The 56,771-nt window shown below is 35.3% G+C and overlaps 2 protein-coding genes across 2 annotated transcripts; both read left to right on the top strand.

Moving 5' to 3' along the window:
- Positions 1-798: 798 nt before the first annotated feature.
- Positions 799-15,495, top strand: LOC149063732 (zinc finger MYND domain-containing protein 11-like). The gene is made up of 7 exons (XM_089255672.1): positions 799-879; positions 3,304-3,484; positions 6,309-6,445; positions 9,657-9,781; positions 11,137-11,455; positions 13,737-13,897; positions 15,086-15,495. The coding sequence occupies exons 1-6, from the start codon at positions 820-822 to the stop codon at positions 13,893-13,895; spliced, it is 981 nt and encodes a 326-aa protein (XP_089111798.1). The 5' UTR covers positions 799-819; the 3' UTR covers positions 13,896-13,897; positions 15,086-15,495.
- A 22,753-nt stretch (positions 15,496-38,248) lies between these two features.
- On the top strand, positions 38,249-56,758 carry LOC149063731 (uncharacterized). The gene is made up of 7 exons (XM_089255671.1): positions 38,249-39,466; positions 41,523-41,648; positions 42,987-43,103; positions 43,461-43,556; positions 43,781-43,878; positions 47,855-47,882; positions 48,059-56,758. The coding sequence occupies exons 1-7, from the start codon at positions 39,391-39,393 to the stop codon at positions 48,322-48,324; spliced, it is 807 nt and encodes a 268-aa protein (XP_089111797.1). The 5' UTR covers positions 38,249-39,390; the 3' UTR covers positions 48,325-56,758.
- Positions 56,759-56,771: the final 13 nt, after the last annotated feature.

Here is a 56,771-nt window from a genome sequence, read left to right as displayed (position 1 = left end):
TCAACTTTCCAGCCAGTGGTGGGGGGGGGGGGGCTTGCTTCAGAGAAGTGTCCTGGCTTATTTTTCAATATATTCCTGGGCTTTTACACTCTAAACACCATCTTTGTAAGGTTTTCTCACCAGTATCACTAGGTGCATTCTGTAAATATTCATTGTGAGGAATTTCTAACAAATTTGTATATGTTGGAATGTGCTGTATATGTGTTCTGTAACTTACGCAATATTTACTCTGTAATTTGTAAGTAACCACTCATTTCTATGAAAATATGAGGGAAAAAAATTCTGTTAATTCAGTGAATTATTTATTATTCATTGATTGTTGCTCATCAGCTACATGATGCATTAAAAGAGTGAAACTGTATTATAGACTCCGTTGATTCCCCATTTTTAATTGGGTTGCTGTATTTTTGAAAAATATGACAACCATATTTTTATGGGCATCTTTTTATCAGCCACCTCGGTGGGCATTTTGTCTGTTGTGGCGTTGTATTTGTATTTGCATTTGATACATGTTTCATCTTAGCGTCTTAGCAGCGACATGCTGCTAAAAAAAAACACTGGAGCATGCATTGTTGCTGCTTCTTGGTCCCCTTGATCACCTATTTACAGTGTTGCCAGTTTTGTTGATGTTAGGATTGAACAATCTATATATATTGAAGCTAAACTGCTGTTATCCTTTACTCTATTGTAGATTCATGCTGTTAAAAATTACTTTGCCATATGATGAAGTCTTTTATTGTATTTCATTGATATGATTTGGTAATTTCTTCATGTTTTTCTTTGAATTTGTAGAAGTCTCAACCTGATGATGATTCAAAGATGAAGAAATTGGATCTGAACATCTCACTGGCATATGCTTGTACCGTAATGGCAGAAAAAGTAAAATATATTCAACTTTAATCTCTTTACATTTTTAGTTCATACTTTAATTTTGATTTTAAATTCTTTTTATGCACTCCCCCCCTGCAAAAAAAATTTGTGTATGAAAAGAGCAAACAAATGAACTTGATGGATAGCAACTTGCTATAGATTTTGAGTATATGTGAATATTGAAACACAAGTAAAATAGTTGGTATTTCTTCCTTAATGTGTGAAAAGTAACTACATCAAAGTTTACAGAATCCACTACTTCTCACCCCCGAAGATAGCAAAAGATCATGAAAGGGGCCGGGCCGTTCAAGTATTACATCAGTTAATTTTTAGCCATTTTTGACCCCCCCCCCCCACAACTTCTCAGCAAAATTTCATCATCAGCTCTGCCCCTCTGAATCCTAACATATATTGTTAAGATCAGAGACGTACACTGGGGGGCATAGGGTGCTAGTGCCCCCTCCCCCCCATGATTAAAACTTTTTTTTAATGCAAAAAAATTTTTTTAATCAAAATTTTTGAAGGCTATGAACTCAAAACTTAGAAAAAGTAAAATATATTCAACTTTAATCTCTTTACATTTTTAGTTCATACTTTAATTTTGATTTTAAATTCTTTTTATGCACTCCCCCCTGCAAAAAAAATTTGTGTATGAAAAGAGCAAACAAATGAACTTGATGGATAGCAACTTGCTATAGATTTTGAGCATATGTGAATATTGAAACACAAGTAAAATAGTTGGTATTTCTTCCTTAATAAATTCTTCTCTTTAATAAATTCATTGCAACCCACCTTTTTAGCCACATATGGTAAATCGCATAAAGGCCCTTGCCCACAAATTAAAAATGGGCCTAGTAGTTATCTGATGAGGCCCTTGCCCTACTCAAACCTAATTTTGTAAAAATGAATTAAGTGGTACATTTACAGATCGCTTAAATGGCCTGGGACACAGTTCCAGAATACTTAAGTAATCCCTGACACATTTAGAGAAAAGTTTTTTCTTTTATTTGAAAGTTCTTTGTTGAAATTGAATAGTAATTTATGCCTCTCACGTTAGTGATCCAGAGTGGACTTGGGGGAAATTGGGCCTGGAAACAAAAATATAGGAAGATAATGGTTCTGTCCTGTAAAATGCAGAATATATTGTTATATAACGACCTTCACTCATACTAAAATGTCCCTTATGACATCTCCCTGGATCTGTGCCTGGCAGTGATTTTAAAGATACTACTTTTTTTTTACTTTTGTATTTTACTGAAAAAATAACATGATGGAAAATGTGGTAAAGGGTTTAAATTGAATAGATAACTTTTTTAATTAAAATCAGTTTAAACCTTGTAAACCTTTTAACTAAGAAAAATTTAAATGTGTTTCCATTCTGTTACATTGCTTGTCTTGGAAGACGTAATAGAGTGGACAAATTATAGCCTAAATTTTTTTTTCATTATAAATTTAAATGATTGATAAAAACTTCTTCATGTTTTGAAGCATATCTCCATGTACTGTCACTTGATGTTAATATACATGAAAAAAATCTTTATTATTTATGATAATGACGTAACAGAAAAATCGAATGCAAAAGACATAACATGAATATCAAGTCGTTTTGCAAAAGTTCAATCCAAAATTGTTGATCAAGCATTAAAAGTAAACCTTTCAGTGAGCTCAAAAGTGTTATCAGATTTAATGTAGAATAAAAATATATTTCCCAAATGACTATAACAGAGTGGCCATTTTAAAAAGGGAAAAGTTTAAGGACCCAAACAAAAAAAAATTTCAAACTTTTTTGTCAGTTTTATTCATTTATGGCACATATATAAAATGTGATTCCAAGTTTTTTTGAAAAAAATTCCAGAAAGATTTGCACAAGTCTCTTTGTTTAACACTTATTTCAAGCTGGGACAGCCAGATTTTGCAGTTTTGCTACAAACAATGGTTTTTAAAAAAATTAGACACAGATACCATCTAAAACAAATCAAGAAATTGCCATATGACAGAGAATTAAGTGAAGTACTAGAAAAAAATTGCAAAGTCTCGGAAATGGTTTGTAGACTTTCTTGGGAATGACATATGAAAAGAAATTTTCTCATCCTATAATATGCTTATTGTGTTCAAAACATTATCATTAAAACAAAAGAACTCATTTAAATTTTTAATGATTTAAACCAGTTTTTCACACTTGTCACGTCAAATTGTTTCAGACATTTTGTGTATCAGAATGTTGCAGTTGGGACATACAGTTTTAGATATACAAAAACATTTTCTTGGTTGTTTTTTTTTAACAAAAATTCTAAACGAATAGAATATAACTGGCTGTGTGCCAAGTAATGATTGAATGAGGGTGTTTTTCTGTCATGTCAACACTGCTTCTGAAAACCTGCTTGTCCTGTATTTTAAGTAATGTTAGATTGATCTTTTCCTGTGTTCTTATAGGCAAAAAGACTGCATAAAATTTCGATTGAAGAAGAAGAAAATTTCTACAAACGTCTTATTTTCAAGATGATGGACATTTCCATCATGGAAGAGAAGGCACATAATAATGAGTACCGTACAATTGAAGAATTTCGGGCTGATGTATGGTTGATAGTGCATAATGCAGTTTTGTATTATGGAAGTGAGTTCGTTCATTGAATCAATAAATAATCAATTTCGTAATCATTTGTTAGAAATTCCAATTTCCCATAAAAAACTAAGTTTACCCATCATCATAAATTACTTATCACAGAAATATATATATACAATAGCTTGTGTATTGCACAAATTTCAACCATCAGATTTGTGACTATATATAAAATCTACTTTTGGGGAAAAAATTATCCCAAAGAATTTACCTTTAAAAAAAAAGACAGTTATTTTTGTTTTTAATCCTCAAAATGATATCATAAATGTAATGTAAATTGCAACCATTGTAACAAATAGCAAAAAGTACAGTAAATCCTCGATAAGTCGTCACCGCAAGTTATCGAAAAATTATGACAACTTAAGTGGAGTGCCGTCAATTTCAATGTGCAATGTTGTGAAAATCGTATAAATTTAAAGTAATATGAAATTTATTAAAGTATGAATCGAAATAACAATATTAATAAAATTTATAGATCGCAAAAGAAAAAATAATAGCAATTTTTTTACCTTTATCTCCTATTACTTAAATCATTGTGGTAAAATGTACTGTACACTTTGATTTATACTAGTAATTTTTAATTTAGACTAACATTTGCTCTGTTAGTCTAAAGATTTAAGTAGCTATAAGTAGCTTTTCTTCATAATAGAACTCAACTTGCACATTAATTTTACATTGACATCAAATTTAATTTTAGTATTTTAATTCTTCATCAGTAGTTCATGATACAACTATAAAGTAATCTCTAACACTTTTGACTTGGTGGAGGGGCCCTGGGCAGGGAAAAGAAAACAGAAGACCTCAACTTGGGAAAGAATGTAATTTTTTTCAACAAAGATATTTTGTTTAATTTTCAAGCCCTAAATTAGTAGAACCTATGCTTTCTATGATTTATTATCCGTGCCCATTGCACTTTGACTTGATTCATTTGATTCTTCGATTTACATAATTTTTGATTTCCTTGCACCATGTGTAATCATTGACGTATCAATAAATTTTGGTTTTGCCGGAGATGCCCTGGGGAGCCAAAGTGCTTACGTTGCTTCTTGCGACAGAGCAACACCTTCTAGCTAAAGCTAAAGATGGCACTGGACGGAGCCTGGGTGTCTCACGGTTTCTCCAGTAGAGCCCATGCAGAAATGAGATCTAGCTTGAACAATCCCCTATGTTCCAAAAACCTTAGTTGGCAAATGAACTTCCCCAGCGTAACTTTCGTTAATTAAACTGTTCCGTTTGGGTATATAGGATTTTATGGTGACTTCTAAGCATATTGCAATGCTGTTAACAAACTATTTTTTTAATGGGAGCCATAAAAATAGTCTGTTCGACTTCCTCAAATTTTTTGATAGTGACCAGTTGACCGAAATTAGCAACAAGTAAACGAGGGTTTAATAACATTGTTGTCTATGAGAGGTGGAAGGACCTGAAGAAAAATTAAGACTTAACGAGGTTTTACTGTATTTAATTTTTTAGGGGGGAGACAAAATTTGCCAAACAACCCATGTCAATTCAGCCTTTCAACATCTGATATTAGCAAGATGACTCGTATCTGTTTTGACCATATCTGTCCCATCAAGTCTGTCCCGTTTTGGGCCCATTACATGACAATTTAACCTTCTGGTTGGCGATGATTGGTTACTTCTCTCTGATGGCGACGGCTTGCCTAACGTTGTACCATATGGTACAATTCCCGGGTTTTGTTTTGTATCCTAGTTGACAATTAAAATGAAAAAATATGAAATACAAATTTTCACCGCAAATCATTTATTCATGCTGAATTTACAACTTCAAGTTAATCAACATTGATCAATTCTTCAGAAATGATTTAAAGTTTGTATTTTAACTACATTTCAACTTTTTTTCACAAAACAAAAAATTAAAATGCTCGTAATTTGATTGATTCTCTCACCATAAGTCCAGAGTGATTAATTTATCCCCACACAGCATCTCCATTTGTCAGTAAGCCCAGTAGATTACATCTCTTGTAGAACTCAACTTTTTCGTGGATCGATGGCATTGGTCCGAACATTCCAGCAAACAAGGATGGCAGGAAGAAGATCACTGTTGATTTCACCAAGTAGAGGGTGGTATAGAATAAAAAGGCAGATGAGAGAAACACCATCATAGTGTTTGTTCATCACAAAGTAGTCATACTTGCCTGGTGTGCAAGAGGGCCTGGGTTCGAGTCCCGGTGGAGACGTGATGACTTTTCTTTCAGAGTTCACCTCAGTGACTTTTCTTTTCCGAGTTCTGGAAAATAACTGTTTCCTTGATATCTCGGGCTGAGAAAAAGCCATCTATCTCTCTCTAAACCGTCCCGCCCAGGGGCCATTTCCTGAAGTTAAGAGAGACTACTAATGCCTCTACTTCAACGCCTCACGCCACAGTACATGAAATAAGGAAGGCAAGGTCACGTCTTCAGTGGTGTAGATGGTAGCATGCTTACTCAATATGCAAGAGGGCCTGGGTTCGAGTCCCGGCGGAGACGTGATTACTTTTCTTTCCGAGTTCACCTCAGCATAATAGACGGAAAATAACTTTCCTTGATAGGTTTAAAATTGTAAATTTGTATAAAGAACATAGAGATAGAGAGAGAGAATTTTAATTTTATATACATATAGATTGTATATAACGATGCAGATCCACTATTATTAGCTGATCGCATCAACTTGAGGAAAGCTATGATAAACTCCATTTCTTTTGCAAACAAAATTCTGGTATAAACAAATATTGATGTTTTGTATTTTGATCATCATTTTCTACTCTTAATTATTTTCTTAAGTGTTATATTTGGTCTGATAATTTTTTTTTCTCCTAGTTTCTAGCCAAATAGCCTTGATGGCTTCTGATACATTGGAACGTTGTCACTCGATTCTCGATGAGATAAAAGACTGTCCTAGTTGCTATAAATCTTCACTTGATAAAAATGATAAAGCCTCGTTCTGCAAGCCCTGTGTAAGTAATTCGAGCTGTAAAAAAACAAGTTCATAAATTATTTCATACTTAATTTTGAGGGGATTTTTTGTACTTGTATTCATTATTTAAAAGTAATAAACTTTTTGACTGTTCTTTCAAATAGTTTTAGTTTTTCCTTATATGCTTTTTTATATTGAAATAACATCGCAGAGCAGGGGGGTCTTCAAACTTTCTCGAGTCGTAAGCACTACCTATATACTTATCATCAACCAGAGAGCACCCTTTACAGCAAAGGTGTTCAACATCTATGGGAGAATACGGGCCACTTAATTGCTTTACAAATGTGTCTCGGGACACTTAAGTATGTGTCAGCTACAATAGTTATCTTTAAATGTGCTGCAAATCTATAAAATGATCTGTAAATGTGCTGTGGGCTGCTAAAGTTATCTGGAACTGCGTTGTGAATTGCTTGAGTGGGTCTAAAGATGTGCTGCAGTTTATTTAAGTGATCTGTAAATATGTTGCGGGTTGCTTAAAATATCTATAAATGTGCTGTGGGTTACTTAGGTGATATGTTAATTTGCTGCATGCCACTTATTTGATCTGTGATCTGGACCATGGGTCACTTAAGTCATCTGGAAATGTACCACGGGCCACTTAACTACACCACTTTGTAATTAATGAATTGTAAATGTTCTGTATAGGCTTTTTTTTTTTTTTCAAAACCAGGGTTTGAGTCTGCGGGCCACAACATATTACTCCGGGGGAATGTAGTATTAGGCCTGCTGGCCATGCTAAGTTCAGCATATATGCTTTGGTACGTTTACGTACTTATGCTTGAAATCTTCACTAATCATAATTCTTGAATGCAATTTTTACAGGGTATTTAATTGAAAAGTTGATCGATCAAGTGCTTGGGAGCATGAAATCTGACATGAGCATTGAGTACCCTTGGTGTTTGCAAGCAACAGTTTGAAGATGACTGCCGGGGGGGAATATTTGCAAGATGGATACGTAGTTTATTGGTATTGGTCTACGATCTTGCTGTTGAAATCAGTTATATGACAATGCTTATACGGTGAAAATCTAAAATGACAATGTCATCTATAACAATAATTGCTTATATAAAAATATTACTCTCTGCATAGGTGGATTCGGAGGAAGGGTGATCTCCACTTCTTCCAGTAAAGAAATTTTATTATTGGTGTGGGCCAGAGGGTGGAAGTGGACATTCCCCCTTCCAGTTCAAGGAGGAGTCTTTATCCACTTATGACTCTCTGGTCCTGATGCCCTTTTTATAGTGTTAATATCATATGCATCTGCAAGGTGATTGAGAATTCATGGGACAAACTTTGAGGGGGTGATAGAACACACATCTAAAAAGGCCTTTTTGATCATAAAAAGGTGTGGTCAAATATGAAAGATTGAGACACAAACACTGGAATAAAACACATTGTGGCATATCAATGACAATAAAATTGGCAATGAGGTTGCAAAAAATTTCAGTGGGAAACAAAAGTTCTCAGGAAATTGACCCACAAAAAGAAATTGAGAGAGAAGAAATATTTGGAAAAGGTTATCATGTGATTGACTTATCATATGCAATCCTTTGCAGCAGAAATGCAGTGATGTTAGAGTAATTTTGAATTTACCTAAAAAAGTGGACCTATTTCATTATGCTTGAGACACATCCATCGTCAGATTATATCAGAATTCGGTTTTTATTGGCAATGCAAAGATCATGAAAATTATACTGCGCCAAACAACGATAGGCAGTACAATGACTTGTTGTAAATTTTGTGTTGGCCAGGTACACCACAAGGAAACCTCCTTTACAACCCTTGCGCTCTTGGATGGTTGATAGCGCATATCACAGTAAATCATTGGAAAAAATATAATATCATAGCTGCCAAGTCTCCCGAATTTTATCTTCATCGCTCGATCTCCCGAAAAGTACTTAAATCTCCCGAATTTTTACGAAAATCACAAAAATCCCTAATTGTCCCTAAAAATTCCCTACTTCATTAAAAAAATCCCCGCTTATGAAAACAATCCCTAAGGAATTTCTTGTGGGGCATGAAGCCTCTTTTTTTTCCCTTTCGAAATGACGTCACACGTCGTAAATGGGGAAATTCCCTTTTTAAGGAAGTTTTACAAACCCTCTGATGGTAACAAGAAAGTTGTTTGTCTTATCGTGCAGGGAAATGGCTTAGCAGCCAATAGTCCTGGATAATAATTGAAGATTATGGTGATGCACATGTGGTCAAAATTTCTTTTGTTGAAGTTACGTACGTGCGATATAACAAAGCATGAATAATGATAAGCAAAAACATATTTAATCAATTTTAAAGATACTTATTCCGATGAATTTCCTTTCATCAAACGTTCCAGAAGAGGGCTGACTTTTCCTTTTTGTACAAGTTGTGTTACGGACATAAACATCGGTCATGGAAAGACTGCCATCATCAGTCGTGAAGTGAAAAAAAAACATCAAGCAAGTGTCACAAAAAGTCAGTGTTCTTCAAAAATTGACGGTGTTTTCCTTCATCTTCCGATGATTTTGGGGTCATTCGCGCAGAATGTTTGGTCACGGCGTTTCTGATTGAACATAATATTTATTTTTACATCATTGAAGTTTTGGCCTCCAATTTCACTTGTTTTTTGCGTAGGAATTTTATTCCCAAGGGTTTAACTTCCATGTGTGTAAAATCCCTATTTTAATTTGACTTCAGTTTTTGAGTAGGGATTTTATTCCCTACGCTTTAACTTTTATGTTTGGAAAAATCCCTATAGGGAGTGGTTTTAGCATAAAATACGGGTTTGCGCGAAAATCTCCCGAATTTTCATTTTCAAAAGTTGGCAGCTATGTAATATTTGCTACTATAGCGAAGTGCTATTTTGCAGTTCTTAAAAGCACCTCTAGCACCTTTACGATTGTGATTTGACCACACATTCTATGACCAAAAATGCTTGTTTAGGTGTCTTATATCACCTCTTAATGTTTGTCCCATGAATTTGGGTGAATGAACCCTGTACAATAATAACTCTTTTATAATGATTTTGTAAAGCCTTGAGATATCATTATTTAGGCATTTCACTGTATATGTTTCTTCACTCTCGGGAAATAAATTTGAAGTCATTTTTCCAAAAAATATATCTATTCAATGGCTACTCGCTGTAAGTTGTTTTATGGTTCAATATGCATTTTTGCAGCTAAGTCTTATCACAATAAGGTTTTTCTCCCTTGCAGAATCCAGCTCATAAACTTGTATATGCTAAACAGAAAGGATTTCCATATTGGCCAGCGAAGGTTCTGCGCCATGCTGATGATGATGCAACATATATTGTGAGATTTTTTGGCAATAACCACTACAGGTATTTTGTTTTTTGCCTCTGAATTAATTAAGAAAATGTGTTTTTTCAGCGGTTACCTTCATATCACATTTGCAGGTTTAAAATATATATGTACATATATTCAAGATTATATTTTTTACCTCGGTTGTTTCAGATGTACTCAGTATAGTACACAGTGGAACTTTTCAGTTAACGAGCTTAGTTCATTCCATGAACATGTTCGATGTCAGAATCACTCAATATTCAAATTAAACTTCCCCCATAGGAAATAATTGAAACCCAGGTAATTCATTCACATAAAAATGACTAATAAAAACAGCATTTAATCAGTAATACAACATGATAATAATATAATAAATAATACACACACACACACTACAATAATCTTACAATAAAATAATGCCATGAGTGAACATGCAATACAATAATGTTTACAAATTAACTTGCTCTAAACATCGAGAGAGAGAGAGAGAGAGAGAACCTGTAAATCATTTAAGACGATTTACGGGCTCTCTGTTTGTACTTAGTTTTTTGTGTGACAGAAAAAGAATCTATCCAATGACGCTAGATTTTCCCTTGTTTTTTATATTTCTCTGAAATGAGAAATAGCATTGTCATTGGACAGATTCATTGCTCTCTTTGATACAACTTTATTTGATCAGTTCTTTTCTACACAATTTTGCTCTGCTTCCCGCATTTAACACATCTCTGTAATTCCCATTTTAAGAGAGAGGGATTCCTTCTCATTTGTCTCTTCTCTTCCTCAGACAAGATCCCATCTATAAGCTCATGCTGTTGCACAGAATGGAAATCCATCACTTTGTCTGTTGCCAACTCTTAGCTATGCTCTTCCACAAGTTCTTGAGTGTTGTTTTCATTCTCCAGTCACGTGGTCCTTCCCAAGGACACTATTTTTTTTTGACATGGTGGCTCCTGGGCTGCTAGCCCCTCAAAGTCACATTCAATAATACAATCAATCTACAGTTTTTTCTAAGCAGAATTAAAAAGAAATTTTAAGCTCGCATATGCATGGTTATACAATGCTACATCAAGTTCAGTATCATAAATAGTCACGCTCCCACCTGTGTTCATTTTTTAAGTGAGTTATTCTGACCGGAGTCTGTTATAGAGAATATTACCTAGGATTTTGCAGTAGGTACATGGTCAAAAGCAAAAAACTATCATCTCAGTTGTGATAACACGAAACTAAAAAAGCACGAAGTTTTTATTATCTGAATCACTTGTTAACCAAAATTCCATTGTAATAAATTTCTGATCACAGTATTGTTTTTAAAATACTAGCCTTTATACTCATATAGTAATTATGTTAATTACTCTTTAAATTTAATATGTTTCATAATTTCTATTACCTATAGGGCGCTGGTACATCAAGATTATATGAAGTCTATAGACACCAACTTCCAACAACTGGAGCCAAAACGAACAAATTTATTGAGCAAAGCACTCAATGAATTCAAATTGCACCAACAATTTCTGAAATTTTCTTCAGAAAAAGTTTCTTCTGCCTCCACTAGTATCTCATCGACCACATCAAAGAAAACAAGATCACGTTCATCGACTTGTAGTTTTTCCCCCAGCGATTCAAGTGATGAATCAGAGTCCATCAATGTTGGTTTTTCAGACGATGAAGCTATTGATGTTATGGAAGATCAAAATTCTTTTCCAATTGCTTTGGTAACATAAAACTCCTGGCTTACGTTTTTAGTTTGAAAATTATATATCATATATGTATAATCAATTTTGTTTTCGATTACCGTTTCACCATGCACCATTTCCGGCCACATCATTATACTGCAATTTACTACAATTATAGAGTTGAATTGGATCAATTAGAGTGCCACTTCTCGGTGGTCACCATAGGTTTGTTAGGAAAAATATCTTGTTATCTACATTCTTCCCCCAGCTTGAACCTGGGACCTGACGGCAACTTACCACCAGGCTACTATCAGTTTCAACTAACTGGGAACCCTTTCTTAGCTCTAAAATGTGTTTAAACATACAAATCTTTCGATTTTATCATAGGATTTCATAAAACTGTGTATAAAATATATTTTTCCTGGTATTTATATATAAGATCTATGTTTCAGGTGTTACAGTAAAACCTCCATCCAATGGCCACTAAGAGGACTCTGAATATATGACCATTTTATTTCTGGAAAAACCTAAAATTGTTGCTATCTATATAACATGTAAAATGATAATCTGTTCTGTAATTAATTACGATAATTATATAATTGATTATATCGATACTGTGTAATATTATAATAATTGAATAATCAACAGGGTTGCAACTAGAGGGAATTAGATGAGTCGGGTGCCCTGGGCACTGGACCATAGGGGTGCAAATTCCACCCCTTAAACTTTCTTTCAACATTACAAGGGAGCATCAAAATGCATGGTGGCCCTGTTAATCAATCTGCAGCTCTATTTTGGCATCCTAAAATTTATTATTGCAGTGCTGAGGTGGAACACAACAGAAACGACTTAGAAAGAAAAACTGATTTGGACCAAGACGGTGTACCAGCAACCCTAGATAGTTCTTTATTCCCATCTTCAATCAACTAGACATACAGGCCAAATGGGGCCCTTAGAATCATCTGATGTGGCCCACGATCTCAAAACCTAATTATGTAAGAATGAACTAAGCTGCACATTGTCAAGTCAGTGACCCCCAGCACATTTACAGATCAATTAAGTGGCCAGGGCCAACTTAAGATTATGGAGTTGAGTTGGAAATGAAGATGCCATCTCTCATTAGTTGCCTTAAGCTCATTGGGGGAAAATATCTTCTTATCTGTACTCTTCCCCCCGAACCAAATGTTCCTGAAGGCAACGTTCACAGTGGTAGGCGAACATCTTACCATCACACGGAGTGGTGTGATGGATCTTAATAGGATCTTAAGTTTCAAATCACTTGTGACCTGAAGTGCATTTAAATATCACTTAAATGTCTGTCTTTTTCACTATCATCAGTGTATCCATCTAGCATTTGTACTTAGGAAAAGAAAGCATATATAATTTTATTTTATTCCATAGAGTTCAGAGGGAAGAAACTTGCTTGAAAATCATTTTTCTCATAGTGATATGCATGTTTTTCTGATTCTATGTTGAAAATGGCTGTTGTTCATAATCGTTGCTTGGGGGTTACCCGTGAATGTGAAGTCAGTGGGTCGCATTTGGTTCGAACAAAATGTGTCTGTTAAAGGAGTTTTGACTGTATGAGTGGAATCTAAATAATGTGACAGCCTGAAACTATGGACAAATATGTCAACTTAAGCGAATGTCATTTTAACAAGGTTTTATTTAACCTCCCAGTTTTTAAATGACATTTATGTCAGAATAATTGTGAATTCTGATGAAAAAAGCAAAGTGTATGGAAATATCTGTTATTTGCGAATGAGCAGTGAGATTGTGGAAAATTAGGAAGGCTCTTACATTTTTTTAAACAATTTTCTGTCTAAAAACTATTTTTTAGCTTATTCAACCATATCTCGCTCAAAAATTCCAGTTACCATTCATGCTTATCTGTGACTTTCATTGTCTGAGACAGCGAGTTTTTAGGTGGCAAGAAAGGGAAAAATGACCCTATCCCAAAGGTATGAGGATGTATTTTTGACCAAAAACGACGGCAAAACCCTGCATAGAAAACGCATTCAAATCATGGTCGACATAAGTGGTGTTTAGTTATCTTGTATCGAGTTAAATAGGTTTCTTTTTATTGAATTTAGTATTACGCCAGCCACATGAGAGAATAATAAATGTCGATTTATCGAGATTCTACTGTCATTATCAAATTTACCAACTACACTTTTGTATCATACATAATTGCCAGTAAATAAATTGAAATCAATCAAACTTATTGATATGACTGTTTTTATCACTTTAACAGTAACAGATATATTGTGAGTTGAATTAAAAATTGGCATTCAAATGATTAAGTTAATTTTCTTTCCAGGGGAATTTGGAGGAAAGTAAGAATGCTGAAGCGAATCTAGAAGTTCTTGGTTTAGATGAAGTGGAAGAAGAATATGATGATCCTGAAGTATCTTTATCTCGCCAAAAGGATTTTGATGAATTGGTGAAATCACTGAGGAGTGATATTTCAGATAAATGAAAGTAAGGTTTTAGAAGTTTTTTTTTGCTGGTTATGTGTTTCCATATACAGTGAAACCTTGTTACAACGTATTCCATACAACAATAACTACCTCTATAATGATGATTTTCTGTATCTACTTTGAAATTGCCTTCACCCTCAATGTTAAACTCCTCCCGATACTACAATAACTCCCTCTATAACAATATTTTTCAGAAAGCTAAGACAGTGGGTTTTTTTTAGCTTTTCCTTCAATTTTTTTTTCCAAAGTCTTTTGTTCGATGAGTCTCTGTAGAACCAGTTTTCCGATCTGGTGTTCTTTTCCAGAATGTTTGTTGTGGTGTGTTATATCAATTTTTAAAACAAAATATTTCCTGTTTTTTGATCAGGGAAACCCTTGTTCAACATTGTAATGCACTGAAAATACTTGGTGCAGTTTAGCTAAGTGCTTAGTTCAATTCTCTATATTTTCTGCAATTTTTTTCCATGCCCAAAAATCTAGAAATACAGGTTTTCTTTTTGTATTACATCTAGAGATTAAGTCTATATATACCCCAAAGATCTATATTTCTTTTAATCATGAACTTTACTTCATATTGATAACATGCCTACAATACCAGGTTGCATTAAAAAAAATTAATTTTGTGATCTAAATTAATGATTTAAAGAAAAAAAAAACCAAGTGATCAAGCTGATTTAAATCAGCGTACCCTGCAGGTGAACAATATTAAAATGAGCATTAAATTATCAAAGAAAGGGTAGAGAAAAATTGAATTTCCAAACTTTTATAAGTCAATAAAATATAAGTCATTAAATATTTGTTGTTCAACAACTTCAAATAAAACAAAGTCTGACTTTTAGAATTTTTCGAACTAAATTATCCCATATAAAAATCGTAATTTTTTCCTCTAACTTTGAGTCATCCAAAACATTCAAAAAAGGTTCAAATTAAATGATAAATTTTAACATTAAATTATATATATAGATAGAAAACTCAAGAGGAGTTCGTAAAAGTTAAAATTATCTAACCAAGTTCTATGGTATTAATAACTCTCAGTCTGGTTTGATGTATGTGGCAGGCACATTACAAATTGGTTTTAGATTGTACATTTTTGAAAACAACTCTATGAATAATAGAGTTGTCTTTATCTAACTTTGTGAATATATATATATTCCTGTTCAAACACCAATATATTTGTTGTCTTTTTCAGTTGTGCTGTTCTGAAGAATCGTTTTCTTTGTTAGATTGGCAGTAAGTAATGTGTTTCAAACCAGCAAAATATTTGCGTGCCATGAGTTAATTTTTAGTACTTGTCATTTGTATCAGAAGTGCATTCCAGCATTGTACATATTAGGAAACTACTAGATAGATGAGGAAACATTTTTCAAATACAAGGCAAGTGCAATCTGTAGTTGGATGTCAAGCCACTATTTATGTGGAACTAACCACCTCCTCTTCACTGAAAAAAAATTCTTCCATTCGATAATCTGTTTAAGAGATGTAACAGATAAGATGTCACTAGTGGGTTTTTTTTTTGCCTGAATTAAAACTGTTGTCTTACTTTTGAACATGTAGAATTTTTTTTTTTTTCATTAGATATTAAAACAGAAGTTCAGTGTATGTGAATTTATATTTATTCCATAGTTCATGTATTATGTTTGCTATATTTTTCTGATTGATATATCATTGTTTTTAAAAAACCCAATTTTTTTTTTTGTTCACTGTGGAATTCATGAACAGGTATGAACATCAGTTAAATAAAAGTAATGATAATTTGACACTCAATAGAGTGAGCCAAACAAGCTCATTAGCAAATAAGCCTTCGTGAACCGATGATGCTAATTTGGCTGAAAATAAATGTCAGGAGGTATTACATGATCTCATAAAAGTATTGTCACAAATAATGTGTGCTGTAATTCAAATAATGTTTAGAGACTTCCTGTTGTTGACCATTTTTTTTTCTCACAAAGTATCAACTTCCCACAGTATTGCTGACCCTTATCCAGCTCAACAACAAACTAAGGGTATGAACATGATGGTTTCTAATTCTGTAAGTAGGCATTGTTATCGATTGGTTTAAAAAATTGAGATTCAAGTTTTTAACCAATCTGCAAGGGCACTGGCCTGCAGAATTGGAAACCAGTCTGAACTATGTTTGCACCCTAAGATCATAAAAATTCTTCTGGGTTTGTTTCACAGTGGGTACAGTACAATTTTCAGTCATTTATTTATTTTATTTTTTCGTCACTCAGTGATCTTAAAAAATAGGTTAATAATGACCACTATTGCAAGACCAGTGTTTCTCAACCTAGGGTTACATGTCCCCGCCACACCCAGGATACGTGAGGGATGGGCATAGAGATCTGTGAAAAAAAATATTCAAATGTGAAGAAATAAAGCTTTTAAGCGAATAGTGGGATATATAGTAAATAGAGGTGATTTTGAGATTATTTTGATCCACGACCATCTTACAGATGTTAACATGTAGGGTGTTCTTCCTGCTTATTACAGGTCTCAAGTGGTGCAAGACGTTTGGACGCTCAATCAGCAGGATCCTTACAATAGTTAATCACACCTTTATAAAATGTAAAGCAGCTGTGTGTGTGTGCAAATCTAGCTTAGACGTTCTTGAGTATTGACAGCTGTTGGTTTTAAAGTTGTTGTTATATGAGCAACCTCAAAACTTGCAGCATCATCCTCATGTTCTGTGTTTGGAAACAATCAGCAAGAAATTATGAGCGTCAGTGTATACTATAGTTTCCCAAACTTTGTTTCATCGCCCCTTCTCTTCAGAAATTTTTTTCTCTCATTGTCGTCCCAGCCCCGCCCCCCCCCCAACTTTTTTGTAATAACTTGCGTTACTCCCCTAAACCATTCCATCACCCACTTTGGGAAACACTGATGTACGCTCTCCCTCAACATTTGCTCTCTTAAGCATACTACTAGGAAAAGTTTACTGAACTCTGGTCCAGGGGTCCACTTCAAAATTACTTGACAAATCAATTCAATATTTAGAAGGGATCTCGCTCGTGGATGAGGACAGTAAGGAAGCCATGGGTGAAAGGTTATGATAACTAAAAGAAGTTATGATACGCTGAACAATGAAACATTTCTCCATGCTGAACAATGAAAAAACTCGTTAACTTATATTCATTGTTTATTACTGTACATGCTTTTTTCTGTATCTAATCACGGGTGTATAATGAAGAGAATGGGAGAGAAAAGGGTGATAAAATAACACTGTAGTAACTACTAAGGCTAGTTGTTCAGCTAGCTCAGTAGGTTGCTAGCTTGTTCAGATTGAGCTGATCTTGGCAGTAGGTGTTGGTTCATGTGTCTCAGGTAGAAGCAACAAGTTTCATAGGAAAAACGTCAACTGAACGTTGTCTGCTGAGAAAATGGGCAATAGATTCCTATTATACCTGACTGCATGTCATCTTAAAAATGCAAGTTCATTATTTAACTTCAGAAGAGAAATGAAGAGATGGCAGATCTGCTTGGCTACTCCAAAAGTTTCTGCACAAAGACAAGATCTGTTTCTTCCAAGCGCTTTGGCAATTTAAATGATGTATGCTGCACCCACATTTAGATGTTTCAGTCCACAAACTAGTATCTTGACAGTTTTCTTCACAGGAAAGCAAAATCTTTGAAGAAATGCACTCCAGTGCAGTTTTAATGCATGGGCCTCACAAAATGAAATATGGTTTACATTTTCGAGAATTTATTAGGCAGGGCCTTGCAAAAATCACTTGGCCCTGGTGCACGCATATGGGTAGTTCTAGACAAGCTGTTACTGGAGAGGTGTATGATGGTGGAGATGTATTCACTGTCTGTATGTTACATGTTTGCTGAGTCGGAGTAAGAGTGTTAAGTTCAGTCTGTGAACTGTAAGCCAGACAAATCTGTTCACTTCAGAGATAAATGGAAGAGTGACATCATCATCATGAATTTCCAGATAGTGTGCAATTGCAGAATGACTGCTCTTGGAGAATGTGATAAAACTGCATTTTCTTATACACTTTGATGGAAAATCTGCTCCCCTTGTTTATTGAATGGTAACTGTTTGGAACAGAAAAAGTACACAAAAAAAAAATAAGACTAATCAGTTTTGAGTATAAAACTTTTGGTTTTTGCAACACAAAGTCTACCCCGTAGTCTGGATATACTACTACTTCACCAAACACCAACTTTGGCCATATCGCTATAGTGCAATTTAGTGCCATTAGTGAGATGGGTTGGAAGTGAAGGCGCTGCCTATCGGTGGTCGCCTCGAGTTCGTTAGGGAAAATATCTTATCAATATCCTCCCTTGGGTTCGAACCCGGGACCCTGACAACAACCTTCACGATGGTAGACGAGCATCTTCCACCATACCACTCGGGCACAGTCTGGATATACTGTCTTCAGACATTTGCATATGTCACCCAACTTTCCGCTCCTTGGATTTTATTTGCTTCATATTTTCTTCAGCGAAATCTCCATTCTTCCTTGTCTCATGCTGTTCAGATAAATAAAAGAGTTTTCATTCGAAGAAAACAGCGTCAAGTAGTGGCCACTCGTGTGCACTACCCAGATTTTTTTTTTACTGGGTTCTTCAGATGCGACCCTACAGGGTTCCCTTCACATTCCAGGTATGACAAAAAAAAGCCTATCCGATTTCGAGTTTTTATTCCTTTCAAAACCCCTCTAATTTCTTCAGGCTGTTCATCATCGTCGTTCACGTTACTTCATGCATATTCCACCAGCAGATTTACGAGCTCCTGTGTGCAGTGTTCTCAGCAATCAACAAGTTTGCTGGATCGTCCATGTCGGCACGCACCTGTCCGATCATTCTGGTCAAAATGATACTATAGATGATATTTCCGAACGGAATTATTCCCGCCGTTTGATGCTGCTACAAAGCTGTGAATGTTTTGATTCATAAACTGAGCGAAATCTATTTTCGTGTGAATGTGTTCACTACGCAGTATTCTGTTACCTCGTCTTTAATAATTATTTTGTTTGAGGGGTCAGTTTGACTTTTCGTCACTGCGACGTAATATTTGCCCAGCTTCGACCCGATGATAATCTCCGCCAGCGCACTGGCAAAACTGTGCTTTAAATGTTTTACTATATTGCCGTTTTGTCGAAGATCTCAACTAAAAACGTCTGAATGACGGATAAAATTACGCAGGGACCACCCCTATGCTGATGTATACGGTACGCTGGAAGCCCGTTCACACATTGCAGCCCTTGCGCACGCCAAGCCTTGGTAAATGTTTCACTGCGGCTACGGTACAGCAATTCGCGTATGCTGGTTATCTCATGTTTCGTTATCGGTAGGGTGACCATACGTCCCGTATTTCCCGGGACTGTCCCGGTATTTTCTATTTTTTTGGCCGTCCCGACTTTTTAGCAAAAGTGTCCCGGTTTTTCCCGTATTTTACACGAAGCCTACTTGAATCTTTATTCTTTATTGAAGTCAAAGGTTGAAATTATTTTTCAACTCATAAATTATGTTATGATAATTACAACTATAAATGAGAATATTAATCTCCCATATTTGTCTTAGTGAACGTTTTTATTGTGGAATTCATTTAATCCACTACAATTTGCAGTAATGCTTCAATTTCCCGCCTTCGTGATTTTTCGAAACTTCGGAAATATCTGGCATCTTTGTTCGGATTTGGCGATAATTGGCGATGTCCCGTATTTCGCTCGAGGAAATATGGTCAGCCTAGTCATCGGTCTCGAAAGCTTCTTTTTTTCCTTTTTTTTTTTTTTTTTGAATTAGCAGTAAAAAATACGTACAAATTTCTTTCCTCGCGTGTGCGTGTTCCAGCTTCAAATTCACCCGGACTTAAACCATCGATACCAAACAAACAGTTTCAGGGCGGCCTTTTTATTTTGGAATTGCGTGAGAATTCACATGAACCAAACGTTGGCATGGGGACGCATCGCCGTGACTACAACATTGCGGGAATCAATGTGACCATACGTCCCGTATTTCCCAGGACAGTCCCGGTTTTCTTTTTCTAGCAGTCCTGACTTTTTGGCAGAAGTATTCCGGTTTTTCCCGTTTTTTCCATGACGCCTACTTGATTTTTTATTCTTCATTGAAGTCAAAGATTGAAAATATTTTTGAACTCATAAGTTATGTTATGATAATTACAACTACAAATAACATTGAAGATATACAGAAGACTGGATGTTGTGAAAATATTTATTACTTTAGATGTTAATTTTTTAAGGAAGGAAAAAAACTCATCTCTGCCTCTACCGGGAGACGATCACGGGTCCCTCGATTGCCGGACGAGTGCTCTGACTACTAAGCTACAGAGGAGATAGAGATTTTACTTCGCTAGAGCGTATATGTGCCGAACGGAACCGTGCAATGGACGGTGAACCGATCAGCTAATAGCTCATGGACGACGAGCCACCAGATGGCTATATATATGACATTTTTTCCTTCCTTAAAAAAAAAAAATTAACATCTAAAATAATAAATATCCTCACAACATCCAGTCTTCTGTATATCTTGTATTAACAAGTGAAGAGCGACATTCATGCCATAATAACAACATTAATCTCTCACATTTGCCTTGGTGAACGTTTTATTTCGTGAAATCCCCTGCAATTTGCAGTAATGCTTCGTTTCCGGCCATTGCGATTTTTCCGTAATTTCAGCAATATTTCGCAACATTGTTCACTTTTGGCGTCATTCTTAGCGACAAGTTTAAGTGCATTTCATGCCTTCTGGGTTATTGTAAATAAATAAATAAATAAAATAAATGGCGATGTCCCGTATTTTCCGTATTTCTCTCCAGTAAATATGGTCAGTTAATGCATTGATGTCTGCTAACACAAATTCCCTGGAAGAATAATGCTGATCCCTTGGGAATAGGTGAGAATTACGTTATTATTAAAAAAAAAGAAATTTAACTAATCCGATGTTGCTATAAGAAGCTTATGGACGTTGGCCACAAGGATGTGGATGACCATATGACCCGTACTTTCGTTTAATTTTACCTGACGTTTTAATAAAGGGAATAAAAAAGTCTCGTATTTTTAACGAAGCAAACTTAGTAGTAACTTTGCAGTAACACTTAATTATCTATTCATCATTAGTGATTTTTCAACGGTTTTAGCTACATCTGGCAACTTTGCTCATGTTTGGCAAGTTTTTTGGCAGCAATTGAAGATTCAGTGACCTTGTCGCCCATATTTTTCTCGAGAAAATATGGTCAGCCCACTGAAGGGGCCATGGGGTTTCGATTTTGTTGCTTTCAACGGCAATGTGACGTGGAGTGGTTTGAATGATTACGTAAGCAATTTTTTGTGTGAAATATAAAAATGGGAAATTCTTCCTTCGTTACCAAGGGGTCATTCAAGTATTACGTCAGCATCGATGGGAGTGAGTTTCCGATTTGCTGACTTCTGATGACATGGAGGAGGGAGGGAGGACCAAAGACATACCTATCAACGTTCATTGAACTCACTCTCGCTTAGATGATATGAATATGATTCTTATATATATAGGGAATTTCTTTGTACGTGTGAATTATACGTGTTTGCTAGGAAGCAAACACGTTCTTCAAAGCATTCATTCTCAGACTAGAAACGTCCATATTTTATAAACTTATTCACCATGAAAGTTTTGGCTCTTTTTTGGTACTTTTTGTCCATAACCAATAAACGGGTAAAAATAAAATTTTATCGGCGAAAATGTGCCTTCTAGAAAAATAGTGGCATCAGGCAAGAAAATACACAGTTAAGTATACAGTTTACATAAATATGCCTATATAAGAAACATGATTTAACCTGAAACCTCTGCTGCCATCTATCAAATAAAAACGTAACTGTTGTAACTCTTCTATTGGTGACAGACCTGTTCTTGATTACTGTGCCACACTAAAAAGAAGCAATGCGGTTATTACTACTAATACTACTTAACCGTACATGCATCTCGTGCGCATTCCGCTACGGAATTTCTAACAAATCGGCACATGCCGGAATGTGTGTTCTGGGTGTATGTGTGGCCCTAACGTATTTATGTTTTCGAGTTGCGCTTGTTAACGTATTTATGTTTCGAGTTCATGCAACCATCTGCCTTACATTTTCTGAAGTTAAGATGGGAATGCTTGAATTTTCATGCTATGCCAGTATCGTGTTATAGGTCTGCCTGCCCTCTGCGGAGAGACTTTTCAAACGGGAGAAAGGTTCACATTCACTCCTTGAAGCTGGAAAACCAACTTCAGCTAGCCACCCCTATGACGTCAACGGGGTTCGAACCTGGATCCTCAGGACGAGAGTATGATATTACTGAATGATTTATGTGTAATAATACTGTATTTGTTGAATTATTATGTTTGCTTCGAAATTTTACCAGTACAGTTGTTTGTTGCATTCCTCAAAATAGCGTTGGTAAAAATTTGCCAAGTCCTCCATGGCTTCCAGTAAGGGCAATCAAAAAGGTCATAAAAGCCGAGGAGGACTTAGACTAGGCAAATTTTTACCAATGCTAATTTACTGAATCCAAACATCTACTGTTAAAATTTTGAAGTAAATATAATAGTTTAACAAATATTATTACTTATAAATCATTTAGTAATGTCATACCACATTGTTTTTTCTTTTTTTATTGTGACACATTAATCGAAAACCGGTCGGTCACCGATTCCAAAAGAAGAATTTCAACAGCTGGGTTTTTTATTTGATAGGTGGCAGCAGAGATTTCAGTTTGAATGATGTTTCTCATGTTAGACATACTGAATGTGGCTCCCCTCCTTCGTGTTTTATAATTTGACCTGTAGATGGCAGTACTGAAAAGTGATGGAAAATAAAATTTACACAATCAGCATCAACGAAAAACTTTTGAATTTGTTGTCATTTTTCTTCTCTTGGATTTGAACCATCACAAACACTTTCGTTTTTCTTGTTTGAGATTAGGTTTGAATATTCAAGGATTTCGTCAAAGATCTCAACTTTTAATCAATGTTTTATTTTTTAATAATGTGAAATGATTCGTAAAACCAAGAGATAATGGGGCTCCATGGTTTGATGGGGATCCCCTTGATAAACTTCATATTCAACATGAACTGTTACATCATTCATGCAGTTTTCGATCATTTACATGCTAATCAATCTCTCAAATTTTATTTGTGTGCGCTATTTATATACCTGTGTATGCATTTGTTACTTTAAATATGTATGATCAAAAATCAAGGTCTTATCCTACACAATCTGTCCACGTGTATGTTAACATGCAGTCATGTTTCATGGTACCGAGCGGGAGGGACAACATGGCTTTTGCCCGGAATGAATTCTTGAATTTTTTCGTTTTTTTACACAGTATTATTATAGAAATGCCTGTCAGATCCTATCCTAGTGCCCTGCATAGCACCCGTTTCTCGCATGGGAAAACAAGTCATGTGCATAGGGGCCAACAAATTTGCAGGGCCCCCAGAATGGGCTGCTTTTTTGTGTTTTAGGCACATCCCCACAGACAGAGACATATGCAGAGGAGAGAGGCTTCCGCCTCTCCTCTGCATATGTCTCTGCTTCGAGAAGAACAATATATATATATAGTGAAACCTGTATGAAACAGAACGTCAAGAGACTGAAACTATTTTCCGTTCAAGACAGGTTTGCGTTTTATTGAGGTGCATATAAAAATACACAGTGATTTTTTTCTATCGTTTATGGAACGTAAGTTTTGAGGACATCACAATTTCTATAAACCAGTGAGTGCTAAACAGATATGTGAATGTTATTTTCAATTTCTTTCATGTTTGCGGTTTCAAATTACTATACATATGAAATTTAATGTTTAATGTGCTGGAACAGCTTTGGTATAAGGGACACGCCAAATTCGCGACTTTTTTCTGGCGATAAGTTGCCATTGTTGGCGCACTGTGGTTCGGTGTTGTTCTGCTAGGTTGTTGCTGTTCTGGAAAATTCTGCCAGGCGGCGTTAGTTGTTTAGCGCGTCTTTTCAAACAGCCGTACAGCTATTTTGTCATTTGTGCTTGTTCTGAGTGTTTGGATTACATTTTCGTTGCTGGCCAGGTTGTATTGTTCCCTTTTTTTCCCCTTTATTTAAACAGTGCCCGTATTTTATTTATACCCTGATCGCTTTATTATTTAAACAACGGTCCGGGCTTTATTTAAACCCGGATCGATTTATTATTTAAACAACTTTCCGGGCTTCATTTAAACAATGCCCGGGTTTTATTTAAACCGTGATCGATTTATTATTTAAACAATGCCCGGGTTTTATTTAAACCCCGATTGATTTATTTTTATCCACAGTTTTATTTTTTAAACAATCCAGAGCTTATTTTTGTTTATACCATTTGTTTTTATTGTTTTTTACTGTTTTCTATGCTGGCGATTTTTTTTTCTGGCGCACGTAGTGTCTGGCGGTTTTTCCTCGGACCGTCGGACATATTTGGCGTCGGGAAAAAAAGTCGCCAACCTGTCCCTTATACCAAAGCTGTTCCAATGTGCTTAATAGTTAAACTTCAATATAAAACGTTCTCCTGAATAGGAATAGAATGAACTCTTTTGTTGAAAATGAAAATTTTTTAATGCAGTGAAACCTTGATATTTTGTATTAAAAGATATCGTTACACCGAGTATCGTTGTAGTGAGGTTTCACTGTATTTTAAATAAAAATGGATAAATTGCACATAATTTTTTAAAAAACAGACAATGAGATAGATCAACAACCAATAACGTTTTTTAAAGAAAGATTTCTACCTATCTGTAACACTCTTAAACTTTACTTTTTACGCCTCTACGAACTCATTTTTGTGTTCAGATCCAATATGCGTTTCGTGTTGCTGGTGGCCATCTCTACCCTGAATGATAATCTCTGCAGTAGCCAAAACGGTATCTCTAAATTGTAAACAGTAATTCAGTCTCCCTCACTCACGTATTACTCCCGAAATTATTAAATTTTTCCAAGAAATAGTGTTAATAAGTGTCCAAGAATACACCATTTCATAGTCCAATGAAAGTCACCATTCTCATTACAAATGAAATGCTAAACAAGCTTTCACTAAATTTTGAATAGTAAATCGTCTTCTTCTCAAGCCCCCCCCCCCGAACCAGTTTAGATAGGTAATAAGCATTCATCGTTTTTCCAAGAAGTGAAATAGTTCTAACAAAAGGGGGGGGGAAATTAAAACGGTAAAACTTTTTTTCCCATCCAAAGGACAACTAGCACTTAGCCAAAAGATTCTTTCCATTTTAGCAGGTTTTGTATCTACAAATAGACTAAATATACCTTCCGTTTCCACGTTAGACAGTTTCCGTCTTAAAGAGGTTTCCTATGCTTGAAAAAACATTAATTATTCACTAGACTATATATTTGTTCCATTTAAGACAGGTTTCTGTCTCATACAGTGTCTGTGTTAGACAAGTTTCACTGTATGTATATATAAGGGTCCTTCGAAAATTCGTATTTGCTAGGGCCCGAAGCCACTTATGATTCATGAAACAAGGTTGTTGCTAAATTGGTGGGTTTCCATCATCTAGTAATTTACTTTAGTGCTTTGCCTTTTTCAAAATTTTTGGTTGCTGACCGGAATGTTTTTCAAGCCAACATGCTATCCTTATCTTTTTAGAGCCATTTTCAATTCTTTATTGTCAGCAACGTCTCGGCTCTCTTGCACTATCATGCTCGTTACGGTTAGGTTTTATAAATGTGGTCAAAACATGGTGATTTTTTTTGTACCAAAATTGGCAACCTTAATATCCGATACAGTGTGTGCTAGTTTTGGCAACCCTTTATCGAACCGCATTAATTAACCTCATACTTTGCTAATTCAATTTTTTGCGTATAATTTTGCCATAGTTTTCAACATTCCCACATATTTTGATTGATTATCACGTATTACAGCATATTAGATTGATTTCATGCAATAAACTAATTTTTTGTGTGATTGTATGTGTTCTTTGATGGCCATTTCGAATTGACTGGTGCGAAAAAAAGTCGCCATGTTGGCGGTAACCAGGCTTATGAAAAATAGACCTTCGTTTCTTAAGTATGTGTCCCCTTTTCATTTCCCCTCTATTTTTCCCCTCCCTTTTTTCATAAGACGAATATTCTCCAACCTGATAAGAAGACACTTCAGTTTTTAACCAGAGAAAGAAAGACTAGTTTCTTGGCTAAAATGTGTTGCTAAAATGGTTTGGAACAGCCACGAACATCAAGAATTGGGTTGGCGTTATTTGATTTTTGGCGTTATTTGATTTTTGGTGTTATTTTTATTTTGGGTTATTGTATTTATTTTGGGTTATTGTATTTATTTTGGGTTATTGTATTTATTTTGTGTTTTGTTTTTTTTGGCAGCCATATTCAATTTCTACAACGTTCAAGTGTTTTGTGAACAAAAAAATTCTTGGTAGCCAAGTGACCATAACCTTGACGGAATGTTATACAGCCAATTTGGTGGCAACCATAGGCGCTAGAACCTAAGTGCTGAGGCTATTATAGCACCACCACCGAAGAATTTTGTGGGATAAGGTTGAGTCTTGTGTAACGCGAAACTTTCAATTTCCTCAATGTTTTCTTCATGTATGTGCGTCTTTCGGCAACCTCACTTATCAAAACTTAGCCACTGAAATTAGGGAAAAAAAGTTCTAGCCCTGCATGTTTTAATGCTCACATCAATTATTCCATGTGTTTGCGTGTTGAAAGAAGATTAGTTGATGATTTGTTTCATTTCAGGGGTTTCGAAACTGTGCTTTCCAACCTTTGTCAGGGACGCCACAAAGCAATAAAGGGAAAAACCAGACAAAGGTTTATCTAAGAGATTCTTTGTTAAACTGCTCTGTTGAGCTGCGAATAAGCATTGATTAGGGTAAGGGGGGTTGCCGCGAGTAGAAAAAGTTTGAGAATACCTGGTTTATTTCAATTCTCATTTGTTATTTTGTTCTTATGAGACTTGACAATATATCGCAGGTGCCATCTTGTTATGTTATTTTTTGAATTCCCCTTTTTATATCCGTTATACCATATGGGGTAAATTGTGTCATCCTCTAATATCCATGTTGTAAGCATGTATATTACTATATAGATTCATCTTATAATCAACTGGAGAAACCGTGAGACATCCAGGCTCTGTCGCAAGAAGCAACGTAAGCACTTCGCCCCCCCCCCCGGGGGGGGGGGGGGAACCAGGGCATCTCCTGTAAAACCAAAATTTATTGATGTCAAAAATTACATATAGTGCAAGGAAAAAAAAATATATGTAAATCGAAGAATCAAGTTAAAATCAAAGTGCAACGGGCACGGATAATAAATAATCATAGAAAGTTGTAAAACAAAAATCATATTGCAAAAGGCATAATCATAAATTTACAATCAACTGTAGGTCAAGCAATGTCTAGGCAGGGCCGGTTCTGGACATTTCTCATGTGTAAGCGAATATATTTTGGTGATAAAAAATTGCCCCCTTCAGTTGGTGCCTTCTTCTGTCATGCAGTTTGCAGGATTCAAGATTCGGCTCTGAAAGTTTATCAAGTTTCTCCAAGAAAGTTTGTCATCTAAGAAGAGTTTTCTTTCTTCACCTCTATTACCATAGATACAGTGGTTCTCAAAGTGCAAGTCGTTATCCCCCTGTGGATGGTGGTGGGGGGGGGGGGTCTTGATCATTTAGGGGATAGTTTCCCAAACTTTTCATCCCATGCCCCCCTTCGTAAAATTTTTCTTCTCATCGCCTGCTTCCCCTCCCACTCCAAGAGAGCCAACCTGTAGGATCTTATACCAAACTCAAAGTTTTTACAGCCCTGCCCCTGGACCCCTCTATCGCCCTCAGGGAGATTGATATCAATCAGGGTTGTTGATTTCTTTTTAAAAAATCGATTTTATTTACTTAAATGATTTTTTTTAACAAAAATATATATTTATATACCGGGTGTTTCACTGACCCTTAACTTTAAAAATAAATAACTTGGAAATGGTGATAGATAGAAGCATGAAACCAGTGGTATGTTTATTAAAAAACTAAGAATCTGATACAGAAACCTAAAAATTTTAGTTACAAATTACGCCGATAGATAGTGCTGCAGGTGGCATTGCCATAAGTCGTCTGTACATAGTCGTTAATGCAAGCAGCCCTCGTTGCATTCACATCAAAAGCAATTCAAAATTTGCACATTTCATACAACACATGTCGCAAACGAAGAATGAAATTGTCAGTAACTCTGTAGTGGTCACCGGAAATCGACACACAAGCTTGGCAAGCAAGGGTTAAAGGATTGTTGCGGCAAACAGTGTCTTTCAGTGTGCCTTACAGAAAGTAGTCACAGGGAGTGAGAGACAGATGAGGCCTCTATCATATTAATATTATATATATTTATTAATATATATTAATTATATATATTATATAATGGTTATCCTGCACCCTGTAACACACTTGTTTGGCCACTTCTTGATTCATTCCATTTCTCGACAAACCCCAGGCATTAGGTCGCCATGGCAACTTGAAAGTTAACTTATTTGCCACAAAACATTTTTTGTGTGTGATGACTACATGAGGGTTTGAGCACAAAATGCTTCAAATTTATGTTAGCGCATCTAATGACACAAAGTCCTGTAAAAAAAAGTGAGGTGTCCATAATGCAAAGGAGTAAAAAGTATCTAGCGACTCATAATTGTGATGATAATTGTATTTTCTATGGCAACTTTGGCTTTTTCTATGACTGTACTTTGTTTAAATTCCAAAAACTATATTGCTTTGATTTCACAGCAGTACCTCTGCACTCTTTGGTAGTTTATTATGGAGCTCACAATAAAAGAGTGCCGAAATAGATGAATCTTGAATTCATTCAGTCGTCTTCCACACCATCGGGGGAAGCAGAAACATTGTTGATAACTGACACAGCTTTTCATGGGCAGGTTGCTTTTCCTTGTAAATACGTTTACTAGTTCTGAGCGGTGACGACTGCCAAGATGAATCTTGAATTCATGTCTCTGTTGAGTCTGTGTATCAGTATCAAATTTGAAAAACTCTGTTGAGTACTGAGTTGTGACTATTTCATTTCTGTATTTATTATGGCTATTATTATTATTATTATTATTATTTTCTATTATGTAGAATAAGAAACCCGAGATTTCTATATGGTTATTAATTGTAATTTTTTATTGATCTTTTCATTCATTTTAATTTTTTTTCTTGTTTCAGAATGTTATAATGAATCCAGAGAGAGACTGTGTGTCCCGTCCTGACTGTTTCAATAGTTTACATATTTCTTGTGTTTTGTAGTGATTTGTTTTTTTTCTATTGAGAAAAGAATTGTCAAGACATTGATGTCTTCATATCAATATGACTTTGCGTGAAAATGAAAAATATTATATTTCAAAATCCAGTTACGAAGAGATGTTTTCTGTGTGCCTCTACATTGCATTTCTGTAATATTTTTGGTGCTGGTTGGTTATCAGGTCAATTAGATTAATTAATTGTTCACAACCTGAATTCGTATGACCCCTCCCCTCCTCTGCAGTCCTGGGGTATTTTAAGGGGGGGGGGAACGCCCGCAGATGGAAATCAAGTGGTGGGACGGCAGCCATGGTAAGTAGTTAAGGGATGCAATTCAAGTTCTTTAATTCTAATGGAACACAACTGTGGTCTACCAGACATGGACAATTTACTACCAATTGAGTTGTGCCGAAAGTGTGTGTGGTGCCTGGGAGTACCTAACAGTCTAGTGCCTATCTAGTGTTATTGTAGGGAAATGTGCTATCTAGATTTATTTGTGTTAAGCTGTGGGTGATTGCAGATGCTGGTGCAGTGGGTGCTGCCATGATCTGGTTAGGAGGAGGAGGTGGCTGCAGACACCCATGCTTTTGAAGTGTTTTTGTTTTTCATTCCTTTTTCCAGCTAAACAACTCCATTGATTTTATTAATTAATTATTCCATATAGAGTTAAGTGATCCATTGATAATGGAGTTGATCCTAACAACTGTGACTGTCCAAGTTTCAACTCCAGGGCTCATTACACTATTTCATTATGTAATGCCATGAGTTAATCTTGATGACCATGACAGTTCCTGTTCCGGCACCAAAGGTTGTTTTTTTCGGTTTTATATGACGTTTCCTGAAACCAAAGCTTGGGATTGGTTGGCTCTTTTGGTTGTCACACCAGTTTTGCCATGGTTTTTGCTGTATATATATAGAAGTTGCACCAATGTTATTTTCTGTTTGCTTTCAGTTACTGCCATGTTACGTGATGAGCCATTTCTAAGGTGAGTGCATATTATCGGTAGGCCTATTTCTGAATTTTATAACATTTAAAATGAGAGAGAGAGACTGATGAGACAGAGACGTTGCCCGGTGTGCCACAGTATGAATTTTTACTGCTGGTATCTATTTTTCAAATTGTGGGTGAAATGTAATGATTGAATATTTATACCGTTGTAGAGGCCTGTTGCTCTCTGCGGCAAGACTTTTTAATGGGGAAATTGGCTCACATTCACTCCTCAGAATTGGGAACCACAGAAAACCAACTTCAGCACATTTTTTTTCACAGCTCTCTGTGGTTCCCATTAACTGCCTGTGCCATGGCTTCCCTTCCGTTTGATTTTCACCCCTTCCGGAGTATCTTAGGACTGCAAGAAAGCTATATGTGTATTTACAGGGGTGGTTTAGAGGGCTATAGTCCAGGGCCACAAATTTGAGGAATGAGCAGGCAAGAAAATAAATAGAATGTGAGAATCACAGAAAAAAATTGTACAGCACTTAGGCAGTGAAACCATTAATCGACTCCTGCAATATAATGGTCATAGTGACAGACTCTTATTGTGAGGATCACATTAATGATGCCCATAGGTTTATTAAAGTTGCGAAAAGTGCAACCACCAGTAAATTGAATGTAGAATGCTGACCACCAAGACCTGCCTTGTTTTGAAATAGAAACTTAGAAAGAGCCATAACGAAGGTTTGAACCCCACCAGCCCCACTGTGATTCTCACATTCAATTTATTTTCTTGACTGCTCATTCCTCAAATTTGTGGCCCTGGACTATAGCCCTCTAAACCACCCCTGTAAATACGCATATGGCTTTCTTGCAATCCTAAGATACTCCAGAAGGGGTGAGAATCAAGCGGAAGGAAAGCCATGGCACAGGTATTTAAGGGAACCACAGAGAGCTGTGAAAAAAATTAAGATGTATGAAATGTGGTGAGAAAAAATTTGACACTTTTTATAACCCAGAAAAACTGCCCATAGATTCGGGTCCATAGTAATAAACGGGCCCCATCCAGGCCTTGTATCTTCATGAGACAGGACTATGTGTCGTCCCCAAAGCAAAATATGCGGAAATCTGCTGAACAATCAGTGCTACTGTCTGGAAGAATTTTAAAACAAGTGTAGAAAACACACTAGTATGAAAATTTTGACCACAGAACATTTCCAGCGAGCTGAGACTCGTTAAAGAACAATGCAAAACATTCTGTTTTGGGGGTGTGTTGTGATTTGCTACTATGACTTTCAAGCTTAAGTGTATTATGTAAGTTATTAACTTCTTAAGTTTTGTGTTAATATGTAAGCTGTCACTAATCGACGCTACTGCTTCCTTGTCTAAACAGTTGATTGATGGTGAAATATACCCCAGGCGTATATACACAGCTTAACTTCCACGAGTGTTTATATTCACCCTAGAGAGTGTGTATGTTAACTGCCATGGATGTATTTTATACATCTTTGCTCTTTGTGATCGAAAAAAAGTGGCACTGGGAGCAGATTATGTAAGATTTTGTTGTCAGTTAAGGTGTTAATAACTCATGGGTCATCCTATTTTAATCCCGTTGAAAATTTTAAACACAAGTATGATCAAAACACTTTGATCATATCCTCGACACCTGCGTTCTTCCAATATAAACATATTCGGGAAATCAAGTCTTTCGTTATAGCTTAAGCCCCACATACCATCAAATAGTGCCTCTTCTCTGCACCCACTCAACCAAGTCTATGTCCCTTTGTAGGTATGGTCTCAGAAACGTTACCGTATATTCCAGTCCAGGGCGAACTAACCCCCATAAAATTTAGGCAGCAACTCTTTGCTAATGGTCAAATTGCACATTGGGCTTTGATTTTTTCATTGCCGATTGGCAGGCATCCTGATAACCAACCATTATATTCTTCTTTTTAATAAAATGATATGTTTTTTGTATGATGTTTTGTACAAAATAACTGGAAACACTTTTTTTTTCCTTTCATGTAATTATTTCATTTCAATGTTCAGTTATTTCCTAAAGTCTTTTTTGCTATAACTCTACCATATGATATTTTCTAGGACTTGAATCACCAGATACTTTCTCAAGTAATCAAAGGCGAAGTTTCCATCCATAAAAAGAACTTTCCGTTATATATATATATATATGTTAAGAATTTTGGTTTACAGCAACAAAAGATTCATTTTTCATAGAAATGTGCAGTAGAACCCCTAATTTATAATTTTTTACTGTCGCTTTGTGAATACAGTTGGACCCTGATATAACGGACTCTGATTTAAAAAGTTTCAAATTTTTTTTTTCAAAGTCCCTGGGGGAATATTTGTGTTCGTCTTGACCACAGTATAAAGTTTTTGTTCAATTTAGTGAATTAAAGTGTCAGTTTTATCTGATTCATTGAACCGGGGTTCAACTGTATATATGTATATGTGTGATCATCTCTCCAATCCGATGAACAACCTGCCAGTTTTATCCAATTTGTTAAATCTGGGGTTCTGCAGTTATTTTTATTGTATGTATTTTATTCATGTGTATGTGTGTGCCAAATGTGTAGAAGAAATAAACAAAATAGTAGGGCAGAGAGCGATGTCCACAGAATAACAGTTTCTAAATTTTTCTGTGTGTAACTGAAAGAGTGCTGTCAAAGTGTGTATCATGGCTTGCAATGGTTGTTATCAAACTTCATCAAGGACAATGGGCTATATCATTTCTTTAGGAGTGGTGCAATAGTAGAGGGGGGGGGAAGATAGAAGCTACAAATACAACATGAGAGCCTTTGAGTTCATTCAGCAGGGCAGAGGACAATAGAAATAGGTTTGGCAAACTCAGGCCTATGACAGGGCTGGACAAACCCCAGGTATCAGGTCGCCAAGGCGACTAAAAAATTGGTATTGGCTCCTAAAGTTTTCTGTGTGCTGTTACTAAATTTCAGGTTGAGACAGTACAAAATGTGCTGTGTATTATGCAGCATATCTGCCAACATGTTCCATTATGTTCTGAAAAAGTCAATAGAAGCATTATTTTGGATCTTTTTCTTCAGGAAAAATTTCTTTTGGCACCTAGATTTTTTGACAATTTGTCCAGCCCAGTCAAGGGATTAATATGTTTTTAATTAGTACAGATACTTAAATTGCATAATTACTGCGATAAATGATGTGAAAAATGAATGTGTGATAAATGGGAAATTTACAAGATGAATTAAATTTACTAATTTCAATGAATAAATGCAAAAATTGGACTTTTACTACTTTTTTTTTGAAAAATCTTGATAATTTACATTTCTTGAAGCAAAAAATTCATCATTTTGCTAAGCATATGTGAGCGTGCTCAAAATGGCACAGTCCCCTCTTACTAGCCCTTCTTATATGTGCAAGATTAGGGTTTCCAATTATGGAGGTGGTTCAGTGAATACAACCTGCTTGGAAAACTATTTTCCCTCATAGGGAAAGGAAGAAGATAAAAAATTTACACCCTCTTTTTTTGGTGGATTTTTCTGGTTTCATGCCCCTTTCCATAGTTTGAGAGTTTTCATTATTGCTGAATACAAACCCCCCCCCCCCCGTTTTTTCATTTCCCATGTAAATAGGGCTACTGTGTCAGGCAGCACTGCTTAAAAGTAAACATGTTTATTTTTGCCATCGACGGTTCATTTCACTTGTAGTGATATATTGAACGTTCGCTGGTGACAATAGACATATTAACATTTTCTGCTCTAAGAAAAACTTTGAGAGAGTGATACAAATGTCTTTATGTGCAAGTTTTGTAATGTCGTTAAAACGGAAGGGCTAAAGAGGAATACTTTTTAGAAGTCTCTAAACATATGAAATTTTTGGTTTCAATTTTTCTGTGAATAAATATGAAATTTCTGATCTGATTTTTTGCAAAAAATGAAACATTTCTAATTTTGCATATATATATTTTTTTAATTTTGATTTTTCTTTCACAAAATTTATGTATTGCTACTAATCAGTAATTGTAAAGAATCAAATGTTCACTGGACATTATATTCTAAATTGATATTGGCATGAGTATGCCTCAGGTATATGATGACAAGGGCGAGGAAATTTTTTTTGGCCTAAATTGCTAATACTCCATAGGTACAAATACTCCAGTCTGCTCAAATTACATATTTGCATTTGCTCGATCCAGTTAGTGGCAGGTTCACTGTATACAGTGTTAAGGTATATTTACCATAAAATAAATATAGGGAGGCCCCCCTCCCCCAACTAAAGTTATTTTCTATTGTTTTTCGGATTCTTCAGTAATCTGACATGGTCTCTGTCCCATTCTAATCAGATTATTCAGACTCTACTGTAGATTACTTATCACAAACTTAAGGATCATCCTATAAAAAAAAGTCTGGACAGACCTCTGATAGCATTCTCTGCCTGTCTCTGTCCCAAGATTGTCTATCTGGTCTCTGAAACATTTTAGGATCAGATTCTGAACTTCACCTAATGAATGTAAACAAATGGGCTAGCTGAGAGAACCTTTTTCCTTTCAAATGGAAAGTAAATTAATCTCCTAGGACGGAGACATGCTATGACTTTTGTGTATGAATAGACGATAAGACGGGTTCTCAAACTGGGTGCTGTGGTGCAGCTCCACCTTTGGTAAAGGACAACCTGAAAAAGGTTTTTTTTTTAAAAGAGATTATTTGTTAAACTACTCCAGAGGGGGGGGGGGGCGCAGATAAAGGTTGATTTGGGAAAGAGGCGCTGCAGATAAGCATTGATTAAGGAAAAGGAGGACTGCAGGTTTAACCCTAGATAACTAAACTTGAATCAGTGTTACTCAGTAACTAATCTATTAGGTAGTCCATTAGATGAATATTTGCTATCTAGGGTTAAAAAGTTTGAGAACCTCTGCCTTAAGAGATTCTCATGTAAGTTGTTTTCTTGGTAAAGAAGTATTTTATTCTGTGAGTCCCGATTCTCCCCCCCCCCCCATCACAACATTTACTTTTTACATCATTTTCCCCCACTCAATACATTTTCCATTGTGTCCTGGCAATGACGTGTAACAGGATTTATAGCTTATTCATGGGTTATGCATTTATATATGTCATATAATTATCATCTGCTGATAAATTTTGAAATTTTGAACTGATTTTGGTAAGTGTGTAATTCATATAATTTCTAAAAATCATCTTTATGTGCATGCCATTGCATTTAAAAAGTCTATGCATTTTCTTTAGGTCATGGAGCTACTCTGTGTTCAATATTGGAAGAGAGTTTTCGGTCTCAGAAGATTTACGAATGCAAGCTGTGTGCATACACGTCGCCCTGGAAAAGCAATATGTCAAGACACATGCGGAATCATTCAGGTTTTGCTCCATATGAATGTGAAGTGTGTGGTAAACGATTCAAACAGAGCACCCATTTGAAGATGCACTCTATAATCCACAAGTGTCAACCATGTTAAGTTGTTCATGTGTCATGGCTGACTAAGACATTTTTGGCACCTCAAACATAGAACTGATTTGAGAAATGTTGATTCATAGCTAGTCTGAAATGCAGCAATACCTCAAACTGTGCTTTATGTATGGATAGATTATATATAATCTATCTATGGATAGATTATATAATCTATCTATGGATAGATTATATATAATCTATCCATAATGCATAATGTACAGTTGAAGGCATACCAGTCGTTATAATGGAATGGTCTCTACAATGTGGGGTCATTACAATGAGCATTGACTATATATATATGTATGTTGTATTCCTCAGCATGGTGAGGAACAGCAAGAAAGACCAGAATGCTGGAAATACCTGTATTTTCTGGCATGCCAGGTAGTTAGTCTCACATATTCTGGAAAATTTAATATCTTTTATACTAAAATTCCATTGAATCGAGACTAAGTGCATACTGTGATTCTTATTAAATCTTGCTTTTCCCTGCCTGCCAGGAGCAGACTAGACCCCAACATTCAAAAAGCTGGTGTCCCTTAAGTTTAGCGGCATGCCTGCTAATGCAGGAGAATACGGTATATAGAATAATGTGTGTGTGTGTATTCTATTATTGTGGAAGAATTTCAGATGATTTGGCTGTCCTGAATGAGTCAACTATTCATTATTTCATCCATCAGTCATGAAGGCAAACGCTGACTCATTCATGACAGATAAACAGCCCAAAATCTTTCCGCATTAATATCAAAGATGACAGTGAGAAAGCTTGATGTGTTTAGATGTATAAATTTCCTCTTATTATTCCTATGTTTGTCAATCATCTTAAACTATGTGAAAAATGAAATATTAGTTGTTATGAGGTATGGGCTCAGGTATTTAGCCGATAGGTACTGTACAGCGTGCCATAGCAAGCATCACTCCAAGGATAACAATAACTTTTGTTTTTGTTTTCTCAGTTATATAGTATTTTCATGCTGTGTATGTGAGAGTGACTGAATAAAGCTTCTTATTTCATTCTAAATCATGAGGTACAATTTAAATATTTTTTGTCAATGTGACGTTTACAACATAGTATGTAAGTTTTGGTTGTAATTATAGAAGAATACCATGCAAGCACAGATTTTGTCTTAGAGCTAAATTTTGTATATGTGCAAAACTATGTCGCACTTTCCTTCCCTTTCTCGACAAAAGCAACAGGCGAATAGTAAGGCGAATGGCAATGCAGATGTTACTTTTTTTCTTTGGGAAACGATTCTGCAGTAAAGTCCTTATCTTGATATGATGAAATATTTTTCCTACTCTAATTTGGGGGCAGGGGTGAAGCTGTGGTCACATTCTTTGCAAAATACAAAAGAAAATGTTAGAATGCGAAAAAAGCAGTTGCTTGTTTTTTCAAAAATGTGTACAGGAGGTACAAAACGAGTAGACATCCACAACCATCAATCATTAGCATTGTAGCATTTTGCTAAAGTTTTTTCCCCATTTTAACATTTTTTCAAAAGGAATTTTTTGTCTAGCTTAAAGCCTGTTTGGGAGTATCGAGTAATGGAAGAAGAAAAATTTTTTAGTAAGCACTCTTACAGGTTAATAGGAACTTCATTGCATACTTAGCTCCATTAGTGGACTACTATACTTCTTCAACGGAACTCTAGGAATTTTGAACCTTTCTTTCACAATTATTTTTCAAGCAATTATTTTGGTATGACTGACTGTAATGCAAAACTTCATTCATGTTGTCACCACCCTGCAGTTTGCGCTGTCTACAGCTACTGTGAGTGTGTCCTTTAGAGCAGCATTCTGGTGCTCTAAAGATGTGCTCTACAAGAGTGCTGGTCCGTGGGAATTTCTTGCCGGTGTGTGAAACATTTCACCCAATTCATGTAACTGCTACATGGTTTTCGATTTAATAAATAAAATACAGTTCATATACTAATTATGTATTTGTGCTGGTCTACAAATTTGATGAGTTTTGTATTCAAGAATCTCTGCCATCTGCCTTCAGTATTAAAAGTGAAAGTAGCGGAATCTGAAGCATTGAGGGGAAAGATGTGAAATTGGGGAATTTGCAATATCACACTGTAGTTTAGTATCTTATATTAGTTTAGTATATTTTCTTTTTTCATTCCTGAAATTTTTGAGTCTTTTGTTGACTTTTATTGGGAGCAGTTGCGCACACACATACCTTAGATGGGTTGTGCATGCAGGAAGGTTTGTGAAAAATAATCTGCTTATGTCAATTTAAGGGTAAAAATGGTAAATGTGCTGTAATTGCCCAGAACGAAAAATGTTGGGAAATTGCAAAAAACTGGTTTTTTAGCACTTAAGGACGTTCACATTTGCAACCTGTTCATACGCTCTTTTGAATCACTTAGACAACTACCAGGTACTTTTCACATTGAAAGCATAAAAGCATTGTTCATTTGACACTTTAACATAAAAAATGGTGTTTGTGCATTTTTTTTAGTACTTACAGCATTTGCTATGTTTATCTTTTAATTATTCATGTTATTTGGCTATTCTTGTTGAAAAAATCAGTAGAATTCTTAATTTTTTAGTTTCTTTCCAGTTTTTGTTACAAAATGAAAAATTAGCTTACAGTATGAAATACTATGATGCTATATTCATTGTTAAAAATTAATTTTATGTTAAAAAAATATATAGTATATGCACTCAAACTTATGATTTTTGTGATTATAAGTAACTAATTGAACTAATATCTTAAATCTCTGATGTAACATTTTATATAAATCTAAGCAGTAATTAAGTATAGATTTTATGATAACTGTATGCAGTACAAATTTTGTAAGTTTCCATTCATTCATCACAATTTTTACAACATTTTTAAATCTGTTTTCAAAGGGTACGATGTTTTCTCAAAAAGTATCCGACCATAACTTTTCAGACATAAACCAATGAAGCTAGGGAGGCGTTGTTTGGTGCATGTATGTAGACAATACTAATGCACATGCTTGAATTTTTTTCCTGCCTGCAGAAGCTACCAGTCTCCAGTAGACCGCCAATGGATGAGGGGGGGTGTGAGCGAGCGGCATTGCGTTTTCGACAAAATGACAGGAAAAACATAACACTACTGCATTAAATTTTATGTGAAGCTTGGAAATTCAAACAAACAGTGTAAGCAATCTGCAAGATTCAACAGACCTTCAGAGATGGGCATCACACCGGTAAAGGAGTGGTACAATCACTTGAAAGATGTTGAACATCAATGGAAAGAGAAACATTCTAGTAGGCCCTCAACATCCAGAAATGAGATCATTATTGACCAAGTAAGAACTCTGGTGATTTAGGATCGCTGAGTCATGATTAGAAAACTTACAGATGAGGCGAACATTAGCATTGGATCCGCTCATTTCATTTTGACTGACGATGTGGTCTGAAGGAGTTGCAATGTCAAAGTCATGCTGACCATCTTCTATGACTCCAGTGGCATGGTTCAAGAGTATGCATTTCATCACACAATCATCCCAAGAGGTTCTGCATCACAATAGGCAGCTCCATCATGATTAATGCAGTAGCGTTGTTTAAGTTTTTACTGTCATTCTGTCAAAAAAAAGGGACACAAATCTCATTTACACACTTTCTCACTCATCTGCAGGTTTGCTGGCGACTGGCAGCTTCTGCGGACAAAAAAATTAAAGCATGCTCACTAGGATTGCCTACATAACCATGCCAACCTAGCTTCATTGGTTTATGCATGAAGAATTATGGTCAGATACTTTTTGAACAAGTCTCGCAAACAATTTTTTAAATATAATATCACCCATGTTTGATTTACAGTTTCATATTTTTCAGGTTCGGAATGTGCCAATGAAATAGAAGAACCCGTAGCCTTAACGCTAGATGATATATTTAGAATATATGCTTGCATGCATTGTCCAAAGAGGTACAAGAAGATTGGGTTTTTAGAGAGACATTTGATTCTAAGTCATGGTGATCAGTCTGGTATGCAATACTTTCGTCTTTTTTTTTTTCATCTACCTGCCGAAAAGTTTATTTTCCTCAAGAATCTCATTTTATTTATGCCAGTACAGTCTATTATAGATTTAATGAACCACTAATTTACAAACCGCATGTTTTTACCAACTAGTCTTCTGGTCTTAAACAGCATACCATTACTTGAAATGCCCTTTCCCATTTATGAACAGTCAATTTTACGAACCAATTGTTAAATTCTGTAAGGTGCAACCAATTTAGTTGCATTTCAGATTTGTTTTTTATTATTACTAATGAAATCATAGACAGAAAACGACATGAAATAACACGAAACACATTTAAACATTTTTCCAACACGTTTCCATTTAAACATTTATTGCTTTTAATTTACTTTAGTTACGTTAATTAATTCACAATTTTCAAATTTCTATTTCAACAATTAAAATATAAACACAATGCAACAACTGAAGTTTTAAATTAGTAAAATATCACAGTTAATGATTGAATCTCACCCAATTTATGATCAACTAACACATGGGCGGAGGTACAAAGGGGGCATTGCCGCTCATATAGAAAGAGTTTTCTATACTATAGAGTTTTCAGCCACATCTCAGTAATTTTAAAAACTGAATTCTTTGTTTTCAAATTCTTGAATTTACCTGGAGATAAGAAGCCGAGACACAATTATTTATAAAATTATATGCTGGACCTACTTATGAGTTAGATAGTCAATCTCATGCAATAACATCGATCTCAAGTCTTTCTTTATCTTTTACCAAGTATGAAAATTTTGTTTTTTATTACTTTGTAATATTTAACTAACGATTCATACAGTTTAAGATTTTAAAAAGTTCTAACTAGCCTATAGATTACATTGAAAAAATTTTGCATCTTTAATTGAAACATTTTTTGACTCAAAAACAGAGATGGGTAGGAGATAGAGATCTATCCTACCCTTGAATTTAAAAATTAAAAACCTTTCACAGTATCCATTGTGAAGAAAAGAAATCTGTTCAATTCTACATTTTATTCATCAGATTTCCCCCCCTCAAATTAATGAAACAAGTGTCTGAGGAAGTTGCCATGTCTGTTACCTTCAATACGGTTTGTATTTCCTGCAAGCCTTTCACTTAGGAAGGAACATATCATGTTACATAACAAGCCTATGTGATATAACTGATGTAATGATCCCTGCACAACACAATAATATTACTCTCTGGTTCTGGTTATTCTTTGCATAGTCTTAATATATTCCATCTGTAACACTAAGTTTCACCTGTACCTTTACTCTCATTATATAGGAGTTTCACTGCATTTGATATCGCCTGAATACAATTTCTTTACATGAGAAAATAGAATGTTATTCTCTAGCATATACAATTGATCCCACTAATAACGTTCCCACTTAGAACACTTTCCTGCTTAATACAACTTATTTTCATGATCCCACGACTCCAACAAATTCTCATTAACATTTCCAGTTAATAGCATTTTCCTGCTTACAATATTTTTTTCCGCAATGGTTTTTTGAAAAATGTTATAAGTGGTAGGTCTATTCACTGTATAAAGTACTCACCCACCTACAAAAACGCACTGTTTTTTTGCTAAAAATCATTTGTTAGCCTGAAAGTCCCCCCCCCCCACATATAGTCTTTAGCAAAACAATTTTTTTAAAGAAATTAGTAAATAAATTACTAGCTGAATACAAGAATTTTTTTTCATGGGAGAAAACTATGTCATAATATATGCAAAGTACAGAAGAGTTCTCAAACGCTTTAAAGAAATTAAGATTTAACATGTTAACAGTAGCTCAATCTCACCAATACTAATTTGATTCTAAAATTTCATTAGTATGATATTAGAATATTAATTACTAAGTATATACATCTGATTAGATGTATACAAACTATTTTTATATTTATTACTTATTATGTACATTGATATGTAATATTGTAAACAACATATTCACAAAAACCCAGAAAAAGTAGTTTAACCACATTAGTATGTATTCTTAGCTTTGTTGCATCACCTTAATCTAGTTCTATTTTATATATAATATTTGAAGGTAATAAAAAAATGGCTTCAAGTCCTATTGCCCAATCGCAGCTATCACAATCTTCATCATTGCCTGTGATAATGGAAAGTGAAACTGTTAATGATGAAAAAAAAGCTGCTGTTCCAGCAAGTTTCGGTGAGTAGTTATTTAGTTTTTACATGAAACATGACAATTATTATTAATGAATCAAAAGACTATGCACATGGAATCCGTTTTTGGTTCCAGTAACAATGAATGAGATCGATGCGTGAATGCATTAAAACAGCAGTTGAACGCAATGACAAACAGAAAATTATCATATTTCCCAGCATTAACCGGCATGTCAGGAAACATTGAGGGATACCAGTATGCCAGGAAATTCAAATTACAGATTCTGGAAAATTCTTAAATATTTTTATTTTAAAAATCCATTGAATTAGCTGAATGCATACTGTGATCCTTATTAAACCTTTCCTGCAGGCCAGACCCCCCCCCAACATTCAAAAATCTGGTGTCCCTCGAGTTTGGCATCATGCCGACTAATGTGGGAGTGGGATATGGTATTTAACTGAAATAAAATCTTGAATAGAAATCTTTTGCATGATAGTTCTCATAGAAGAGAGCAAAAATCTGAAAATCTCATAGAATAACACTTCATACCGTTTCCCCTTATGAAAGTGGCACGAATGTGCAATGTCCTTGGTGGAAAAAAAAGAGTAAGAAATGACGTTTGAATGTTTACTCTATCCAAAACTGGCCAATTTTGTTAAACATTGGCCCGGCCAGATCGCCAAAGTTTGATAATAATAGGCATGATTTGTAGTCACTGTCAAGTTGGCACATTTTTTCATGATAATTATGTCCATGTTAGTTATGGCGACCCCATCAAACCGCAATCATGATGCTTAATCATCTTTTTTCTCCAAAATTTGGCAGAAAAAATTATATGTTTATATAATCATTTTTATAGTTTTTCTCCCAAATTTTACTTTTTTTTTCTCTTGTCACATGGAGTTAATACAGCTGCGATGTATGGACGTGTATTACACATTGGCGATTAAAAAAAATGGATTTAGTTCCTGTTGGGCCGTTTTACATCAGCACATTGAGCTTTGACCATTGATGTCCAGTTACTTCACAAAATGGCCGGAGATCCGAATTGCAAAAATGATTCGGATCTCCAGCCATTTTGTGAAGTAACTGGCCAAGTTTTGGCCAATTCGTGAAGTGGCCGGCCCCATGGCCAATTAACCACACTCCAAGCTTTGGCAGTAACACATATACAAACTGATATGTGTATATAGAAGAAGTTACTGATATGATCTCAGTTTTGTTGTGCACATGGGAAGTATCTAAATTGTTTGTATTTCGCGTTACTGCAGCAAAATGTTTTATAATGATTGCTATTTTCATCTGTGATCACATCATTCAGTTACAATATCCGTTAGGCTTATATCTGCAATACTATGAAGCTTATTCTTTATTGTATTACAGAGGAAAGTAATGAGGATTTGGTTGACTCTACTTTCGCTGCATCACCAGAATTTCCATCATGCAATATGAATGAGTCAATAGAAAATGAAGATGATGCTAATTTATCCGTTGAAAAAGGTAGAATGATTTCCTGTCATTTTTATGCCTCGTTTGCTCTAACTCCATAGAAAGTGACTCGTATATTTTCCAGTTATAATTTATTCATCATTACTGCCAATAACTTCATCAACGGAATTCTCCCTGAATTCAACAATAAGTTAGTTTAAAAAGTGCTGGTAAAATTATAGTGTGTGATTGATACAAAATCTGTATAATGATGTCTGATTATGTGCCAAAATTTCTAAAAATATAGTTGAAACTAAGGTCATGTTTGTTATTTAAATTAATTTAAGAAAATACATAATTGGTTGGAAGGGGATTGTGTGAAGATAACATTTCCCAATTTATAAGTTCATTTCGCTGGATTTGTTTCAGGTAAGAAGAAAAGGAAAAGATTGGCATCATTACCATCGCCAATGTTGAGAAAAGTCCTGTATGATCAAGAAAAAATTGCTGTACCCTTCAGTGAGGGTAAGTGCTATGAACCAAATCAATTTACCCATTCATTTCTTTTTTTATATGCGTTGTTGATTTTATGTAGAAAGTTCTTACATTTTTATGTGAAAATTTCTAGTTAAATAAATGTTTATATCACAGTTTTTGCATAACAGTCAAATTCCATGAGTGTTTAAAAAATCATGAAAACGTGCAGTTTATGCAAAACTTCAAACTTTTAAATAATTTTTCTATCAAAGGTTGGACCCGGGAGATTGTTCATAGAAACTGCTACCCCAAAAAAGGTAGCATTAAAGCCATAGACACTTATTACTTCAGTCCAGATGGAATCAAATTTGTAAGTTGCAATGTGTATTTTCAGTAATTATGTATGTAAAACTAAGAAAAGCCTTTCTATATAGTAAATGCCAATTGCTTATAAAAATCACAAATGAGCCAAACTAATTGTATTACTAGTTTTAAACATATTTTTTACACTTTTTTTTGCATATTTTTTTTAATACTATAAAACACGATTTTTCAAATCCTCTGCATGAAATTTCCAGTTCAGTGATGTTTCTGAATTGCAAGGCATAATTTTGACATTGTTTGTTTCTTCAGGATTGCTTGAATTTTTGAATTAAAAAACTCCTAATTACTCAGCAAAACTCTCAATTGGAAAAAATATTTATTTCAGCACTCATCATTATTTCCTGTCAAATAAATGTAAACTATAACATACTGGTGAAAATATTGCATTTGCGTGTTTAATGAACAAAGTTGGATTTTCAGTACATGTGCTGCTTAATCAAACTTACCATTCTTCTTTTATAGCAATATATACATTCTTTTGAAATGCCTCTCTTCATTTATTCAGGATCTTAGCTTCATTATATACTTAAGGAAACTTATACCTATGGAAAATGTGAAAGTTTTTCTACTGAACCTGTGTTTAGTATTTTAAATGGAGATAAAAAAAGCAATTTACTTTAACAGGTGGAAATTCTCAATACTAATATGTCAATTATGTTTTGGAAATTCCAGTTACTGACTTATTAAGAATACCTGAAGGAAAATGTATCCACCTATGCCTATGATTGAGCAGAACCATCATCACAATGGGTTGTTATACTATCATGTGAACATCCTTTCTTCTCAGTTTCTTTCAGCTCCAGAACAAACGCATAGCACACATAATACTACTGAAACACACATAGCAGGACATAATATAAAATACAATGTAGACTACACAAAAAAAGGAAAAGAAAACAAACATATACTTAGTAGCACGTGAAGGGATCTAAAAAATTTCACACCAAGTCTAAACAAGATAATAATTTTAATTTGTTACAAGGCAACATCATTGGTTAAGATATCTTTGCTAGCTAACATATTTTTTTTTAATGAAACATAACATAAATTTGATTTGGAATGGTTAGAGACATATAAGTTACTTAATAAGAGATAACATAGATTATATATAGCGTAATTTTCTGTTTTGTGATATCATTTTTTAGATTTTTTTAAATATTTATTTTAAACAATAAATTTATCCTATTGTATTATAGCTTCATAATTTAAGTCTTTTACAGTTGAGAGAATGTCTTTTGTGGAATTTTTTACATTGTTGTAGAGTATTTTTAGTAATTTGGTAATATGCATTTAATATTTTGGGAGCTGTATGCGGGTAGTTTTTTTGTTGGAAAAAGTGTTTTTGATACATGATGTATTTTTATATCTGGCTCTGTGTGTGTGTGAATTTATATTTTGGTTTTTATATCAGCCAATTATCATTTAAAATTTTGAATTTTACTATTTTGTACATATAATTTTGTCTAAGTGATAATGTGTGGCATTCTATATTATTTGGGTTAGAAGTATTTGAAATCTTATCTTATTATATAAGTTGTTCAGTGGATTTATGTTGCTATCATATGCTGCTTCCCCCCCTCCCCCACCCAAGCACAAATTCCATAATCCTCTAATTCTATTGAATATATCCATGCATAGAATAAATCTTGGAGGGATTTTTTTTATCAACAACGTATCCCAGTTTATATATGACAGATATAAAAATGCTTATTTTTAAATTATTTTCTCACAGTGCAATGTCCATTACAAATCCCATCTTGTATTATTATTTCCAAGTGATTGTATTTGGACACTATTTATTTCTTGTGAGTTACATTAGTTAATTATTTGACAGTAGCAGTGGTTATGGATTTTAATACAGATATCTCTGTGTTAGTGTTTAACATTTAGAAGACACCAACGAATAAGGCAAATACACAAAAAATAATAAAAAGTCCTAAAGTCCAAAAAATAAAATAAAGAGGACTTTTTGTGTATTTGCCTTATTCGTTGGTGTCTTGTAAATATTCTTGGGCAAAGTGGATCAACTCTTCTATTCTTAGTGTTTAACCTCTGGTTTTCAAACACATGTATTTAGTTTTTGTGTATTTAATTTCCGTTTATGTTTGATTAGCCAAAAAATGTATTTTAATTAAGTCCTCTTCTACTTTTTGTACAAGACTATTCATTTCTGTCCTCAACATATAGCGCGTAGCATAGATATAAATCAAAAACAATAATGGACCCAGAACAGATCCTTGTGGTACACCTTTTTTGACTTCTTGAAATGTGTGTATTGTTTCATTAATTTCTGTAGCTTGCTGTCTATAGTAGTAGTAATAAAAACCATTTTAATATATTGTCTCTTATTCCTGCTATTGATAATTTTCTGGTTAGTCAAGTCCACAAAATCAGAGGGTTTCCTTAATTCCAGGAAGACTTATAGAGTATCTATTGTTGTTCCATCCTTTATTTAAGTAATTGTATGATTCAATTATGGTTGTTTCTTGTATTTTTATTCTTTTGAAAACCATATTGGTTAGGAGCAAGAAAATTTTGTTAAGAAAGCTGTTCAACTGTTTTTTTAAAAATGTTTTTATAACTTTTGAATAGACTGGCAGAATTGAGATGGGTCTGTAGTTTCCCAGATCATTAACAACATTATTATTATTGATTATTTATTTAATTTTACAAAATCAGTGCATTTTCACCTCGCTTTCAAAGTATTTTTGAAAAACTTTATCTCAAATGCCGTCACAATGATAGTAAAATATAATCATAATCTTTGAGAAATAGAGGGTTTTTCAAAAATACTTCGAGAGAGAATGTGAAATGAATCAATTCACTGATGTGAATGCTGGGAATTTTTTCTTCTTTGAGATATAGAGTTATTCAAAATATAGAATTTTGAGATGCAAAGTTTCTTTTTTATATCATGGTATAGTCACTTCTTAAAAATAAGAATATAAGGTTTGCTCAAAAAGTATAAATTTTTTGTGCTTAAACCACCAATGATGTTAGAAAGACATGTTTGGTATAGTTATGAAGGCGATCCTAATGCACATACTTGAATTTTTACCCTGCTTACAGAAGCTGTGTGCCAGTCACCGACAGATGAGTGAGAAAATGTCAGCGAGTGCCATCAGATTTTCATTTGACTGAAACCGGTCTTTCTGGAGCATATTCAGCTTGGGGGAAGACTCAGAAATTACACGAAGCCATGTTGAAAGAGTAGAGAGCTTGACAAAGCATAGGCCTGTTGTGTTGTGTTTGGCCAGGAAATGCTGAACCAAATATTAAGAATGGGCCAGTGTGTTATCGCGCTGAAACTGCCAATTGCCCACAGGTCCAGCCGTTTGCATCTCACAGAATCATGGAGGCAATGCAGAACTTCTTAGTAGTACCCCCTCGGTGATGGTTGTGTGGTGTGTACTCATGATGAACCATGCCACTGGACTCAAAGAACACCGTCAGCATGACTGTGGTCCCTCCACTGATATAGCAGCCATCTTTGAAGAGGTTGTACCACTCCTTTATGATGAATTTTGTGGAGTTTTTCCCATTTGGGAATCATCAAGCTTCACAAAAAATTTAATGCAAAAGCATTCTAAAAATTTTTCTGTCATTTTGCCAAAAAATTAAAATCTAATATGTTGCTCACTTACATTTCTTCATTCATCTGCAATCTATTGGTGACTGTCAGCTTCTCCAGGCCAGGAAATATTCACACATTAGGATTGTCTACATACATACACCAAACCATACCTTCCTAGCTTCATTGGTTTACGAATGAAAAATTATTTTTGTATACTTTTTGAGCAAACCTCATGTATAAAAAATAATCATGACAAAATTCTGATGAACACGAATATTTTCTTGTATAATATTTCTTGTGCATTGGCTACTATTTTATGAGTGCATATTTCAGTTTTTGAGAAAAAATTAAAAATTTTTATTACTTCAATGGTTTACTTTTTTTTCAGCGTTCAAAGCTAGAAATTTCAAAATATTGTGAGTATTTACCTAAAGTTTTTATATAAATTTTATTATTGAAGCTTTTAGTCATGCTAATTTGGTCACACATGCAAATGAATGCACACAGTCATGCAAATGAATTCTCAAGAAAAAAATATTTATTCAGAATAATAATAAAAAAATGTTTTTATTATATATTTCCATAATTCCAGTGGCCAAGCATAACATAAGCAATCTCACATCTCAGAATTTCACCTTTACAAGAAGGAAAGTCTTCAGAGAGCCTTACGAAAGAGAAAGAGATGCTCGGTCTGTGAAGTTTTTTCCTGTAGAGGGCAAAGATGATTTTCATGATGAGGATATGAGGAATGACGAATCCACAATTTTGTCATCCCCGAAAGAATATTCAAAAGAAGAGCTCTCACCTGATGAAAGTGAATCAGGCAGCTGTTCAAGTGATAGTTCGAATTATGATTAAACTTTTGAGGACTCAGTTCGCTCATCTCTACGTTGCAGCAGATCAAAAGAGATGGAGTATTCTATTTAAAGACTTAACAGAAAAGTTCCTATCTCATATTAAAACTTATGTAATTATTTGATTTCGTTCTCTTAACAAATTGAAATGATTATTCTGTTTGTCTGATGCTTATTGAGAAATAGTTTTTCATGTATACATGCCTGAGACATGCATCGAGCGGCTACTTTATTATGACCACCTTGTCAATATTTTGCTTGACCACCTTTTGCTTTTAATACAGTCTTGATTCTTCTTAGCATGGACTTTATGAAATGTTGATAGGTCGTTTTTGCTGCAATTTTTCTGCACTGTTACCAATATGCTGACTTTTGGTGGTAAGATGGTCATCTACCACCGTGAAGATTGCTGTAAGGTCCTAGGTTCTAACTGGGGAAGAATATAGATAAGATATTTTCCCCTAATGAACTTTAGGCAATCACCGAGAGATGGCGCCTTCATTTCCAACCCAACTCGTTAACCACAGCTAAGTGCAGTATAGTGATATGGCTGGAGTTAGTGTGTGTGGTGAAGTATTCTGCTGAATTCAATATCTTGCAAAAGATGTGTGGTGGGAAGAATCCAGTCATGCCATGTCTTTTACATCTGTAGACTCTTCATTCTTTCCATGCATTCACCAGTCTGTGCCTATTTGCACGTTGAGACTGAGATTTTAGGCCTGCCAGTTGATTCTTTAAACACTTTAACTGTAGCTGCTCTTGAACATTTCACATATGCTGTGGTTTCGCTGATACTCACTCCATGACTCTGAGCTCTTACAATCATTCCATGTTCAAAGTCTGTTAAAAAAAAATCGTGTTTTTTCCTCCATACCTTCACAAACAATTCATCTATACTATTCCCTCGGGAACTAGTATTTTTTTTATACTAGCCTAACCATCTAGTGGCAATAGTTATACACCATAGCTCATTAGCTTAAAACTGTCAAGTGGTCATCAGGACTGGACAAGTCTGGAAAAAAAATCTAGGCCCCCAGAAGTTTTTACCCAGAGAATGCCCAAAATAATGCTTCTTTTGGCTTTTTCAAGGCATAGTGGCCCTCTTTCGTATGTTGACAGATATGCTGCTATAAATTCCAAACATCTTGTGCTGCTCTCAGTCCCTGTAATTTAGTAACCACGCAAGGAAAATTTTAGGCATCAATACCAATTTTTTAGTCGACATGGCGCTTGTACAGCTGTGGTGGTCATAATAAAGTGGCCACTCACTGTATAAAAGTTTAGGTAAAACTCAAAGGGTTCCTTCAAGGAAGAAATAGTTTTTCCATGTGGTAATCAATGTTGGTGAATACTTTTAAAAGTAGAAAATGTGAAAAAAAGTGTAATTGGATGAGTGATAATCTGTCCAAGCTGTTTAGATTTCATTATGACTGTGATAATGAATTTATTTGCTCATGAAGCTTGTTGTTCATGTAAATACTACCTTTATCTATGATGAACCTGCACAAATCATAAATTTGATTCATACTTTTTCAGACACAATCGAGCTGCATTCACTTTGTTTGTTCAATTTTTTAGTCACTTTCTTTCAGATTTTAACCAAGAACAGACTGGTGTTCTAGAGAGCTTATTGTCATAGTAGCAGTTCCCATAAAGAAATCAGATAAGAAATTGGCACGCGTTTCCTCAGAACTCTGAAAACCTTCACTCGCCTCCTCGCGTCACTTTAAAAAATAAAAAAAATAAAAATAGTGCTTTTATTACTGAATGGTTTTGAAAATTATGAGATTTTTATCCATCCATCAGACAACTATGTGATCTTTATAAGGAGGTGTGTTTCACGGTTTGGTATTAGTTTATGTAAAAAAAATTACTCATAATATTCTTAAATATGTTTATATACAGTCGATGCTTGTTTTTATGAATTCTAACTAAGGTGAACAATTAATTCATGAAGGAGGAAATCTTTAACGAAGTGGCATATTGTTCAGTACTAGAGAATTGTGTCCGAGTGGTGCAGTGGTAACAAACTCTTCTACCAACATGAAGGCTGTCAAATCCACGGGTTTGAACATAAATAACACACAAAATGCAATTGCTTGGATACCAAGAAAAGACAAATTTTTGGAAAGAAAATCCATATTTCTCTGTGGGGAATCAAACTACCAACCTCTCATTGTCTAGGCAAGTGCCCTACCATTCAAGTTGCAGTGGACAGACATTTTTTTCTGTTATGCTGAAAAGGACTTCATTGTGTGTCGTTGTAGACAGCCTCCTAACTCAGCAAGAGCTTGTGACGATATTAGTTCCCAGATGGCAACATGCAACATAACGATAAACCTCACTGCAAAATATACAAATTTAGGAGCCTGTCTAGATAATGCTCTTTACATAATTTGCAGAGAGGTTATTTGTACATCACCATCTGGGAACTAATGTCTTCATGAGCTCTTTCTAAGTTGGGAGGCTATCCAACACTCACACACAGTCCCATTCAGCATAAGGGGAAAAAATTATGTATCGTAATGGTAGAGCATTCACCTGGACTGTTAAGGGGATGGTGGTTCAATTCCCTTGTAGAGGTATATGAATTTTCGCTTGGTTTTCGGATAATTGTAATTTGTATAATTGGCGGAGAGGTTCATTGTTACATTATAGATGACATATCACAGTGACCACAATAGATGGCATATCACAGTGACCACAATAGATGGCTTATTCGTATCTGACCCAACTGGATATCAGTAGTAAATTGCTGTATGGTAATATGACCAGAGTTGGTGTGCTGTGAAGTAGTATGGGTGGCACCTTCAGAGAAAAAATATCAGAAATATCACGCTGACTGGGGATTATACTTTGGTGGGCTACAAAATCTTAATTTTTGGCTGCTCAGCGGAAAAATATGTCTGTTCACATCAAATGTGATGGTCAGAAACATGAACAAATGTATTTTACCATTGAGCAGCTGAGAGTTAAGATTTGGTAACCAACCCAAGCGAGATCCCTAGTTAGCGTGATAGTGGTTATATTTTTCTCTGAAGACTTCATCCATATAATGTGTTGAAATTCATTAGAACTTTCGTATTTTCCGTATGTTTGCTTTTTTTATTAGTGACTTCTAAGCATTGTTGGACAAAGGTTTTTATTTACTCTTGCATAGAATTAGTTCATAAAAAATGTGTCGGATCATAAAATTTAGCGGCAACTGTTCATCAAATTTACTTAAATTTAACATTCAAGTTTTCCCCTCATTTCAAAATGAAACCCATTTATAGAGGATGTTTTTGGTGAAGGATATATGACTTCTCTCTGGAAGGAGTAGGTTGTAAAAATCACACAAAATCATGCATCAATTCATTACAACTTGAGTTGCGGCTTCAAGAAAATGGAAATGTTTTCATTAATGGAAATATATCACCCAAATTTTGTTTTTGATCAATCACTATTTACTGTTACTGTTAATGTTTCGTGTAGGTATTAGTTGGTTAATTCTCTCGAGTTATTGTATGTGTTTTCTTAATGTGTAAATTTTTTTTTATCATTTTTATATTATTGGATGAAATTATACAACTTCGATAGAAAACGATTGCCTATGCATATTTTTTGAACTGTTCGAAAGTGTGTTTTGAACATGCATATATATATTTGCAATACATGAAATAAACTGCTGAGTTCAAAAAGTTCCTCAAACTTATTTTATTATAGGAGAACAAATACAGATAAAACATGTTTATTTGGTATTTCCCCTCGAAGTAACTACCCTGTGAATTTATGTATTTTTGCCACCGTTCATACAAAGATATAAATGCGGATTGCAAGCCTCCTTTTGTCACATCCTCCAGTCCCTTTGCCACTGCTCTTCTTTGGATCATGGGAATTGTTTCCTCTCAAGCAATTTTTTTATCTCGGGTCAAAGGAAAAGTTACATGGTGCTTTATTAGAGAATTAAGCTGGCTGTCGCAGTATCCGAATCTGATGATAGGTAATCTGACACCAGGAGGGACCCGTGAACCGGCACATTATCGTGATGGAGCACCCACGATTTATCCTTCCAAAGATCTACTTGCTTACATCTCACAGAATCCTGCAGACTTTTAAAGACTCACAGGTCTGTCCTGGTATAATGATATGGATCTGTTAGGAGTAGCAAGACCCCCCTTCAAAAATAAGTGATTTATAGTTATAAATTTGATATTTTTCATTAATTAATGAATTCACGTGTTATCCCAAGTCGCACCATCTGAAGCTATTGAACGGAAGCTGTATCGTCGTCGGGAGAAGCTTGCCCCTCATCATTGTTGTTTATGTTAAACACCATGGTGTTGTGGTGATGGAGTAGCTGAAGGATATGCTAATGAGATGCGATTGGAGATGATTTGTTGTTACATTCATATATAAGGCGATGCCGATATCATCTGATGCATTCCTTGATTGAATCATTCTATTGATTGCATCTGATGCAGGCTTGATTGGGTGCAGTTTGTTCGTCAGGAAAACTCCACCTGGGGAGTCTGGAGCCTCTAGCCATTGGGCTAACTCTGGTGTCGTCTGCTTTCCTGACATCTACTCCGCCTAGTTCCTGATCATAAGGCTGCAGGACACAGAGGATTAGTTGACTGTCCAATAGATGATGATCTACTGGCTCGAGGGTGTATTGATTGCCAGGACTGGATACGACTATGCAATTAGATGATGTAAATTTTCAATCAAAATTTAAATGTTAAAATTCTGTTAATTAAAATTAATATTTTTGAGTTCTATCCTGACTCTAATTGTGTTGGATTGCTTTGTGATACTCATTAAGATGCTGGTTGTGACTAGTGATTCATCACACTGGTGTCAAGTTATCTGTTAAAACATCACATTCTGATACTTCCACAGCCAGCTTATTCCCCTGATCTAGCCCCATGTGAATTTTTCCTCGGATAAAGAATTTTCTTGAGGGGCAGGTCAATTCTCAGGTTCCAAAGTAGTGCAGTGGGGAAGGCACTAGAGGGTGTGACAAAAAGGGCTTGCAATCCGCATTTACATCTTTGCATGTACATTGGCAAAAATACATAATTGCATGGGGGGTAGTTATTTCGAGGGAAACACCAAATAAACAAGTTCTATCTGTACTTATTTTTCCGTAATAAAATAAGTTCTGAAACTTTTTGACCGTAGTATTAGATTAAAGTTTGAATTGAAAATGTTTTGTATAGTTTAGCCTGGATAAAGTGTTTTTGATGTTATTTTTAATCAAGATTTATTGTATTGGATAGTATATGCAGATTTCTGCCGAGATTTTTTTTCTCTGCGGGCTTGTTGGTCTATGTTCTGTAAGGATAGCTATATATCTCATGTGAATATGCGCGAGTGGTATTTTAAAACAAGAAAGAAAATTATTCAATTGTTATTGCAGTCGAAGAGTTTGCGATTGAACCTTCATTGTCGAGAATTCAAACATTTTATTAACTCTTAAACTGTTCATATCGCAAATAGATGATGGGCATAGCAAGCTAGCGAATTGCTTATTGATGGTTACATATCGGGGAAAGAATTTTTATCTTTTTGTGTAATGGAAAAGTATATTTCCTGATACGTTTGCTGTTCAAGAGTCAAGGCCAATATAATCTATTTATGAATTTTTTTTTGTTATTGGAGAGAGATGATTTTTCTCGATCCCAACACATCGAAGAAAAAGAATTTCTAGATATTAATGCTGAGACAAACTCTAGGAAAGAAAATTGCAGTAAGGCCTCAAGTATAGAAGCCTCAATCAAGTCTTGAGTTATCAGAGGTATTCTGATTGCCCCTCCCCCTTATTCACTATACTAGAGGTCTTCAAACATATGGCCTGCGGGCCAAATGTGGGCCTCTGAGCTCTTTGCTGTGGCTCACTGACCATTTTTAGAAAACATGCTTTACATAGGAAAACGATTAAATTCAAAAAAAAAATTTTTCTTTTTGTTGAACAAGAGCTTTGGCCACTGAGATGCCATATTTACCACTGCCATATTTAGATACCTTATGAGATACTTTCCAGATTCAGTAGTAATGTTGTGCATTTGATACATTAAAAGGGCCGTCATAATGAATTGGAGGAACCCAGAACCAAATCACTTTTTCAGACATTTAATTCCATATGGGCTACATACAGTGAAACCTGAGTACAACGATACTGTCTATAACAATAAACCTGCCTATAATGATATTTTCTTTGGTCCTGGTGGAATTCCTGTTCAATGGGAAATAGCACAAATGCTCATGCTGTCTAAAACTAACCTATCAATAACAATATTTTTTCTATATTCCCTACTGTATCGTTATAGACAGGTTTTACTGAATTTTGAGACCAAATTTGGTATCATCCAAAGGTATGAATCATTACAGAAATGCTAATAATAATAAAAATAATTTTAGAGTTATTGAAGAAATGATTTCATAATTGATGAAAAAATAATTACAGAATTACTGAAAGAAATAATTGCAGGACTACTGATAGAAATAGTTTTAGATTGTCAAGAGTAATTTTAGGATTTGCAATAGTAATTTTAGAACTGTCGAGAGTAAGTTTAATTTCAATGCTATTCGAAAGCTAAGAACTCAAAATTTTCTTTTAAGAAATTTGTTGTGATCCACCCTCTAAGCCTTGATAAATCCTTGGCCCGGGGGGGGGGGGGGAAGGGAAGGGTTATCTGATGTGGCCTGCCCCCTCAAACCTAATTATGTAAAAATGAACTCAGCTTCACATTTACAGATAGTTTAGGTGACCCATGGCACAATTCCAGAGTATTTAGGCTGCCCGTGGCACATTTTCAGATCACACAAGTAGGCCTGTGGCACATTTACAGATCACTTAAGTGACCTGCGACACAGTTCCAGAACACTTAAGTGACCCCCCCAGTGCTGCTCTACATCACTCAAGTTACCCCTGGCACATTCCTAGATTACTTAGCTGATCCGCGGCATAATTAGGGATGATCACTTGAATGATGCGTGGCACAGTTTGAGAGTACTTAAGCGGCCCAAGTGTATTTCTAGATCACTTGAAGGATCCACAAAATATTTAGAGATAACTAAAGTGGCTCTCTAGAAGACTTATCAATAGGAAGATTTCTAGTCAGGTACCCACAAACCACAGTTCAGGATTCCATTAAGAATATTTCATATTTTTATAAAGGGTGGTTGATGACGTAAGCATTATCCAAACCCCCTCCCCCCTTGTTATCAAAAGGCAGCAAATTGGGAACCCCTCCTTCCCCATCGATGGTGACATAATACTTGAATGGCCTCTTTGGCATCCTGGTGCACACCACGTTTACATTAGCACCTGATAATGATTAACAAACTATGCACTACATCCTACATCTATAATAAAACAAAAGCCACAGAAACAAATTTGACCTATCGCCTAACGAGAAAAATTGTGAATGTGCTCCCGGACACTTGAAGGTTGAGAGAACTACTACGTTATAGTCATGGCCCACCAAGAGGGTAGGTCCGTCTCTGCTGCAAGATGTGGGAGCCATGTCTACAATGTCTGTACACAGGGCCACAACTAAATACTTGGTCAGCCAAGGCAAGTTCGCATTTAGGCACCTCCCCCTCGTAATGCTGAAAAAGGGGTTAAAGGGATAAATTTGCACTCCCTTCTGTCCTGTACTTGGGGTGCCAGACCCGCCTGTACACAGCTTGCCACAATGCTGTCAGAGCTAGCCGACAGATTATCTACCCAGAGCTGCACTAAATACTCTTTCAGCTGGGGCAAGCATGCATATTTTGAGCCCCACCCCCATGTAGTTTTAAATGCATCGTTAAAAGAAGGATTCAGCGCTCTTTCTGGTCCAGCACCAGAGGTATCAAACCTGCATGTACTTGCATGCAGGGAAGAAACATTTCTATTTCTCACATGGACGAATTGGGTACGTGCTCAGGGCACAAAATTGGCTGCTTTTTGCATTACAGGCAGAGGTCTCTTCCCTATTCCTTTAATTCAAAGAACACTATATAAAGGTCTCATAATTTTATATTTGCCATGAGTCTGAACCCAAAGTCCATGGCTGAGGGGGGGGGGGGGGAGGATCAAAACTCCACACTTGTGAGTTTACTATCTTCGATAGAATTTTGAACTATTGCTTTGTTAAGAAGTCTTTATTAAAGTATTTTTAAACTGTTTTGTGGTCCCTAAAATTTAGCTGCACAGTGCTGCTGCATTCTTTGCACCTGCTGAAGTCTGGCCCTGTGGGTAATATTCGGTGTTGTAAACTGTGTAAATATGTTTCAGCAGGAGTTCTCAAAGTGTGCACAGAGGAGCTACGGCCCTGACAAAGGTTTTCGCAAAAAGACTGTTAAACCTCTTTAGGGAGCCACAAATGAGTGTTGATTAAGGAAAGGGGCACTCCTGATGGGAAAAGTTTGAGAACCCCTGCGTTATAAAGTATCTTGTGTAACTTAAAACTGCGTAAAAAC

This window comes from Pholcus phalangioides, unplaced genomic scaffold (genome assembly GCF_987345545.1).
Source record: "Pholcus phalangioides strain wild (caught in Gottingen) unplaced genomic scaffold, Ppha-v1.0 ptg000136c_1, whole genome shotgun sequence".
NCBI lineage: Eukaryota > Metazoa > Arthropoda > Arachnida > Araneae > Pholcidae > Pholcus > Pholcus phalangioides.
This window is presented reverse-complemented; position numbering and strand designations above follow the sequence as displayed.

What these genes read in the sequence shown, in the direction of transcription:
- LOC149063732 (XM_089255672.1), top strand. Translation starts at nt 820, where the DNA reads ATGAAGAAATTGGATCTGAACATCTCACTGGCATATGCTTGTACCGTA. An exon ending in TGCAGTTTTGTATTATGGAA is followed by an intron (nt 3,485 to 6,308) that starts GTGAGTTCGTTC and finishes TTTTTCTCCTAG; the next exon opens with TTTCTAGCCAAATAGCCTTG. An exon ending in CCTCGTTCTGCAAGCCCTGT is followed by an intron (nt 6,446 to 9,656) that starts GTAAGTAATTCG and finishes TCTCCCTTGCAG; the next exon opens with AATCCAGCTCATAAACTTGT.
- LOC149063731 (XM_089255671.1), top strand. Translation starts at nt 39,391, where the DNA reads ATGCATTGTCCAAAGAGGTACAAGAAGATTGGGTTTTTAGAGAGACAT. An exon ending in TGCTGTACCCTTCAGTGAGG is followed by an intron (nt 43,557 to 43,780) that starts GTAAGTGCTATG and finishes TTTCTATCAAAG; the next exon opens with GTTGGACCCGGGAGATTGTT. An exon ending in GCTAGAAATTTCAAAATATT is followed by an intron (nt 47,883 to 48,058) that starts GTGAGTATTTAC and finishes CCATAATTCCAG; the next exon opens with TGGCCAAGCATAACATAAGC.